General features: G+C 39.1%; 1 protein-coding gene and 2 long non-coding RNA genes across 3 annotated transcripts; all 3 read left to right on the top strand.

Moving 5' to 3' along the window:
* The first annotated feature begins 37544 nt into the window (after positions 1–37544).
* On the top strand, positions 37545–37877 carry LOC145796230 (uncharacterized). Its single transcript, XM_082881281.1, has one exon. It carries the CDS (start codon positions 37545–37547, stop codon positions 37875–37877), a length of 333 nt encoding a protein of 110 aa, XP_082737407.1.
* Positions 37878–47147: 9270 nt separating this feature from the next.
* LOC114280321 (uncharacterized) lies at positions 47148–48279 on the top strand. The gene is made up of 2 exons (XR_014336305.1): positions 47148–47622; positions 47989–48279. It is a non-coding gene; the product is annotated as an uncharacterized LOC114280321 (long non-coding RNA).
* A 7408-nt stretch (positions 48280–55687) lies between these two features.
* On the top strand, positions 55688–70947 carry LOC145795395 (uncharacterized). The gene is made up of 2 exons (XR_014336306.1): positions 55688–55815; positions 70769–70947. It is a non-coding gene; the product is annotated as an uncharacterized LOC145795395 (long non-coding RNA).
* The last annotated feature ends 1142 nt before the right edge of the window (positions 70948–72089 follow it).

Genomic DNA, 72089 nt, shown 5'->3' with positions numbered 1-72089 from the left:
TCAGTTCATGCATTTGTGCCATGTAATGCATGCCTCCTTTGTAGTCCTCTTCACTAGCCTTTATGCCTTAGGACTCTTGCATGCCTTACTTGCTTTATTTGAATGATTTGGCATCATTTCTTACCTCATTCCAGTGCATTTGGTGTTGTTACACTTCCACATTTGTCACTCTTTGAGCTCTCTTGAGAGTTGTGCTCTTAGGCCTCTTTGATAGGCCATTACATTGTGCATGCCCATATGTGCTTTATGTGCCTTAACTTTATCATCAATGGCCACTGATTTGGGCATGACTGAGGTCTATCCCTTTTGGTTTAAGTCCATTTAGCATGTCCATTTGCATGTTGCTTGCATGCTTATCTTACTTCGCATTGTGTACGCTGCGTAGTCCTTTGCATTGTGCATGTCAAGTTGTTCCTTTACATTGAGTATGCATGTTCCTAACATTGCTAAGTTGCCCTTATACCTTGCAGTGTGTATGTTTAGGTTACATCATGGCATTATGCATGCTAATTGATATTTGCATTGTGTATGCTAGTTGTTGCATGCATTAGTATTGTGCATGCCATTAGCCTTGTTAGGTTGTTCAAGTTGCATGCTAAGGTTGCATTACATTGCATTGTGCATGCCATGTTATGTGTTGCATTGTGTTTGGAATAGGTGTTAGTCCAAACACAAGAAAAGAGGGACGTTTCATACTTGAAGTGATGAAACGTGCCTCAATTCTCGGTCGCCGATGCTCTTGATCATACATGATAGAATTTTAGGCTTTATGTGTTTACTTGTGCATTCATTTCATATTGAATCATGCAACTTCGCCTCTCGGCCATCATGCATGGAAATGCGCGATTGGTGGCCCAAGGGTGGAGAACCTACACTCCCTTGAGTTCATGACATGATAGGGAGGGTGGTTGTGCACACATATCTTACAAATACATTGTCATGCCCTTTCTTGCTCTCTGTTGCAGAAAACTGGCATTCAGCAGCAACAACTGGCCGGCTAGCCAGAAAAAGTAGCTGGCCAACCACTTTTCTGGTTTTTCAATAACCAAAAGTGGTCGGCAGGTGTTTCTAGAGACCAAAAGTGGTCGGCCACTCTCCCACTGGATTCCAAAGATGGAGTTTCAGCTTTCTAGAGCTTGGTGCAAGTTTCTGAGAACAAATGAAAACAGAGGCAAATCGGGGCATCGCATTGGATTTTCGAACGAGGCGACTGAGCATGCATGCATTCCTCTCCCTCTGAGGCTCCTGATTTATTGTTTTCCTTAGCTGCCATGCTTAGATAGCTAGGTTTTGCTTTGGTCTGTACCTTTCATAATTAATGCGTTAGCTATTCAATTTGTTTTGTAATAATTAGTTAACTAGGATTAGTTAATTAATTTGTGTTGTAATAATTAGTTTAATTAGCTTAGATTAGCTAGTTAGCTCTTTATTTGGTCTCTCCCTCGAGAGAGCCTATTTTTTGTAATAAGCGTGCGTGCGTGTGATGCATGTCTTCCAATCCCCATTTCTTTCTCCCTTTTACTTAACCGCTTACGATGGTTAGTTTTAGGGCACATTTCATTTAGCATACCTTATGCTTCGCATGCATGCATCTATTCATCTGTATTGTATGCACCGGGCTTGGCGCATCATACTAACTGCATTGTATTTCAATTCCAATTTGAATACATGTACCAAGTTGCATTTCACATGACATGATTAGGATAGCCGAGCCTATTTTTAGCTGCATTTCGCATGTGTTGCATTAGCCATCTTGACGTGAACTAGGATCATGCATGATTTCTAACTAGTTCTCTGTTTTGGCTCGGAGTACACTGTGAGTGTTTACGCTTTAGCATACTACATGTGTGTTATTGACTGCCATGAAAGCATGCTTGCCATAAGGCTAACTACTTAGTTGATATTAACTGCCTGAATGCTTGTGGGTGAAGGTTGGATTACTTGAATTGGGACAATTCATCGAAATTCGCATTTTAGCCTACTTGCGAGTAGCAAACTTCAAACCATTTTCCAAACAAACGGATATGCAATGCTTTGTTCCAAATTAGGCGATCTAGTCTATACTTGTGTGTTGTGCGCATCACGTAGTAAGATTAGCTAATTAACTGGAATAAGAACACATGTGTTTTCAAAAACAAAATATCATGTTTAGTACAGGCCGATCTTTGATCGAGCAAGCGGGGGTGCTCATTAAATGACCTTCCCCAATCGTACCCAAGTTCCCAAGCCGAGGCAACTTTGGTGATGACGGACACGTGACCTTAGGCACGAGTCAGGGTTTCCTAAATTTCTCCAAAATAAAATATTTAGGTGGCGACTTTGTATCTGGCAAAACAATCCATGTTTGGCACTTCTTTATAAAAATCAGTTTTTCAAAACGATTTGCCGGATGTGGACTCTTTGGTGATTTATTGGTCTTACATCCCACATTGTAAGATTAGATTCAGAATCGTGACATTTGAGTCCGAACTGTAGTAGCTAGAGAACAAAATGAGATTGTCTCGGGAGTTCTCCGGAGCGCGTCTACAGTATCTCTCTGGATTGAAAGGTTATACCCTCAGTGGCAGCGGCTCTGACTCGGCCTCCGGCTCAAACTTTGCCTCAAGGTCGGCCTCAAGGTCAACTGTTGGCTCTACTACCTCAGGAACAGGTGAAAATATGGGGGGAACCTCTAGAAGAGCCCCGTCGTGAGGTGAATCATCCGCCATCCGAAATGGGTGCGAAGTAGGTGAAAAATGAAGAAAAATGCCAAAAAGAGGGTAAACTTGGAAAAAGTCAACCCTAGGAGAGAGAAAATGGAAGAAAAAGTCAAAGCTTGGGAAAGTTCACCAAACTCGAGAGAAACTCGAGGAGAACAAGCTTAGAAGGGTGAAAATGAGGAAAAATGGTCTAAATCAAATTTCAATCGGTTCAAAGTGAAGAGAGCTAAGAGGGTTTAGTGAATAAAGTTTACGTGGGGCGTTGGAAAGCGCGTAGAAAGCGTAAATCTAGAGAGAAGGAATACCTAGAGAGAGAGGTGGAGCAATTTTGGCCTTGGGGTTGTGAGCAAATGAAGTGTTGAGTTGTATATTTAAAGACCCATGGTGAGAAGACAAAAAAGGCCCCGAACTACCATCGGTGGCCGACATGGGGCCGGTAGGGCCTATCCGTGGTTGGCAAGGCTCATATGTGGCCGGCACGGCTCATTTGTGGCCAGCACGTCGCCGGCACCCTTATCCTGTGGCCGGCCAGTGGCAGGTGGCCTCCCTTGGAGTCCTGATGCTGTTTTGTGTCCTTGGTTTTCAAGAAGTATAAGGATGGTTCATTGTTGGGTTCAGATTGTCTCTACGGAAGCTCAAAACTGTGTTTTCGGTGCAAGATGTTCGTCATTTGTCAAACATGAACGAGGTGTATCCTTTATACATATTGTAACTCTTCTGAAAGGTAAATCGGAAGTTACCATTGAATTTGTTTTTGTCAAATTATGCTTTTGTTTCTTGTATAGAATATGCATTTTAACATACCTTGCGTAGAATATGCATTTCACATATATGTTGCATGCGCGTCTTGCATCTTTTATGAATCACGCATAGAATATGCTTCTGCTCTTGTTTCATGCATAGAATATGCTTTTGTTTCTCTCATGGAACATGCCTTCAATTCACATTGTATCTCGGTTGTTTGTCTTGCATAGAACATGCGTTCTTACTATATCGCACTTGTCAAGTTTCTTTCTTACACAGGCAAACGATATTGTATGTATGGTTCATTCGGAGGGGTTTCGAATGAGATTTTTTGTCTCTTGGTAGAAAAACCACTTGTTCATTTTGTGCATCTATCGCACTTGTTCACTTTGTGCATCTATCGCACATGTTCGCTTCGTGCATTTATCGCACACCCCTCTCTTTTAACTTGGGACATGTGAAGCACGCACCCAAGTGGTTGCTTCTTAGAATGCGTGAAATACGGCCCTAGGCGAGTTTTACCTCGGGACGTGGAAACACGCGTCCGAGTGGTTGTTTCTCAGGATGCGTGAAATGCGGCCCTGGGCGGGTTTTACCTCGGGGCGTGCAAAGCACGTGCTTGAGTGGTTGTATCTTGGGATGCATGAAATGCGGGCCCGAGTGGTTTTTGTTCTTGTTTCTAGGGACGCGTGAAACGCTGGCCCGAGCGATTTTTGTTCTTGTTTCTCGAGACGTTTGAAACACGATCCCGAGCGGTTTTATTCTTGGTTTCTCAAGATGCGTGAAACGCAACCCTGAGCGATGTTTTGTTTCCTCGTCCCATGTCTTGGCGTGGTTAGAGTGTGTTTTGGATTTTTTCACTTTTAGCTTGAAGCTACTCATTCACATGTTGTTATCCCTTCATATTGCTTATCGCATTTTGTTATTGCTTATTACTTCATCTCGCATGATCCTGAGTTTCCAAAATGGCCGACTTCACGAGGCGTATGAGTCCAGCTTTCAAAGTTGCATTGTGCATGTCATTTTGTAGTTTACCCCAAAATTACGCTGGTTTGATTCCTTGCAAAGGGATACATAGGCAGCCTGTGGACGCAACCATTTATTTATGTCTTGATTGTTTGTCCAAGGCGTACGACCTTGTCAAAATGGGTCATCTCTGGGCTTTGACATTCACTCACGTCATTTCATGACTCCGAGTTCTGTCAAAGAGGGACAATTGTAGACACCCTGTTTTTGACGACCCTTACGACTTAGACGTCCTCGTATGCACACCCGATGATGAACGTATTTTCTCATCCTGAGCTCGAGGTCCTCAGCGGAATGCCACAACTTTGAGCCTTACAAACCCTGATAGCCTTTCAAACCCAATTTTGGACCAAGCCTATCTTTCTCAGCCTGCAACCTCTGGTGGCCTGCCGACCACTGCTAGAGACTTGCCGGCCATCACTTTTTTCTTGCCGACCTGGTGTCGGCCACCACTGATGGCCAGCCGACTACCAGTGTAATTTGCAGATATTTTATGCCAGCTGTTTTCACAGATGCATCCATATATCCCCACGTGTAGGGCTAGATATCCTTGAGAGAATTTCATGTTTTCTATATATAGGGACCCCCTCTCCCCTATAACAAGGTTAAAAAATTTTAAAACTCAAAAAGTTTCCTCTCTCTCTCTCTACAAATTCTCTACACTTTTGCTTACAATTCCTTAACCTTTGCCTATACACCCTTAACCAAGTCTCACCATCTTTGAGCTGAGGTACTTTTGAGCTTGGTGTGAGCTCTAGAGGGTGTTGTTCGCTTCGGTTTGTTGCTTGGAGTTGCTCTTCTCTTCAAAGGTATAAGACTTTGCTTGCAGCTTTGTTTTATTTACTTTTATTCCTATTATTTTTTTCATTGTTTTGGGTTATCAAAACTCTGTGTTTTTAAGGCTGAAGCTTGGATTTAAGGCCATTAAAGGTTGAGGGGCTGATAACCCTTCTTTGTACCTTGTTTTGGAGGCCTTTCCCCTGATGTTTTCCACCCTTTTACTATCTTTTTTCAAGCTTTTAAATACTGATTTTCAGAGTTATTTCAGTGGCTAAAATCATGTTTTGAAGTCCAAATTTGGAGAGGTTAGTCTCCCCTACTTGTGTCTTGCTTATTAGCCTAGGTTGTGCCATGTTTTAGCATTTTAATCTAGCTTGTTTTAGCTCAATTCTAGCATGTTTTGGGACATATTTTAGCCTACTTTAGCACTATTTTGGGCTGTAGTTTGCATTTGAGCTTTGTTTTGCATGCTTCTAGTGTAATAGTCCTCATAAGCTTGAGGTTTTATGTCTTAGACATCACTTATTTGAGTTGATAGCACTTATTTTGGGCTTCTCATACTTCATTTCAGTACTAATCATCTCTGCAACCTCCCTCCATTCTTGGCTTTTTGCTTTGCTTTGAAAGTGCTCCAAACAACTTATTTGTTTAAAACATGAGATTGAGGTCTTGTGTCTAATGGTTTAATCCCTTTGGGGTTCATTACCAATGGCATGAAGCTTTTCTCATGTCTAAAAGAACTTGTGGTTTGAGCCCTCTTTCCATTAGAGGACTTTAACTCACCCCTTGGACTTAATTGAATTAAAGGATGGTTGGTAACTAAAATTGAGTAACTAAAACTTGGGACTAAAAGTGACCAAGATAATATTTGGTTGTGTTCAATCGGACATTAATTGAACACATGGAAGCTTGAACCATTTCATACTTGCTAGTGATGAAATGATTCAAGTCTCCAAGGTCAACCACTTCCCTTGATCTTTCATGAAAGGAAGGAGGTTTGTGTCTTGTTTTGCATTTATTGAACTTGCACACTTTGGTTCACAAGCCATCATGCAATGAAATTGCTTGAATTGGCGGTTTGTGGCTTAAATTCACCACTCCTTGGATTTGTTCATGAAGGATGTGGTGCGTTGTGCAGATAATCCTTGAAAATACCTTGTATATGCTTTGTTTGTCCTCTGTTGCAGCAACATGAGCCTGTGCATCAATGGCCGGCAAGCCACTGTCCATGGCCGGCAGGTGGCCAGCAGACCACCTCCATGGCTGGCACGTGGCTGGCAATCTTCATCCATGGCCGTCTGATGGTTGGCAACCTTTATCTCTGGCCGACCAGCCATTGATGCAATTTTCATTAGCATGTTTGTAAGGTAGAGTAGAGTGGGCAACAATATTGGTGTTCAACTGTGCAAACAGAGGCATTCAGAAGTAAAACAGAGGTCTTTTCGGGTGGAAACTAAGCATGCACATGCATATCCCTCATTTCTTGAGGCGTAGTAATTAGTTGTTTAGTTTAATTACTTATCTTAATTACACTTGTGCTGTAATTAAGTAGTTAGTCTAACTAGTTATTCGATTTCGTTTTGTAATTAGTTAACTAGTTAGTTAGTTAATTAATTCAAGTGTTGTAATAATTAGTTAAGTAGTTTAGCTATTTATTCGGTTTGTAATAATTAGCTTAGCTTAGTTAGCTAGTTAGCTTAATTCATTCGGACTCTCCTTCGTGAGAGCGCAATGTTGTAATAATGTGTATGTCTTCCAACCCTATGTCTTTCTCCCTTTTATTTACCAGCTTATGATAGTTAGTTTAGGGACATCATGTTTTAATTAGCATTCTTCATGTTTGTATCCATTCATTTGTATTGCATGCACTGAGGCTCGGTTCATCATTCTAATTGCGTTGTTAGTTCAATACTTCTTTAAATACATGCTTAGACCACATGCGGTTTAATCGATTCATATGCCGTACTAGTAACCGAGCCTATTAATTGCATATTGCATGTGTTGCATTAGTCATCTTGTATAGTTAGGTATCATGCATATTTTTCTAACTTTTTTTGTTTTATCTTAGCTTGGAGTACTAGGTGAGTTTTTAGTGCTTTAGCATACTTGCATGAGTGTGAGTGACTGCCATGACTCGTGACTGCCATGAGACTAAGTGCTTACTTGTTAACTGATTGAGTGCCGGTGGATAAAGTCTTGTTGCTTGAATTGGAATGATTCGATGAATGTACGTTTAAGCCCACTTTGTCAAGTGGAAAATTCACAAACTTTAAGCTCACTTTGTTGAGCGGCAAAATCAAACACTTTTCAAAAAACAAACATGAAATTGAATTGTTCCAATTTGGGAAAACTAGTCTATACGTTGTGTGCGCACATCACATAGTAAATGCTAGCCACATAAACCGGAACAAGAGCATATAAACTAAATAAAAATCATATCATGATTAGTAGGGGTTGATATTTGATCAGGCGAGTGAGGGTGCTCAAATGTATTCGCGACCTTCCCCTCTCGTACCCAAGTTCCCGGGTCAAGGCAACTTTAGTGATGACGAACACGCGGCCTTTGGCACGAGTGATGGGTTTCCTAGATTTCCCAAAAAATATTTAGGTGGTGACTCTGTATCTGGCAAAGCAGTCCAATTTTGGCATTTTTGATTCAAAATCAATTTTCCAAACGATTTGTCAGATTTGGACTCTTTGGTATTCATCAATTTCACATTGCACTTGTGAGATTAGATTCAAAACCGCAGCAGTCCGAACTGTAGGGCTTATAATTCGAGCTTTCGTAAGGGGGAGCGAAAAAGTCGAGCCACACGACCTAGTGTTCATCCCATAATTCATACTTCTCATTCTGCCACTACTTGAATGTCACTGCACCTCCTAAAGTTGACCAAAAATAAGACGGTTTGGCTATTTTTTGTGTGTTTTTTTTTTTTTTTGGTTCGCCTCTTGTCCTCGGCTAAAGTGTGGTCGGCCGAAGAATGTGCTTGGTGGGTGAATGTGCTCGGCAAAATAGCTTGGTGGTTCACATTGTTGAATATGCTCTCAGTGGCAAATAATCAAGGTCGTTTTCGTTACCAAAGAATGGAGCTCAGGGTTATACATATGCCGAGTAACTTTGGAGCTTTGCCAAGCAATTTGCTATGACTCGCAGCACTGCCGAAATGCATATGCGTGGGCTTGGACGCCTAATATATATATGTAAAGCTTCCGAACAGCCTTGTTGGGTTGCCGAACAGGTTAGTTTGTCAAGCAGCCTTTGCTGAAAAACCTGTGATACTAGTGTAAACCCAACTGATTCAATAAAAAGCTAAGAAACTTGAGTGGTTTAGCCGAAGAATGTTGTGTTCCGATGTCTTTAGCAGAATTATCAGGTGAGTGACATCATTTCTACTCCAAAGTAATTGAGTCGGCAACTTTGTTTTTGTTTTTCGATTGCCAGCAGTTCTTGGTCGGCCTTCTTGTTGGGTTTGTCTTGCCGAGACACTTGAAAGGCAAATCATCTTGGCTCTTTGATTTGGCGAAACATGAGGTCGGTGACGACTCCACCTTTGGCTTGCCAAAAATTAAAGATTGCCGATAATAGCGCTAGAGAGAGAAAGCCGTGGTCAGCCTATAATATCTGGTATGTGAGTCGAACAAACAATTCCAATAAAGAGACTATTGCTGAGTTGTTGGATAGGCAAACCGAATAAAGTGCTGAATTAAATGGGTCAGTTACTCCTCATTTCAGTTTCACTGAGAGGATAGTGTTGCCGAACATCTCGATTAACAAACTAGGGATGCGTTTTCACTTTTTTCTTGGCAACCTATGCTATCTTATTGGCCAAAAGACTTTTGGAGAGAGAGAGAGAGACCCAACTTTGGATTCCATAGAAATTGCTAGTATAAGTACATGTATATCTCAAGAATCAATTTTAAAGTAAACTCCTGTGAGGCAATAAATAAATAAACAATCCTAGGAGTGGGTTTGGCCGTGCAACCCTTTTGATGATGCCGAAAAGAAGCTCTCACAAATAAAAGTGTGAAACCCATTTTTAGAGAGAGAAAATAAAGATGCAAAAGTAAATTCATGTAACGCCTTGACTCTTATTAACCAAAATAATTACTAAATCCTTACATTATTATCATTTTGAAAGATTGCAGCCATACAAGAACAAGTATAAAATAAACAGTAACATTCTCTCATGACAATGATGATTATAGATAAGACATAGTTCAATGCCCTTAGGCTTACATTGAAAAACAATAAACAAAAAGAAAAGAAAAAAAAAAAGGGTTTACCCTTATACAATACAAGGCTCTCGGCCAACAATTACGAAGGCCTTGTGGCCAACAAAGTAAAAGGCATCAGGTCTTGAACAATCTTCCAAACTTTTACTTGAAAATTTTGTTAACACATGGGATGAGCACTAAGCCCAGTAGAGATCCCAATGGTCCTAACCAATCACAACATATAGATAAAAATGATCATGCATACACCATGATATACCATATAAGTAGTGTGATAGTTAATATCCAAAAGTACATTTATATAAATGTGTTTTACCCAAAAAGTTCCTCAACACAATATGGAAACCATTTCTCTTTTTTTACATTCTCATTATTACTTCCAAAAGATAACATTTCAAAAACCCATTCTTTCTTTGATAAAACTTTCCACGTTAACATTAAGAAATCTCACTTAAACATCTGTTCTGAAATCACAACCCCATATACAAGTCATAACCCAACTCCATATCATCTACACACCAATACATCAAGCATCTTCCCTAGCCATAGGCCCCGGGACCAAAAGACAACCACAACACGAAAAACCAATAAACCATATATCTAAAAATAATTAACTAAGAATAATACATACGACCAATTTCATCTCTACCAGCACACAGCACGGATGGCAGATTCCATAACACAGGTAACACAACACTTTACTGGCCTTGGGTGCCTCACAGGTCATACTTTATCGAGCGCAAACCGAAAGGGAAGAAGAACCTATCACAAGGCTCCACACTTTGCCGGCTTAGATATGGTGGAAAACGGACCCCCTTTTACACTTTACCGGGCACAAACTGGAAGGGACGGGGAAACCTCTATCAAGGCACCACGTTTTGCCAGCTCAATACGGTAGGAAACGGACCCCCAAACAATATCACATTAAAAGCATAACAAGCTAACCAACAAAATAATACACGGGTGTAATACATACACCTAGTCCAATTATCACCACCACAACTATTAACAGTTAAATGCATTAACTCACTTCTTTAAAATGTGCTCCACACACCGTTGTTTAGCATGGGTTTTCCCACATTTTCAAAATGTTTCCAAAACACAATACAAATTACTAAATACCAAAGCCAAAACAATCGTACATAGTCTCATAACATGGCCACATCCACTAGCATTCCAGTTCTTTCTAACCACTTAATCCATAACTCAATAATGGAATTGTCTATTCACAATGTTCATTTACAATCAACAACATACCATTCTATATCACCTAGCTCACTCTACAATAGTACTCATAACTTATGTCTATAACAAGCACTACCATTCTCTACCGATGGCCAAGGACAAAACTCCAGGCACCTTCTACATAATTAAAACAGTGAATACACCCTTAGGTAATTCCATATTCCTGTTCATTGCTAACTCTCGTGTTTTATGAAAAGGTAATTAGTTCCATTTTATTTTGAAAACAAAACATCACTGCTCCAAATCCTAACAAACATAACAAGAGCCCATATCTACTAGTATTAATCCAAATCCCCAATATTCATAAACAACCATAACATAACCCAATTTTGTTTCTTTAACCTTAATCTTTCTCTTTAACATTTCAAAATCATGAATGAAATACCAAACCCTTTCAAACCCATATCCTAAACATGCTCTTACAACCCAAAATCATTTTTAAATATAACTCCCAATTGCACCAATTTAACCCAAGTCAACCCATATTCTTTTTAACAAAATCAACTATAAAACTATCTTTCCAAATACCATAAAAATTAACACAAGTCTATTTATAGTGAGGTATTGAGGAGAAGCTCAAAAATCCCTACCTCTTGGACCAAAGAGGACAAAAGCCGAAAAACCACCAGCGATGAAAATACGATCCCCTCAGATTAAATCGAAGTCCTCGCAACCCTCTATGTTTTGATCTGTAGGACTAGGGGTAGAAAATGAGTATAACTAGATGAAACCTAAGCTTTAAGGTCAAAGAAACCGTAAAATGGCGAAAAGAGAAAAAGAGGAAGAGAGGAGAGAGAGAGAAAAGTAGAAAAAATGACTTTTTCAGCGCACTACGGACTTTATATACGTGTAGACCGCTCGAGCACAAGAAGTGCCGCTCAAGCGCCTGGGCACAAAAAGTGTGACCGCTTGAGCACAAGAAGTGACCTCTCATGTAACAACCCCGACCTATGATTACCTGCTAAACCATGATTAGCCATAAGTAATTATGCCTAATGAGTAATTAAGATGAAATTATGAATTAATTGCACGTGTGTTTGTAGACACCCCATTTTTGACCGTTCTCAAGACTTGGACGTCACCGTTTGAACACTTGGTGATTATCCATGTTTGTGTTCGTCTTGAGTTCCCGGAGGTCTCAGCTACGCGCCTTACCTCAGGATCTCTCAACTCAATTGTTTTGTGTTTGGTTTTGCACCAAACACTTGTGTTTTGCCTTTGAGGGGCAAGGAGTGACTTGTGGGCCATCTCCACACCTCACCCGCCATGGCTTGATGCCACCGGCCAGTGTTTTGTTGCCATCGGCCATATATTTGGCCGGTCGGCACTCTTTGTGGTCGGCCGACCATTGTTTTGGTCAATTTGGCATTTTTGGCTGGCCGACCACTGTGCATCTGCTTTTGCAAATATTTTCACGCCAGCTGTGCTAGCTGGCATACACTTTGCACCCCCTCCATACACGTGTATGGAGGGATTTCACTCTTGCTTAGCTTGTTTTGTAAGCTTTGCAAGAGTGATGCTCTATAAAGAGGAGGCTTCTCTCCCCTCCTCTAGGGTTTCAAAAAAGTTCCAGAGAGCTCTGGTTCTAGGGTTAGCATAGTGTATCTATTCTATCTCTATTTCTCCCTCTCTTTTGCTCTAAGTGTGTTTTTGTCCTTAGTTTTGCACTAGGACACCTACCATTACACCTTACCTTGATTGCTGAGGCATTAGGGGGCTGTCCTTGAAGTTCTTGAGCTGTTTTGGAGCTAAGAAAGCTGCTGCAGTGATCCTTGTGAAGAAGGTCTTCAAGGGTAAGATTCTTGCCCTTTTTACCCCATTTTTGCATAGTCTTTTTGCCTACCTTGCTTACTGTTTCAAGCTTAGTGTATAACATATAAAAGTCTTGTTTTTACTTGCATGAAATAGTTGTTTAAGGTTGCTTTGAGCTTTGGAGTTGTTTGACCCCTCTTAGGCCTTGTTAGGCCCTATTTTTGTGCTATTTTGGTGAGATCCGGGACCACCTTGTTTGGGCCTCCTCACCACTGAAATCTTGAGGGATTTCAGTGGTGAGGATGGTGGTTTAAGGTCCTAAGAAGGAGAGGGCCACCCCCTCTCCCTGTTGTCTTCAATATGTGACATTTTATGCCTCATGTGTGAGCACCATTTTTAAGTGCATGGTGGCCATGTCTTAAGTGTTATTTGTGTTTATTGTGTCATGATATAGCACTTTTTTTACTTGGTTTAGACATACCATGCATGCTTAGCATACTTGTCTTGTAATGCCATGAATTGCCTTAACATGTGCCTAGCGTTTAGACCACTATGCTTACTGTGTTTTGGCCGAGCTTTGTGAAGCTTTTATGCTTGTTTTAGTGTGCTTGAGGTCTGTTTTTAGTCATTCAGGTCATCCATGCTTCGCTTTGTATAGCTACCATGTAATCCCTCTTGTATGCCTTGAGCATTGACCCCTCTAGCATGCCATCCTTGCTTTGTTTCAGTGGTTTGGAACCACTTGCCATGCCATTTCAGTCCTACTGGTGTGCTCGTATGCTTGCATTTGATGCTCCTTTAATGCTTTGAAAGTTGTTGCCCTATGCTCCATGTTTGGACATTTGTGTATGCTTCCATGTGTAGGTCATTTAGATGCCATTTAAGTGGTATTTGAGGTTCATTTTGACATGCTAAAACTCTGATTTTAGTTGTTTAAATCATGCCATGTTTGGTCTTGCTAAGTGTAGTTCAATGCCTCTTTGGTGAGTCTTAGGCTTTAGGCTTGGTTGCATGATATGCTTGCTTTGCTTGGTTGGTTTGGAACCTCTTATAGCATGATTCTCAGAGCTTAATATGCATGCCATTAGTCCATGACTATCCTCTTTTAAGTGTGCTTAAAAGTTGCTTCATTACGCTTAAGTCTTGAACCATGTATCCATGCATGCTTGTATGTGCATTTGGACCCATTTCTTTAGCATTGGCCACTGTTTTGGGCTTGTTTGAGGGCTGCCTAAATTAGTTTAAGACCATCATTCGTATGTGTTGCATGCTTGCCTTATGTGTTGTTGCATATTGGCCTTGTTCGATGCTTATTACATTACACATTTGCATGTTTAGGTTGTAATGCATTTGGCATGCATTGTACTTAACATGTTGTCCATGTTGCATCTCGCATGCTTGCATGGTTAAGATTATACTTTGCATGTTTGCTAGCTTGTATACTTGCCCACGTGCTCATGTTGCATACTAGCTCATATGCCTAGGTTGCATCACATTGAGCATGCATGCTTCGCCTCTTGAATTGAGCATGATAGAGATTGGGCTTTATGTGTTTATTTGGTTTGCATTGCATTTGAAATCAAAATGCACAACTCGGCCTCTTTGGCCATTACGCATTGAAATGCGCGATTGGTGGTCTGAGGGTCGAGTACCAAACTCCTTTGAGTCATAAACATGATAAGGAGTGTGGTTAGTGCAAACATTGCTTGAAATGCATTACCATGCCATGTTTTGCCCTCTGCTGCTATCAAAACAGGTTTCTGCAAGAAGCTTTGGCCGGTCGACCACATACAGTGCCGATCGACCAATGATGGATGGCCGATAGCTCCATGAATGGTCGATGACCACCCTTCCATGGCCGGTGATGATTCCTCATGGCCAGTAGCATTCCCCAGTGTTCATAAAGTGCTCCCTGGGACTTTTGCAATTTTCAGAGGAGCAGAGCAGGGAAAACAGAGACAGCTTGTGCATGGCATTGGATTTCCAGGCGAAGCCAATCCAAGCACGTGTGCATCCCTCTTCCCGAGGCCTTTTAATGCTTTCCTTAATTTAATTGATTTGTTAATTAATTAGGTGGTCTGTAAATTATTTAATTAGCTTGTAGGTTAATTAAATTGTATTATTCTTTTGGTCCCTCCGAGCGAGGGAGAATTTATAATAAGTGTGGGTGCGTGTGTGCATGTCTTCCAACCCCTACTTCTTTCTCCCTTTTACTTAGCTGCTTTGATGGTTAGTATTAGGGCATGTTTAATTTAGCATACCTTATGCTATGCATGCGTGCATCATTCATCAGTCTTGCATGCACCGGGCTCGGCTCATCATGCTAACCGCATAGTATTTCAATTCTAAACTTGAACACGTGTATCGAGTTGTTGCATTTCACATGTCATCCTTAGATTAGCCGAGCCTATTCTAATGACATTCTGCATGCAATGCATTAGCCATTTATTAAACTTGGACTAGGATCATGCATGATTACTAACTAGTTCATTGCTTTGGCACAGAGTACGATGTAAGTATTTATGCTTTAGCATCTCGCATGAGTGTGAATGTTAACATGACAGCATGCTTACCATGTGGCTATGTGCTTATGTGATATTACTGCCTGAATGCCTGTGGGTGCAGGTTGGATTGTTTGAGTTGGAATAACTCATTGAAATTAGTGTTTTAGCCTATTCGTGAGTAGCATATTTCAAATCATTTCCAAACAAACGGATATGCGATGCTTTGTTCCAAATTAGGTGATCTAGTCTATACTTTTGTGTTGTGCGCATCACATAGTAAGATTAGGCTAATAATCGGAATAAGAACACATAACATTTTCAAAACTAGATATCATGGTTAGTAGAGGTCGATCTTCGGATCGGGCGAGCGGGGGTGCTCATAGCTGACCTTCCCCAATCGTACCCAAGTTCCCGAACCAAGGCAACTTTGGTGATGATGGACACGTGGCCTTAGGCAACGAGTCAGGGTTTCCTAAATTCCCCCATAAAAAATATTTAGGTGGCGACTATGTATCTAGCCAAGCAGTCCATGTTTAGCACTTCTTTCTAAAAATCTGTTTTCTCAAAACGATTTGCCGGATTTGGACTCTTTGGTTCAGATTTAGAACCGTAACAATTTGAGAGTCCGAACTGTAGTGAGCCCAAATGAACAGAACGGGCTCATCCTCTCGGGACGTTCGGGGATGTCTACAATTTCTGGCAACTTCGCTGGGGACTTTAGAGAGCTTGACTTGAACTCGTGATATCTTGTTTTGATTACACTCATGTGTTTCTTTGCATTGCATGTGCATTGGTGCGCCTAAGTCACAGTGTTTGCCGCCTGCTATTCCTGAACGGTTTGCCAGAGGCTCGCTTCGAGAAGCGTGCCATAAGGTTGACCGGTTACGGGCTCTACCAGTATGGGAACACAAACCCCGGTTTTACCGGGGCACCCTTTTGACCGTTCGACCTAGTGCATATTCAGAATCCGTAGTGACCATTCCAAACAAGGACATGTTGCTTACCTTATGTTAGGTTGTCTGAAACCGCTGCGTGCGTAGTGAAATCCTAGCTCCTGACAAAATAGGACAGGGAAACCCTACCCCAACATAGGGGTGTTTTGGCACTCATTTACTTGCTATGTGCTTTTAGAGTGTATCTCTACAGGGAATGCGCATGTGAGTTTGCAAGTTCGAATACCAGGCCCGAGGGCACCAGTATCGGTATTCTGAGAATCAGTTATATCCGCGGATATCAGACTCAGTTTTGGGGCAGTGATTTTGGGGAACAGTGATCAGTAGTAGAGTACAGTTATTCAACTACGCCTGTGTCTGTTCCGTTTGGGCTGAAATGTTGCTTGTTTTCCCTTTCAGTTTAGAGATTTGGGTTTAGAGATTTGGTGTTCTCCTTCGCTGAGGCAAGGCAGATGTCTGATCCGTCAATCGCCGGTTGCATCATCTCTGTTCGGTTTAGCAGACTTATGATGACCCAAAGTTCAGAGGAAATTGTGGTTATGGCAACCGCATTAGACCAAGGAATCATCTTGTAGGATGAGAGCAATGTCGATGTACCGCAACCACCCAGGTCGCCTATTGCTTACCTGATTTGGACGCCCCAGTTGTTTCAAGCTCGTGAGCCTACCACGTTTGAATTGATGGGAGTGATTGGTGACCTTCAAAGGTCTGTGGCTGATCTCGCTTACGGAATGTCGGCTCCGCCGCCAACTACATCGTATGTCGGGAACTTTGTACCACAGGAGCCTCCGTTACTGGGACGAATTGTGATCGAGCTCAGCCAGCCTAAGGTTGTCCCAAGCTATGGCAATGATATGTCAACAACAACCGGGTTCCGTTCTGATATAGCAACCCAAACCCTCGATCAGGCTGATGCTAGAGGTAAGAATAAAGTAGGAACAGATGCTGATCCCATTGAACAACTGCTGTGGGCAGTCGAGGCTTTGAAAGCTAGGGGGATGAATAAGCAGCAAGTATTCGCAGTCATGACTAAAGCTATGAATGATGCTTTCCCCACTCCAGCCGAGGGCAGTTCAAGCCAGGCAGAAAATCGGGATAGGCCCCGTCATGCCAGAACAGTTCCTTCCGCTCCCAACCCTGCACCAGGAAAGGATCAGAAAGCCAAGGCAATGCCTGCCGGCCCTTTCACTAGTGTACCTAGCAAGAACCCTCAGACTTCGAAGTACCTGCCTCGAGGGCGTAGAGTCTTTCATGCCCTCTACATGCCTTTGTCTATGGCATTTCAAATTTTGGCTAAAAAGGGGCATCTTAAACCCCTCGAGCCTCGACCTCTCCCGAAGAATCTCCCTCTTACACATGATGCTGCCTTGTGCTGTGCATACCACCAGCAAACCGGTCACAGCACCGACGGTTGTTTCCGCCTTCGCCACGAAGTGAAAGATTTGATCGACAATGAGGTCATCCTCCCACCTACCTCAGCAAAGTCTGTTACCACTGAGCTGTTGGACTTCGAGGAGACTGCGAGTATGTGATCAAGGGTTGGACCACCTGCGGGCGGCGCTCGGTGTATTTCAGATGTGGCGTTTGGCACGCACTATGTTGAGCATTTGCGAACGCAGTTTTGTAACTTCTGGCTTGGGTGTCGAGTCAGTTCTTTGCTATGTTTTGGGTCTGTCTCATTGTCTTGAGTCAGTCTTTTTGCTTAAAGGTCTGTCTCGTTGTGTCGAGTCAGTCCCACTGTATAGAAATCAGGTGATTCCAGGGCTGTTGCCTCGGATATCATTATTTTATTTTGTAATTATCCTTTTGCTTTCTTTTGAGTCTGTCTCTGCTGTGGAGCCAGTTGCAACCAGGAAATCTGAATGAAACAGCTGCGGCTATCATGTTTCCGTGCTTATTGCTACTTTCAGCTAATTGTGCCAGAGTATTTGAATGAAACGGCGGAGCATCTCACTTACTCTTCTACACCTCGAATTCATTACATTGACCTAAGTTTTTCAAAACTTTTTTAACATTGTGGTGATGAAAACGAAGAGGAAAGAATTTCTCGGGATTTGTGAAACTTTGATCATTTGAGAGAAAGAGAGGCATGCTAAGCCCTTAATGATTGAAATCATGTTTGGTAACGTGAGTACTGAGAAGGACCCTAGCTTGATCCAAAATGGTTCCGCACTGTCTTCAGCACGAGCGATTAGTCGCTTTCTTAAAAATTTTCAAAAAAAAAATTATTTTCCGCAGTCCTGCGAAGACCTGTGTGGAATCGCTCTTGAGATTGTGCAGCCTAGGATCGCTCTCAGCCTCGAGACTCGACCCCTTTTGCTTTCAAAACCTTGGACTTGAATTCAGAATGTTCAACGGTCAACTACAATGTGAGGCCTGTGTGGCCAGATTCGAAGCAGCCCTCAAACAAGAGGTAAGAAAATCAGATCAAAGAAGATCAGACGTCATCAGAAGAAGCTTGCAAAGCTAAATCAGAAGCGCCCCTCGAACTAGGGGCAAAAATGTCCGATGTGCTCGAAGAGCCAAAGATGGATCTTTCTGTAAATCAATACAACAGCCACTCTCCTGAATACGGATGGCTTCAAAAACCCTAAAACCATTTAGCATGGACTTGTTACACTTTTATCCTTTGAGAGGCTCGCTGGGCCGAAAACCAAGAAGGGCGACCCAGGCAAAAGTTAGAGCAAGAGAAAAATACAAAAAATAAGGAAAAGAAAAAAAAAAGGGAAGAGAAAGAAAAAATGCAAAAGAAAGAAAAGATGAAAAAAGAAAAAGGAATGAAAAGATACAAAAAAGAATGGAAAAGAAAAGAAAAACAAAGCTCGCAAGGTTGAAAACCCAGAAGGACGGCCTTGGCAAAAGTTAGAGCATAAAAAAGTGAGGGTTAATATACAAGTGTACCTTACACCGGAACTTGATTCCCATGTTTGGGATACGTAGGCAACTTCATCCTGAAGTCCAGGCCCACGCACTTTCAAAGTGACTGTGTCCATATATTTGTTTTGACCATCTTCGTCTTCTCTGTATCCGAGAGTTCGGCTGCGATCATCACTAATAAGGACTGACTACAGTATGCTGTGGCGTTATCCACACAAGGGGCAACTTTCCATTGCCATGAGTCGCCATCCAAACCAGGGGCAACTTTCCGTTGCCGTGTTGTGCCCTTCAGACAAGGGGCAATTTTTCATTGCCTCTGATCCGAGGTTGCGCATCTCGAGAGTAGATTCTATGCTCGTTGAGCAGTGGCCCTTTGCAAAAATGGTTTTTGAGAATTTTTACTGAGGTTGACTATTCTCTCGAAAATTATTCCATCTTTTCCAAAATTGAACCATTTTCTTGGACCCAAAAAAGGAAAATTTTCAGTGCTCATAGCCTGACTTGCATGATTTTAAATCAGAAAATCGAACAAGTATGTTAATCTAACTCTCATTTTGGTTAAAATTTGTTTTAGTAGAAAACCAAAACAAAAAAATGGTCAAAATAATGAACTACGGGCACAGTTGAGTCAGGCTTCCTGTCTTTTCCCTGTCGTCAGCATACTTGCCGAAAGGGCACAGCTGAAGCTGTCATTAAAGGGCTAGAAGCTCTCTCAAGCTCCGAGCGACGAGGTATCGAGCCAAGTGCGAAGCACGAACCATAATGGATCAAGACACTCCACTCCCTCATCCAAGGCATCGACTAAATGTCACCAAAGGAAATAGCTGTGAGCTAACAGTGTTGGGCATAAGCCCACAACCTCTTGTTTATTCACCGACCATATCTAAGGAGGGATAAAAAAAGATGAGAGAGTAAAGAATAGAGAGATATGCGCTGAGAAAAAGAAAAAGTGAGCAAAAGGGTTTTGAGAGAAAAATCGAGCCTGAGGGCCGAGTGATGTGAGAATCACAAATCAGAAAGGGTAGGAAAGATACCCGAAGAAACTAGCTCCTCGTGATTTGGGAGGTCTCTTGTCTTTGTAACACGTCTGTGTGTCGTGTCTTTTGTTTTGTTTGCCTCGATTTTTATTTGGAGTCGTTCCGAACGTGTCTCGTCGTGTTTAGGTTGTTTATCTTTTGTTTTCGTTATTGAATCTTTTTCACTATGTTCAGTCATAGGCTCAATACCCGGTTGCAAACCCTTTTCTCAAATCGTTTTGTGCTCAGAGTGCTGTGCTATTCTCCACATTTATGCGAAGCATGATTTGGTTCTTTCATAAAACTGTAGGGTCCACCCCCGATAAAGTGTGAACAGAAAAACCCGGACCTATCTGAAGCTTTTGGGTTCCGGATTGCGAAGTAAGAAATTTTGGAGCATCTGAGTGTGCTTCAACTTCTACAAGTGCAGAATGAACCGTGTATTCAGAATGAGCAATATGTTGTTGTGGGCCATGAAGTTCAGAATGAGCAGAGTTCAAAATGAGTAGTGTTCAGAATCAGTTGTGAGCTGTGTGGGCTGTATGCAGATTAAACCAAGCACTGTGTTACGAGCGGAGTCTTAAATATGAGCAGTGGTTTGTTTGAGTTGTTTTACCGTTGGCCGGTTCCTCATCTGATTATTACGATGCAAGTGTTTGATTTTCAGACAAGAGATCAACCTCATTTACATCGAGGTGTAATATGATGCGATGCAATGCAATGCGTAGTAGGAAATACACAACTATAACACTTTTTCAGACAAAAAGTTTGTTTCATTTCATCATTTTTCAAGTACAAAGTTTCGAAGAAAACAAAACCTGCCCGCGGCAGTACAAGGTACTCAAGCTACCAGCAAAAAAAGAAAAGTACAAACAAAAGAAGAAAAGCAACAAAAGTCTGGATCAGCATCGATCATCTCAGGCCTAAGAGTCTGTCCTCGTCCTCTTCCTGGACGAAGGTCCAGGAGCATTGTCATCGGCTCCGCCATCTGAGCCCGAGTCTGAGTCATCACCAGTCTCCTCCTCAGATGACTCTACCTCTGCCACTGCCTTGGACTCGTCGTCATCAGGAACTGGTGCCCAAGAGCTACTCCCAACATGAGTGCGCCCCGCTTTGGTGCGAGGGAATACTTGCCACCTCGCCCTCCTCCTCGAGCGAGAACAGAAGGCCCAGCTGGAGCACCTCCTGCGGCCGACATCTGAAATGGAGGCTGAAAAGCACAAATGGTAAACACATCAGTATGTTACGCAAAGCAGGGTATGAATCACGAATGCAGTGTGTGAGTACAGTGTATGAATACTGTGAGCAATGTATCAGTACAGAACACAGTGTGTTAATATAGTGTATGACTGTTGTGAGCAATGTATCAGTACAGAATGCAGTGTATGAGTACAGTGTATGAAATACCGTGAGCAGTATATGAATACAAAATGTAGTGTGTGAGTGCAGTGTATGAATGCCGTGAGTAATGCTGTGGACAATCTGTGGCTTACAGTGTATCGAATGCTGTGAGGGCCGTATATCAAGTACTGTGTTGATGGTGTGATGCATCAGATTATGCAACGTTTGAGATGATGGTCGAAAGAACGTACCGGGATACTGTAAATAGCCAGCACGTCGAAGCTCCGCTGTAGCATCCCCATCATGGAGGCGTTCAACTCCAGGGACTGGCGGGTATACTCGGATGAAGCCTGCAAAAGTGTTAGAAGCATCAGTATTCTGCGAAATATCAAACGAAATGAAATGGAATGACAATGCAAGATGCAAAATGCAATAGTACATACCGGGGGCAAGTCGTAGAACCCGACTAACTCGTGATCAGCTAGAGGGGGAGTAAAGGGGATCTGATAGGTCTCCCCACGGACCCGAGCCATCCTCGGCGCTCCCGCTCTTGCCCTAGCCACCGGCGCCACAGGTCTCTCTCTCTCAGCTCGACGGCCACTGCTCAAAGGCCGCATGATGTAGGTCTGGACGTACTCCGTGTAGTCGCCCTCACCCCTGAAGCCCTTCACATCCCAGCCGATCGTATAAGTCGCCATCTCCCGTGGGGTGTATCTCTCTGTCTGCCTCATGGTCGTAGAAGGTTGACCCGGAGCTATCTGCTCTAGTAAACCTAAGGTCTGACGCAGGAAGTGCTCGCCCAGGTACCAAGCCCGACAGACCGGGCCCTCCAGCAAAATCCTGAATCGGGCAGTCTCCTGAGCGCCCTCATACCGCTCTCGAACTGCGGCTGGCAACGGAGCCCAAGGCTGCCAGGTGATCTGCAAACAATATGCAGTTTGTTATCTAGTGTTATTGAAAATACAATGCAAAGCGAAGCTGGAATAAACTCTAAAGTTGAACATACCTCTGCGGTGGTGATGGTGTCCAAATAGCGGCGGAAGAATATGAAAGACTCCCGAGGTCTCTGTACGCATCTCACGTCAAAGCGGCGGGAGAATGGAACGCCGAGGGGGGTCTCCTCGTCCGGCACTGGGGCAAGCCTCGGGAAGTAGGCATAGACCCACAACTGTAGAGCAAATATCAGTATGCTTATCAAATAAAGCAGAATGCAGAATAAAGCAAAAATCGTGAAATCGTGTATTATGCAGTGAATTGTGCAGGGTGTACAGTGTGTGCAGTATACAGTCAGTGTAAAGCAGATTGCATGTTTGCAGTGTGTGCAGTATACAGTTAATGTAAAGCAGATTGCATGTTTGCAGTATGTGTGGTGTATAGTCAGTTGGCATTAGATTGTGCAGTATGTGAAGTATTGTGCAGTATACAGTCAGTGTAAAGCAGATTATATGTGTGCCGTGTGTACAGTATATAACTCGCGTGAGGCAGACCGTGGTGTGTGCCGTGTACAGAATACAGATAATGTAGAGCAGAAATGTAAAACAGAGAAAGAGAACGTACCTCCCAAGCCCACCAGTAGCCTCCGAGCAACTGTCCGCTGAGGCGAGAGGATGAACTCATATAGCCGTATAGGGTGGCCAAGCCGGCGCCACCCCAGTCATAAAGGTGGATCCGTGTGACGTCCACCAAAGCGCTCAGCAAACAGAGAGGCACAGTATTCGCCCGGTTGGCGAAGAGGGTCGTCCCCAGCAAGAACATGAGGAAGCCGCATGCATACCGCTCCGTCTCCTCCTGAGCCATCGGTGCCTCCTCAACTAAAGCTAGCTGAATCCAGAACTGGTCCTCGAACCACAAGTATCTGACGAAGCCTAGACGAGCAAGAGGCGGCAGCTCGCCGAGCAAATATATCTGAGCGGCCTCTCACTCATCCATGTCTGTGTCAAAGGGGATCGGATCACCCCCTACCCCGATGCCGGTGAGCATCGAGAAGTCATAGGGAGTCATCGTCATGTCTCCCGTGGCAGAGAAGTGGAAGGAGTCAGTGGTGTCCCACCACCTCTCTACCAGAGCGGCAAGAAGAGGCCTACTCGCAGTAAGGCGTGAGAGTCCCCTGCAGAAGGCGTCGAAGCCGGCCTGGTCGACAATGTGACGGACTGTGTCCGGTAGCTCCATGTACCATCCACGGGCCATGACATTCCCATACCCTCGGAAGGCATGGGAATCCCCTTGTGGTCAAAACAAACAGTTGCGAAGCATTATTCAATATACAGTTTTGAAGAGCATTCAGAATTGGTAAACAATATAGCGTGTGTGCACATGTTCAGATTCAAACAGACATTGGGTGCCGGTGTGCTCGTAGTGAACTACAGTGTATGATGTGTCAGGGTGTTCAAGTGGTTCAAGGCAAATACAGTGTATGTGCGCGTGTTCCAAATAGATACCGAATGCAGGTGTGTTCACTGTCAACTACAGCATATAGTATATCGGTGTATCCGGATCAAACAATTAAAGGCAGAATCGACTATGGCAATTAGGTATTCTACTTTGCAGAAAATAAAACAGGAAAGAATATACCTCGGAAGCGCCGTATGAAAGGTGCGTCTCTGGCTCGCGCAGAAGTAGCTCTAGTGGCACCCTCCTTTCAAAACTCCTGAAGTGGCGAAGTTCGTCAGGAGGCAACACATGAATCGTCGGTCTGTAGGCCGCCGGATCGAACGGCCGGATGTGAAGCGGCAAGAGCTCGGCCTCCGGGTCCATATCTATCTCCGGGGGAGCCCCACTGCCTGGAATGTCGTCCGCCATCTCGAGAATGGTGCGAAAATGGTCAAAAAGTGAAAACCGGGCAAACATACGAAAAGTCAACTGAAAAGTTAACCCCAGGAGGGTGAAAAATGGCTGGAAAAGTCGGGGTATGGAAAAGGCACGAAGACCAAGGAAAACTTGGGGGAAACAAACCCCAAGTGGTGGAAATCGAGAAAAGGACACCGAAACAAAGATTTGTTCGGTTCAAAATGTTTGAAACATGAAGGTATTCGCGAATCGAACAACGAAATGGGCCCTAAAACTGAGGAAAACGGAGGATAGGAAGGAAGAAAATGACCTAGGGAGAGAGGGGAAGAATTTTCAAGCAAGAGGAAGTGAGAAATATAGGGCTAGAAGCCCTATATTTAAAGACCCGTGCTGATTTGACCAAACTGCCCCGATTTAGGCATATTTGGCCGGTCGGCCACACTGTTGGCTAGTTAGCCAAATAGATGGCCGGTGGACTTTTTTGGTGGCCGATGGATGGCCGGTGACCTCCTCCGATGGCCGGTGAACCTCCTACACCTTTTTTTGGGTCTCTGATGTGATTTGGGGCCTCCATTGCTCAACACAGTGCAAGAGAGTGCATTTTTGAAGCTCTACCGGACTTCGTTTTGACGCCGGACCGTGTTTTCTGTGCGTAGCACTCGAATGCGTGCACGGTGTATCCTTTTTGTATCCTTTTGTCTCCTGAAAGATTCGAAAGTTGCCCCATGTGCATACGTTACAACGCTTTGTCGTAAACGCGCGTTGAGTTATACGCCATTCCACTCGCATTGTCATGTGCATGCCATACTTGCATTAGTATGCATCTTCTTTAGGCCGTATCGTCATGCGCACCTTACATGCATCGTCATGCATCTTCCTTACCATGCGTTGTCGCGCATTCAAGATCATGTGCATTGTCATGCATCTCAAAAGCCACGCATTGTCGCGCATTCAAATTCATTGTGCATTGTTATGCATTTCAAAAGACGCGCGTTATCGCGCATTGTCATGCGTCTCAAAGACGTGCGTCGTCACGCACTCGTTTCATTTGCATTATTATGCACTTTTCATACATTTTCAAAAAAAAACAAACAAAAAAAAAAAACTTTGCATATGTCATGCATCATTGTAAATAGTGCATATGTCATGCATCCCTTGTATATAGTGCATATTGCATGCATTCACTGTAAATATTGCATTTATATACATTCCATTGCATATTGTATATATTGCATTGTAGCTTGCATGCATTCATTGTATCACCTCCATCCACGGCTTGCGCCTTTCCATGTTGAGCTTGGTCCGGTATGTGCCCATATTTTTCACGTCGAAGCACAGTTATGATATTATGTGTACGCGCCTATTCCACTGCTGGTATTGTGGTTTGAGGGTGACGGCACCGTTTCTGTGTTAGATATGGTTTGTATGTGTCCATGTCTTTCCTAGGCAAGGTACGGTTTGGCCATAGGCCTTATCTGCTGCATCCATTGCATATTGTATATATTGCATTGTAGCTTGCATGCATTCATTGCATCACCTCCATCCACGGCTTGCGCCTTTCCATGTTGAGCTTGGTCTGGTATGTGCCCATACTTTTCACGTCGAAGCACAGTTATGATATTATGTGTACGCGCCTATTCCACTGCTGGTATTGTGGTTTGAGGGTGACGGCACCGTTTCTGTGTTAGACGCGGTTTGTATGTGTCCATGCCTTTCCTAGGCAAGACACGGTTCGGCCGCAGGCCTTATCCATTGTAAATATCCATTACATGCATATTGTATATATCACATCGTAGTTTACATGCATATTGTATATATCGCATCGTAGTTTACATGCATATTGTATATATTGCATCGTAGTTTACATACATATTGTATATACCCACAACCCTAGTTTGCATGCATTTGCTGCATCATCCATCAATGGCTTGCGCCTTTCCATGTTGAGCTTGGTCTAGTATGTGCCCATACTTCTCGTGTTGAAGCACAGTTATGATATTATGTGTACGCACCTAGGGTTGTGGGTGACAGCACCGTTTTTGTGTTAAACATGGTTTGTATATGTCCATGCTTTTCCTAGGCAAGATATGTTTTGGTCGCACGCCATATCCATTGTATATACTGCATTATAGTGTAGTTCGATTGCATCCAACATTTAGGATCATGTGCTTTTCTGAGCAGAGCATGCCTCACTTATGTCATTCCACCACCCAATTACTTGTCCTTGTGTTCCGTCTACATCACTCATAGTTCTGCATGTGTACGCACCTATTCCACTGCTGGTATTGTGGTTTGAGGGTGTCGGCACCTTTTCTATGGTAGACGGACTTTGCATCTCCATCATCTTTATGATATTTGTGTGGTTTTGAGCTGCTTATGGTTTGATCATGTTTCAATTGCATTGCATATCATTTGCATTGTTTATACATAGTTTTGTATATATTGCATTATCATTTTGCATCCATTTCGCATCGTTATGTGTTGTCACACTTAGGTTGCATTGTCATGCACTCCTCCACTTGCGTCGTTACGCAGCTTAGATTACATTGTTATGCATATTGCTAACGATATCGTACCTGTTAAGTTTTCTTTCTCTTTCAGGCACGATATTGTATGTACGGTTCATTGAAGCTGGTGCAACCAGACGAGCCGCACAGGTATTGTATTCTCCGTGTGAGACGTATCGAGAATTGAATAATTCTCTTACATCCTTTCTGCATTGTAATGTAGTTGGATTTGTGTTTGATTGCTTAAAACTGTCGCATGTTATGCTTCGTTACAGCTTCCTTTGCATGATCATAAGTTCAGTTCGGCTTCTTGCATTGTCAGTTGCATTTTGCCCCTGCCTTCGGGCACATATTTTATTGTCTTGCATGCTTTGTCTAAGTCTTCGGCCTTGTCAAAAATGGGTTGTGTCTGGGCTTTGACATTCACTCCTGTCATTGTTATGACTTTCGAGTTCTGTCAAAGAGGGCCAACTGTAGACACCCTATTTTTGACCGTCCTCAAGACTTGGACGTCACCGTTTGAACACTTGGTGATCATCCATGTTTGTGTTCGTCTTGAGTTCCCGGAAGTCTCGGCTACACGCCTTACCTCAGGATCTCTCGACTCGACTGTTTTGTGTTTGGTTTTGCACCAAACACTTGTGATTTGCCTTTGAGGGGCAGGGAGTGACTTATGGGCCATCCCCACACCTCACCGGCCATGGCTTGATGCCACCGGCCAGCATTTTGTTGCCATCGGCCATATATTTGGCCGGTCGGCACTCTTTGTGGTCGATCGACCATTGTTTTGGTCAATTTGGCATTTTTGGCTGGCCAACCACTGTGCATCTGCTTTTGCAGATATTTTCACGCCAGCTGTGCTAGCTGGCATACACTTTGCACCCCCTCCATACACGTGTATGGAGGGATTTCACTCTTGCTTAGCTTATTTTGTAAGCTTTGCAAGAGTGAAGCTCTATAAAGAGGAAGCTTCTCCCCCCTCCTCTAGGGTTACAAAAAAGTTCCAGAGAGCTTTGGTTCTAGGGTTAGCATATTGTATCTATTCTATCTCTATTTCTCCCTCTCTTTTGCTCTAAGTGTGTTTTTGTCCTTAGTTTTGCACTAGGACACCTACCATTACACCTTACCTTGATTGCTGAGGCATTAGGGGGCTGTCCTTGAAGTTCTTGAGCTGTTTTGGAGCTAAGAAAGCTGCTGGAGTGATCCTTGTGAAGAAGGTCTTCAAAGGTAAGATTCTTGCCCTTTTTACCCCATTTTTGCATAGTCTTTTTTCCTACCTTGCTTGCTGTTTCAAGCTTAGTGTATAACATATAAAAGTCTTGTTTTTACTTGCTTAAAATAGTTGTTTAAGGTTGCTTTGAGCTTTGGGGTTGTTTGACCCCTTTTAGGCCTTGTTAGGCCCTATTTTTGTTGTATTTTGGTGAGATCCGGGACCACCTTGTTTGGGCCTCCTCACCAATCTTGTGGGATTTCAATGGTGAGGATGGTGGTTTAAGGTCCTAAGAAGGAGAGGGCCACCCCCTCTCCTTGTTGTCTTCAATATGTGCCATTTTATGCCTCATGTGTGAGCACCATTTTTAAGTGCATGGTGGCCATGTCTTAAGTGTTATTTGTGCTTATTATGTCATGATATAGCACTGTTTTTTCTTGGTTTAGACACACCATGCATGCTTAGCATACTTATCTTGTAATGCCATGAATTGCCTTAACATGTGCCTAGCATTTAGACCACTATGCTTACTGTGTTTTGGTCTAGCTTTGTGAAGCTTTTATGCTTGTTTTAGTGTGCTTGAGGTCTGTTTTCAGTCATTCGGGTCGTCCATGCTTCGCTTTGTATAGCTACCATGTAATCCCTCTTGTATGCCTTGAGCATTGACCCCTCTAGCATGCCATCCTTGCTTTGTTTCAGTGGTTTGGAACCACTTGTCATGCCATTTCAGTCCTACTGGTGTGCTCATATGCTTGCATTTGATGCTCATTTAATGCTTTGAAAGGGTGTTGCCCTATGCTCCATGTTTGGACATTTGTGTATGCTTCCATGTGTAGGTCATTTAGATGCCATCTAAGTGGTTTTTGAGGTTCATTTTGACATGCTAAAACTCTAATTTTAGTTGTTTAAATCATGCCATGTTTGGTCTTGCTAAGTGTAGTTCAATGCCTCTTTGGTGAGTCTTAGGCTTTAGGCTTGGTTGCATGATATGCTTGCTTTGCTTGGTTGGTTTGGAACCTCTTATAGCATGATTCTCAGAGCTTAATATGCATGCCATTAGTCCATGACTATCCCCTTTTAAGTATGCTTAAAAGTTGCTTCATTATGCTTAAGTCTTGAACCATGTATCCATGCATGCTTGTATGTGCATTTGGACCCATTTCTTTAGCATTGGATACTATTTTGGGCTTGTTTGAGGGCTGCCTAAATTAGTTTAAGACCATCATTCGCATGTGTTGCATGCTTGCCTTATGTGTTGTTGCATATTTGGCCTTGTTCCATGCATATTACATTACACATTTGCATGCTTAGGTTGTAATGCATTTGGCATGCATTGTACTTAACATGTTGTCCATGTTGCATCTCGCATGCTTGCATGGTTAAGATTATACTTTGCATGTTTGCTAGCTTGTATACTTGCCCATATACTCATGTTGCATACTAGCTCACATGTCTAGGTTGCATCGCATTGAGCATTCATGCTTCGCCTCTTGAATTGAGCATGATAGAGGTTGGGCTTTATGTGTTTATTTGGTTTGCATTGCATTTGAAATCAAAATGCACAACTCGGTCTCTTTGGCCATTACGCATTGAAATACGCGAGGGTCGAGTACCAAACTCTTTGAGTCATAAACATGATAAGGAGTGTGGTTGGTGCAAACATTGCTTGAAATACATTGCCATGCCATGTTTTGCCCTCTGCTGCTATCACAACAGGTTTCTGCAGGAAGCTTTGGCTGGTCGACCACATACAGTGCCGATCAACCAATGATGGATGGCCGATAGCTCCATGAATGGTCAATGACCACCCTTCCATGGCCGGTGATGATTCCTCATGGCCGGTAGCATTCCCCAGTGTTCATAAAGTGCTCCCTGGGACTTTTGCAATTTTCAGAGGAGCAGAGCAGGGAAAACAAAGGCAGTTTGTGCATGGCATTGGATTTCCAGGCGAAGCCAATCAGAGCACGTGTGCATCCCTCTTCCCGAGGCCTTTTAATGCTTTCCTTAATTTAATTGATTTGTTAATTAATTAGGTGGTCTGTAAATTATTTAATTAGCTCATAGGTTAATTAAATTGTATTATTCTTTTGGTCCCTCCGAGCGAGGGCAAATTTGTAATAAGTGTGGGTGCGTGTGTGCATGTCTTCCAACCCCCACTTCTTTCTCCCTTTTACTTAGCTGCTTTAATGGTTAGTATTAGGGCATGTTTAATTTAGCATACCTTATGCTATGCATGCGTGCATCATTCATCAGTCTTGCATGCACCGGGCTCGGCGCATCATGCTAACCGCATAGTATTTCAATTCTAAACTTGAACACGTGTATCGAGTTGTTGCATTTCACATGTCATCCTTAGATTAGCCGAGCCTATTCTAATGACATTTTGCATGCGATGCATTAGCCATTTGTTAAACTTGGACTAGGATCATGCATGATTACTAACTAGTTCATTGCTTTGGCATGGAGTACGATGTAAGTATTTATGCTTTAGCATCTCGCATGAGTGTGAATGTTAACATGACAGCATGCTTACCATGTGGCTATGTGCTTATGTGATATTACTGCCGGAATGCCTGTGGGTGAAGGTTGGATTGTTTGAGTTAGAACAACTCATTGAAATTCGTGTTTTAGCCTACTCGGGAGTAGCAGATTTCAAATCATTTCCAAACAAACGGATATGCGATGCTTTGTTCCAAATTAGGAGATCTAGTCTATACTTTTGTGTTGTGCGCATCACATAATAAGATTAGTCTAATAATCGAAATAAGAACACATAACGTTTTCAAAACTAGATATCATGGTTAGTAGAGGCCGATCTTCGAATCGGGCGAGCGGGGGTGCTCATAGCTGACCTTCTCCAATCATACCCAAGTTCCCGAGCCGAGGCAACTTTGGTGATGACGGACACGCGGCCTTAGGCAACGAGTCAGGGTTTCCTAAATTCCCCCATAAAAAATATTTAGGTGGCGACTGTGTATCTGGCAAAGACGTCCATGTTTGGCACTTCTTTCTAAAAATCTGTTTTCTTAAAACGATTTGCCGGATTTGGACTCTTTGGTTCAGATTTAGAACCGTAACAATTTGAGAGTTCGAACTGTAGTGAGCCCAAATGAACAGAACGAGACTCATCCTCCCGAGACGTTCGGGGACGTCTACAGTGTTGCATTATTTGTGTTTCTATCTGTTCATGGTAGGAATATCTATCTATATTTCCATTTTTTTTTGCCAATTGAAGGCCTTATCGGTATCCGATTGTGAAATTGATTTGATATATGTGTTGTTCGGAATTTTTGAGAAATTATGGTTGGTTTAATTGAAATTCGATTCAGAATGAATTAATTTGAATTCAATCATGTGGATTAGTGAACTTAAGCCTAGCTTAATTAGATGCCACTAACCAAGCCTATATAAGGCTTATTTGACTCAACACACACAAGTTACACACTTTTATCCCTTTATATTTGAGCTCATAAACATGAGAGAGAGAGAGAGAGAGAGAGATAGAGAGAGAGAGAGAGAGATAGAGAGAGAGAGAGAGAGACTTAGGAAATTAAGTTCAAACCCTTGGATATTGTAGAGACTTGGGAGAGTTGGCTTAGAGACTCAACAATTAGCTGAATAGAGCTCAAATAGACATCTAAGGTGTGAAATCAAGCTTCTAACTTCAAAATTTAGTTGGTTAATGCATGGAATCAAGTGAGATAGATGACTTAACTAGAGAATTAAGCTAAAATTGGAGAAATGAACTCAAACCGTGCATGCATACATATTTCATAGCATCTTGAAGTTGTTTTCCCAAGAATTTCCTCATGCACGTTACTAATTCACTTTAGTTTTGGGAATTCATCTAGTTTCATGCCATTTTGTGTCATTAGATCATGTTTTGGAAGTTTTGAAGTCAAGGCAATGTATGCATGTTATGTTTTCTAAGAATTGAGTTTTGTTTTGCACAATTGGCAAGTTTTGGGCTTTGATTTTGTGAAATGATTTAAAATTCCCAATGTTTTCCAAGTTCACATATGATTCCTCAAGTGTTTGGCCCAAAAGGATGAGTTTTGGAGCATTTGATTTGAATTTGGAATCTTGAAGGTGAATCTGGAAATTCTAGAATTTGGCCTCTCCACTCCAGCGTCAGATCCTGCGCTCGAGTGGCCACCTTTAGAATTCCCAATGTTTTCCAAGTTCACATATGATTCCTCAAGTGTTTGGCCCCAAAGGATGAGTTTTGGAGCATTTGATTTGAATTTGGAAGCTTGGAGATGAATCTGGAAATTCCAGAATTTGGCCTCTCCACTCCAGCGTCAGATCTTACGCTCGAGCGGCCACCTTTGTTTTTGCATCTCCGCTCAAGCGACCAAAAGTTGGCTCGAGCGTAAAATGCATGCTCCCAGAAAGCTACGCTCGAGCGAGGACCTGAGTCTCATGCACTCGAGCGACCACTCACATTTTGCATGTCCACTGGAACGAAAGAAGTTGCGCTCGAGCGGGACCCCTATTTTCAGCAAAGTTTTGTTAAATGTGTTCAAGTGCATTTTAGCATCCTCATTGCATCATAGGCATTCCTAGGCTAAGATTAAGACATAATAATGAGGATAAGAAGTAAAAACATGCCAAGATAAGAAAAGGTTAAGTTGATGATTCCAGGTGTGTAATTTAGTACGTGTTCGTTCTGTACTGTGTAGGTCACGCGTCGCAAGACATCTGATTTGCTACTCTGTCTGTTCGCTTTGGAGCCAACTGTGAGTAATAACTTAGTAAAGCTACTTTCAACTTTATCTATTTTCTGTATATGGAATAAGACCTGTTTTATGAAATGTTATGGTCTGTACAATGAATGATTGTCTAGTTTCTGACAAATGGCAACAATTTTGTGGTTCGAATATGTTATATGTTCCTGGTATTGGAGGTTCCTTTATGGAACTGACAAGTTATCCATTCCAAGTACTGAAGGTTCCTTTATGGGACTGACAAGTTATTCGTTCCCAGTACTGGAGGTTCCTTTATGGAACTGACAAGTTATCTGTTCCTAGTACCGGAGGTTCCTTTATGGAACTGACAAGTATGACCTGTAATGCTCACTATTGAATGTACCAAGTTTACTCAAGCGTGAAGAATGTGAATATGAATCTGTATTTGATTTGATTTCTGTTATGCTTGAACAAGAATATAAATATGAATTTGTTTTCCGAATCCGGTAGGGGATATCATTCATTTAAACTCTTTACTCTGTTATTATTCACTAGGCTTTCGCTCACTATTTATATTATGTATATAGGTGAGCAAGCGCGTGACCTGGCCTAAGCTGCTACTTGGAAAGTTTTGGGGTCAGCCAGCTACCGTGCCTCCCGGGGAGGTTCCCGTGTATAGACGTCAAGTTTTGTGGGCCATGTTAAAGAGTTATTTTGTGTATCATGCTAAGTCCCTTTTGATAATGCTTGCACGGTGTTGCGAGACTTATGTGGACATGACATCTTACATATATATATATATATTATAAGGTTTCAAATTTCTATCCCATGTATATCTGTACAGCTCTATGGACTATGTATATTTTGTATATTTGCTTCTGTAGCCCCTAATTATACATTATTCTGTTAAGAGGCCTTTAGTAATCCAATGATTACTGGTCGGTTACGAAACTAAACCAATAAGGACGGGTTTGGGTTGTGACTGAGTGGTATCAGAGCACGTGTTATACTGCACACACGAGTCCTTATGAGCTATAGGATGCCTTGGAAAGGAATTAGGGACATTTCATCTGAATGTTTGAGTATGTGTGATAATCTTTATAAATGTGAAAACTGAATTTGAACTTGAGAAAATGAAATTGAAAGAAATGAACAAGATTATTCCTATGTTTATTATTACCTTGTCACTTTATAGCATCATGGCAAATGCAAGAAGTAATGATTCAAGGGAATCCTCGGAGGCTCGCATGAATCGTATGGAATAAATGCTTGCAGCTCTGACTGGAACACTGGCACAACAACAGAGGCAACAACCTTTACCCCCTCCACCTCTACCAGCACAATATGAGCCAAATAATAGTGATATAATCAACCTGACTCAGAAGTTCATGAAAATGAAGCCGCCAACTTTCTTGGGTGGCATTGAACCCTTAAAGGCAGAAACCTGGTTGCTCGAAATGGAGAAACTATTTGAAGTGTTTCCTTGCTCTGAAACACAAAAAGTCCTTTTGGCCACCAACACATTAAAAGATGAAGCTCGAAGGTGGTGGTTACTAGTCCAAGCTAATAATGGGAACATGACGTGGACTCAGTTTAATGAGATTTTCTATAACAAGTATTTTCCCCAATGCTTCAAAGATTGGAAGGTGTTGGAATTTTAAGAACTTAATTAGGGAAGAATGTCTGCAGCCGAGTATGAAGCTAAATTCACTGAATTGGCTCAGTTTGCTCCACATATGGTGGATACTGATTCCAAGAAGGCCTAAAAATTTGAAGGCAGTTTGGATTTGGAGGTATTTGACCGAGTCGGCGTCTTGAAGTTGTCGACATATGTAGAAGTACTTGATAGAGCATTGATAGCAGAGGCTATTCTGGTAGTAAAGAAAAAAGCTCCAGCTCCAACAACAGAATGAAAGGGTAAACAATCCGGATTCAATTTCAAGAAGGGCCGGTCATTTTCAAAAAGGCAGAATACGGGGTCCTCCAGTAGCTTTAGCCAAAGTAGTGGCTCTATTCCAAACTATCACGATTGTGGAAGGAAGCATAAAGGCACGTGTTACTGTAACTGAGGTGCATGTTTTCGGTGTGGCAAGACTGGCCACATGATTAGAGATTGTCCGCTGAGATTAGACAATGCTAACAGTCTTGCAGCAAGTTTAGCCGGATCCACTCCTATAACGAGGACCAATGCGAGAACTAATACCAGGAGTAATACCGGGAATAAGACGTTAAGGCAAGGGAGAGTGTTTGCGCTAGTGCTTGGAGATGTACAAAACACCAAATTTGTGGTGTCAGGTCTAATTTCCATCTGTGCTCAAAATGCGTATGTCTTGATAGATTCTAGTTCTATACACTCTTTTGTGTCGCATGCTTTTTCCCAAAAATTGACTCAACCATTAGAACCTATGAATTATTTACTCTCTGTGTCTGAACCATCGGGAGGTTCTATGATATGTGCTTATGTATATCCGGCATGGGACATTATAATTGGTGATATGACATTGTATGTTGATTTGTTGCCTTTGAACATTGATCATTTTGATTGTATATTAGGCATGGATTGGTTGATGAACTATTGTGCCACTATTGATTGTGTGAATAAAACCGTCAAGTTTATACCACTTGGTTTGCCTGAGTTTGTTTTTACTGGAAATGGGGTGGTTTCTCCGCCATACTTGATTTCATTTATGAAAGCCAAGAAATTGTTAAGAACAAGGTGTCAGGGCTACTTGTGTTGTGTGTTGATTGAGTTTTCCAATAATGCTGATGTGGAAACGATTCCTATGGTTTGTGAATTTTCTAATGTATTTCCTACTGACCTACTTGGGGAGTTAATTGATAAGGAAATTGAGTTTACTATTGATGTAGAACCCGGGATATAACCAATTTCTAAAACCCCTTATAGAATGTCAACTTCCAAACTGAAAGAGTTGAAAGTCTAACTCCAAGAACTCTTACACAAGAAATTCATCCATCCGATCACCTCACCTTAGGGAGCTCCAGTGCTGTTTGTCAAAAAGAAAGACGGGTCTTTGAGGCTATGTATTGACTATCGTGAGTTGAACAAAGTAACCATGAAGAACAAATATCCATTGCCCCGAATAGATGATCTATTTGACCAACTTCAGGGACCACAAGTGTTCTCCAATAGAGACCTTAGATCCGGGTATCACCAGTTAAAGGTCAAAGCAAAAGATGTAGAGAAAACTGCATTCAAAACTAGATGCGGACAATATGAATTTTTGGTAATGCCATTCGGAGTAACTAATGCACCCGCAACATTCATGGACTTAATGAATAGAGTGTTCAAACAATTCCTTGATGAGTTTATTGTTGTGTTCATCAATGATATATTGATTTATTCTAAAAGTAGGGAAGAACATGAAAATCATCGGAGAATTGCTTTACAGGTCCTAAGAGAAAAGAAGTTATATGCAAAATTTTCCAAATGTGAATTTTGGCTTAACAATGTGGCATTTTTGGGGCATGTAATCAACAAGGATGGTATCTCTGTTGACCCATAGAAAATTGAAGCTATTGTGGAGCCTAGACCAACAAATGTGTCAGAAGTTACGAGTTTTCTGGGACTTGCTGGCTACTACAAAAGATTTGTGAAAGATTTCTCGAAACTTGCTATGCCATTGACACAATTGACACAGAAAAATGTACCATTTGACTGGAATGATCAACAGAAGTCAGCTTTTCAAGAATTGAAAACTAGACTGGTAACTACACCAACTATGACCTTGCCTAACGGAACTGATGGGTTTCAGATTTACAGTGATCCCTCCTATAAAGGTTTGGGCTGTGTGTTGATGCAAAATGGGAAGGTAATTGCTCAAGCCTCTCGGCAACTTCGTCCTCATGAAAAGAATTACCCGACTCACGATCTTAAACTGGCAACAGTGGTGTTCGCTTTGAAAATTTAGCGTCATTATCTGTATGGAGTAACTTGTGAGGTATATACAGATCATAAAAGCTTAAAAAATTTCTTCACCTAAAAAGAATTGAACATAAGATAGAGGCGATGGCTCGAACTAATTAAAGACTATGACTTGCAAATTATGTACCATCCGGGAAAAGAAAATACAATGGTAGACGCTTTGAGTCGAAAATTAGTTGGAACCTTGTCATGTTTGTTTACTAATCAGAAAGAATTAATAGCTGACTTGGAGAAGAATAAAATTGAGATAGCCCTGCATGAACAAAGCGGGATTCTAGCCGCCATCTCTGCCCAGCCTGCTATCATAGGAGAAATTAAAAAGAAACAACATGAAGATGAGTTTTTGAAGAAAATTATTGATAAGATTGACTCAAAACCAAGGCTGGGATTTGTGTTTAAGAATAATGTGTTGAAATTCCATAATAGACTTTGTGTACCAGATTGTTCTGACTTGACAAAACATGTTATGACCGAAGCACACAATTCTAAATTCGCTACGCATCCGGGGAATACGAAGATGTACCATGGTTTGAAACAAAATTTATGCTGGCCTGGAATGAAGAAAAGCATTGCTGACTTTGTGGCTAGATACTTACATTGCCAACAAGTTAAAGCTTAACATCAACAACCTGCTGGATTACTTCAACCGCTTCCAATACTGGAATGGAAGTGGGAGCATATTATTATGGATTTCATTATCAAACTACCTCACTCTTCTCGAGGTATGGATTCTATTTGGGTCATTGTTGATCGTTTAACTAAATCTTCTCACTTTTTACCTGTCAAATCTTTGTATAATGCGGATAAGTTGGCTAATTTGTATGCCAATGAGATTGTAAAATTGCATGGAGTTCCAGTGTCCATAGTATTTGACAGAGATCCTAAGTTTACTTCGAGATTCTGGCAGAGTTTGCAACAAGCTTTGAGGCTGAGCTGAGATTAAGCAGTGCTTATCACTAACAGACAGATGGCCAATCTGAATGGACCATTCAAACATTGGAGGACATGTTATGGATGTGTGTGTTAGACTTTCAAGGCAATTGGAAGACCTACTTACCATTGGCCGAATTTGTGTATAATAATAGCTACCATTCGAGTATCGGGAGTAGGAAATTTCATTCTTTGATCTATGGGGCTAAAATAGGTGACAAACCTTTGTTGGGACTGGAACTTGTCCAAAAAACAACGGAAAATATGAAATTGATTCGACAAAGATTGAAAACTACACAAAATCGTCAAATGAGTTATGCGGATGTCCGAAGAAGAGATAGGGAATATGAAGTCGGGGATCACGCGTTTATCAAAGTAACACCGATGAAAGGCCAGACGCGGTTCAGAGTGAAAGGAAAATTAGCACCGAGATATGTTGGACCATACGAAGTCCTTGAGAATATCAATCCAGTGACGTATCGGGTAGCCTTACTGCTGGTCATGGAACATATGCATAATGTTTTCCACGTCTCCATGCTTCGGGACTATCTACAAGATCCGTTACATGTCATTGAACCAACACATGTGCTTTTGAAAGATGACTACACCTATGAGGAGAGGCCAATTCAGATTGTGAATTAAAGAGTCAAAAGATTGAGAAACAAGGAAATTTCGTTAGTAAAAGTGGATTGGCAGAACCATGGAGGGACTTATGCAACCTGGGAGACAGATGAAGATGCGATGAAAAAGATACCCTGATCTGTTTCCTTTGGACCTGGTATTCTTCCAAAATGAAAGTAATTCAAGTTTGGAGGACCAAACTCTTTAAGGGTGGAAGATTGTAACAACCCCGACCTATGATTACCTGCTAAACCATGATTGATCATAAGTAATTATGCTTAATGAGTAATTAAGATGAAATTCTGAATTAATTGCGCGTGTGTTGAATTATTTGTGTTTCTATCTATTCATAGCAGGAATATCTATGTGTATTTCCATTTTGTTTTACCGATTGAAGGCCTTATCGGTATCCGATTGTGAAATTGACTTGATATATGTGTTATTCAGAATTTTTGAGAAATTATGGTTGGTTTAATTGAAATTCGATTCGGAATGAATTAATTTGAATTCAATCATGTGGATTAGTGAACTTAAGCCTAGCTTAATTAGATGCCACTAACCAAGCCTATATAAGGCTTATTTGACTCAACACGCACACGTTACACACTCTCATCCCTTCATATTTGAGCTCATAAACGTGAGAGAGAGAGAGAGAGAGAGAGAGAGAGAGAGAGAGAGAGATAAGGGCTTAGGAAATTAAGTTCAAACACTTGGATGTTGTAGAAACTTGGAAGAGTTGGCTTAGAGACTCAACAATTAGCTAACTAGAGCTCAAATAGACATCTAAGGTATGAAATCAAGCTTCTAACTTTGAAATTTAGTTGGTTAATGCATGGAATCAAGTGAGATAGGTGAATTAACTGGAGAATTAAGCTAGAATTGGAGAAATGAACTCAAACCATGCATGCATACATATTTCATAGCATCTTGAAGTTGTTTTCCCTAGAATTTCCTCATTCACGTTACTAATTCACCTTAGTTTTGGGAATTCATCTAGTTTCATGTCATTTTGTGTTATTAGATCATGTTTTGGAAGTTTTGAAGTCAAGGCAATACATGCATGTTATGTTTTCTAAGAATTGAGTTTTGTTTTGCACAATTAGCAAGTTTTGGGCTTTAATTTTGCGAAATGATTTAGAATTCCCAATGTTTTCCAAGTTCACATATGATTCCTCAAGTGTTTGGCCCAAAAAGATGAGTTTTGGAGCATTTGATTTAAGTTTGGAAGCTTGGAGGTAAATCTGGAAATTCTAAAATTCGACCTCTCCACTCAAGCGTCAGATCTTGCGCTCGAGCGGCCACCTTTGTTTTTTCATCTCCGCTCGAACGACCAAATGTTGGCTTGAGCGTAAAATACATGCTCCTAGAAGTTCACATGTTTTGCAGACCGCTTGAGCGACAAGAGTTACGCTCGAGCGAGGACCTGGTCTCACGCTCAAGCAACCGTCAAGCGTCCATCAAGCGTGAAAATCACACAACTAGTACTTTACAAATCGCTCAAGCGAAAGAAGTTGCGCTTGAGCGACCACTCACATTTTGCAAGGTGCGCTCAAGCAGGACCCCTGTTGTCAGCAAAGTTTTGTTAAATGTGTTCAAGTACATTTTAGCATTCTCATTGCATTCTAGGCATTCGTAGGCCAAGATTAAGACATAATAATGAGGATAAGAAGTAAAAACATGCCAAGAGATGTGGAAATTTGATCACAATAGAGGATTGTGTGAATGAATGGAGAAATTGAGAAATTTCAACGCATTAATATAGAAATATATTGCATTGCCACTTGATTTAATTATTATCACATTTCAAATTGGCATTGTTGAGATATTTAAATGGAACCTTATTATTGCATTGGGCATTTGCATGGTCATTCCATTTTGTCATTGGTACAATTGGATTTGAATATTACCTTGGAAAAAAGTATTGTTTTGAAAAAGGAAATTGTTTTGTGAAATAAGATCATATTGATTTTTTTTTTTTTTGGGGGGTGTAAATACGTTGGTAGTCCGGGTAGCGGGTGTAGTTGATATTGGTTAAGTTGGCCAAAGTGTCCATGGTGAAAAACTGAAAACACGCGCGGAGGAGGTACCACGTGCCTTCCAGTTAGCTACTGGTAAAGTGAGGATTGGTAGTGCATGTTATGCCTACTTGCAAACACCAACTTCGGGATTACCTGAGTCGTATTTACTACCCCTGAATTACATTGAAATTATTGAATTGTTAAATTCTCAAGATTGCATTGTGCACAAAAGTTTCAAATGATAAAGATTTATGTTTTTGAATATGGCATGGCATATGCATTCATCCTATGAGATTGTATAAAATGTATATACTTTATTGAGATTTTCCTACTAGGCTTTGTGCTCACCCCTGTGGGATTTTGTGCCGGAAAGGATATGGTCGTCTCGCCGAGTTAGAGGTGTGGGATACGTTTTGAGAGGACAATTCTCTTTTTTTTTTTTTTTTCTTGTAATTATTTTTGATAAGCCTAGGGTTTTATATGTATAGGTTTGAAAATCACTTTTGTATAACCAGACTTAAGCCTTGGAATTTGTAGCCCTTGAGGGCATTATTTGTACTTGACTTGTTATGCCACATGCTATAGATTCATATACTAGGGATGTTGAATGTATATTTTCATGTAGAATACCTTTTGTAAATCTCTTAATGATCAATAAATATAAATGTTGGAGATTTGTAGATGATGTTGACATTGAAAACTTATGTTTACATTTAACAATGGGAGTTGATGAATCTTTATTGTGTAAATTTTTTGGGCGTGACAATTTTTTTTCTCACCATGTGATTAAAATAGAGTGTAAAAAAACACAATTAATTTAAAAATACAATCACCGTGTAATTAAAACGGAGTGGAAAAAATCACAATCACATTTTTACTCATAATAAAAATAAATAAATGAAAAAAAAAAAGGAACTATTACTTACATGTTGTTGAATTGAATATTGTGAAGATTGTGTTGAATTGAAGATTGTGGCTGTGGAGGTGTTAAGGTGTGGAGGTAAATAAAAATAATAATGTGTGGCAGTATGGGGATGTGTCAATTGAAAATAAGATGTAGTGGTAAGGTTTAGGGTTTTAAATTTTTTAAAAAAAAAAAGTCCAAAATTGAGTGTTGGGCAAGAGATTTTTCTTTTTAAATCATAAAATTAAAAAATTAAGATTGAGATATTATAACTCCTATAAGACTTGTGGGTTAAAAATCACCATTTGCCTTATATAATACATAGATATATTTCCATATATATATATATATATTCTCTACATTTGGTGAGAAGAAAACAAAGCACATGACCTTTTCTGGTTGCATGTGAAATGTTTTGCGGTCCACAATTATCTAGCTGTACAATTAATCTAATGGAATTCCAATCAAATAATAATATTAATAATAATAAGTTCATGAATTTCATGGTATTTCACATTTTGTTGAAGTGAGTTAATCAAACATTTTAATAATATTCACATTTCAGAACAAAATGATAAATTATGCCAAGTAAAAAAATTTACTTCTTAACATTCATATTCAATGTTTTTTTTTTTACCCCTTTTTAAAAAAAATAAAATAAAATAATAAAAAAGAAGAAAAAATCCTTTCTCTCTCCCTCTCTCTCTCTCTCTCTCTAAGAAACCCTATTCCTGCTCTCTCTCTAAGAAATTCTAAACGTTGTGTTTGGTTTGTGTTTGTAGAGTAGTTTTTGAAATAAAAAGTACCAAAACTTGTTTGGTTTGCCTTTTTTCAGAAATGGTTTTGAAAAATTATTTTGGGGAGAGAGTTTTAAAAAAAGTGATTGATTTGATGTGTATGAGAGAGAGTGATTTTAAAAAGTAAGTAACCAAACAAAATTTTGAGATTTTTTTTGAAAAAATTTGTTTGGTTTGATTACTCTTGAAAATTTGTTTGTAGAGAATTTTTCTCAAAATTTTTCTGAGAAACAAACCAAACAAGGCCTTTATCTTTCTCTACTCTTTAGGGGGAGAGGGTGGTGCCTTTAACTTTCCTCCCCCCTCCGTTTCTTCTCATGCAGTTTCTATCACCATGTTAGCCACTACTGCTCTTCTTGTCTCCATCATCGTCTTGCTATCAAAAAAGCTTTTAGATCTAGTCTCAGATCTAATTCATGTCCAAGATCCAATATTGTTAAACGCGTTGCTATATGCTAGGTAATCAACTCTGATCTAGAATGTTTTATTTTCTAACGTAGATTGGAAATTAAGTTACCAAAGCTATCGGTTACGATGATGAATGAATTGTAAAAGTGATTGATATTGTTTGTTTGGTGATAATCGTTTTTGTTTTATTTTTTTTGTGTTGCAATAATATCTCTCTCTGTAGAGGTGTCCTCCTTTCATGGAGGTGTTCTCCTCTCTGCATGGAGGTTTTTTTTTTTCCTATGTAGAGACTCGTATCATTCTTACGTGAAGATTCTCTTTATTCCTTTTAAGATCTATTTTATACTTAGATACACTTTATTAGACAATTTATTGTCGGTTGTATAATATATTAAGTCTTATACTTTCTCATCTAAAAAAAAAAAAAAAAATCATATCCTAACCAATGTTTGTTAATGTTATGACAAAACAAACGAAAGCAAGAAAGCAAAATAAGAAATCACACAAAAACAAGAAAATATATGTGGTTCGACTATAAACTTACGTTCACGGGCATTTCTTTTATCATTTGTTTTTCTGCAATATTTTATTATCCTAATAATATATTACTTTTTACCGATTAAAAAAAAAAATGAACCAATGTTTGTTAATGGACAAAGCTGAAGTGTTTGTTAGACATGTCACCAAAGTCAATTTACTCCGGAATATGAATTTTAACAAGATCAATTTATTCAGGAATATGAATGTTATGAATACAATTTTCTTTTGTTGTTGGAATTCCATTAACTTAAGTCTGTTTTCTCTGCGACAAATGTAGAGAATATATATGGGGAAATTACGTATCAGTAAGTCTACCAGAAAATTATTATAAAATTATGAAAAAAATTATATTGTTAATTATTAATATGTATAAATTTTATCATTTTTTATAATTTTTGTTAAAATATTGCACTGAATTAAAATTCCCTGGTATATGTATATAAGCTTTCTATAGTGCATGACAATGTGTGGTCTAGGTGGAAAAGAGATGTGAATTTATGATTTTACCCTTCCAACAATATCAGTTGATAGTTATGTTATGTTTGGTTGGAAGATTTGAGAAGGAATTTGAAAAAAAAAAAAAAAAAAAGGGAAAAGATGTGTAAAATTTAGTGAAATATATGTATATTTTATTCACATTTCATCTACATTTTTCTTTTTCCTTTTCAAATTCCTTCTCAAATCCTCCAATCAAACACACCATTAGGTGGGGCGTTTTCGGTTTGATCCTCTAATGATGGTTAAGCGTTAGACTCAATTGGAATTTGACTGGAAGTCTAAGGAGTTAATTATTACAATTAAAAAGTTAAGAGATAAAGCAAGATAAAGTGCTAAGATGTTAAGACGTGTTTTGGCAACACACTAAAAAAGTCAAAAGCCAACTTTTAACTTATTTTGGATCACATCACCTCTCATATGAAATAGTGAAAAAGTCAAAAAAATCAAAAAGTCTGCTTTTAACTATCTTTTCAAAACACCCTTAAATATAATTTGCCATTTTTAAAAACATTCCTTATTTTCTTAAGAAAGCTTCTTTTAGCCTTTGTGGCTTGTCTCACGTAAAAAATAAAAAAATAAAAGTGCGAGTGATTATTTGATGATCTTTAAATATTGCTTCACACCACTTATCACTTAACACTTATCAAGTTGTTTAACTAATAAATATCAAATTGAGGCACCATAGATTTATCCTAAGAGCACCACATACTTTTTCAAAAAATAGAGAATTTAAATTAAGAAAAATGCTTGGGAGCACTAATTAGTGCTCACACTAATTAGGTGGCAGTGGGTCCCGTCATTAATGATGTGATGTTTTGGTCTTGGAGTTGTATTTTTTTTTTTTTTTTTACTTTTTTAATGCATTAGTGCTATTAGCGGTGATATTTTTAGTGGGATGAATCATTGTTGTTAAATTAATTGCCTTATGTAGGTGTGGTGGTGAATTTAAGAGGATCGTCTCCCCTCCATACTTCATCTACCTCTCTTGTAGGTAGGGATGAAATCAAAAATTTTGGTTGAGGGTGGTGGTGTGAAAAAAAAAATGATACATAACTAATCAAAGATAATTTGTTACATCAAATCTTTACAAAAAATAAATAAATAAATAAATAAATAAAAGGGCATTTTTTACACGAGCTAAGTGTTGCGAGAATTATATTTCATAATAAAAAATTTATATGAAACTAGCAAGTTATTTTTCCAATTTTTTCTAAAATTTTGAACTATAAATTAGAATTTAGTATATAATCGATTAGACTATCTGTTAAATAATTTTATCAGTTGACATAATCTAATAAATAGAGAGGTAAATTATAGGCGCTCGGCCTTTAAATCGAAATTTGAATTTTGTTTGTCTAAAAATTCAAACTTTAAAATATTTTGTCTTTAAAGATATGCTTAGACGAAATAACCAAAATATCCATATTTCTTTTACCTAAAAATCCACGTGCCTTTTTATTTGTTGAGAACCACGCCTCTATTTGTTCAAATAGTAATGATAGATATTCTTATAAAACACAACCCTCACAACCTACAAAATAATATGAATAACCCTCACAACCTACAAAATAATTTGAACTATTCATATTACTGTGAGACATAATTCCTAAAAACATTTAAACACATTAATGATCAATACGTTAGTAAGAGTCAACGAATCTCCTTTATGGATTCCCAAACATTTTCCTTGCTCAAAATCACTTTGTATTCCACGTCTCCTCCTTTTTCTCTCTCTACTAGTTCACCCTACCCATACCGAAATTTCTCTCCCTCTCTCTCTCTCTCTCTAATGGCAGTGGCATCTATGAACTCAAATCCACTGTCGTCCTGTTGTTGTTGTCACCGCCATTGTCTTGATCTGTAGTCTCTGATCATCAATACTTCGTCTTCGTTGCCTCGACTATCATCGTTCTGTTCAATCGATGAGATGATTCGTCAAGAATTTGTAATTGGAAAAAGTGCACCAAAGAGGACGAAGGGTTGATCGGAGAGGTGGAAAATGTAGAGGAAAAGTCAAGTAGTGAGGAAGTAGACGAAGACGATGAGAGAGAGAGAGAGCTAAGACGAAGGCGATCGTGGAAGTAAGATAGGTTTTTGTGAATGCGAGAGGTAGCGTCGGAGGAAGAGAGTTAGGGTAAGCTAGGGAGGAGTGGTCGACGAGCTCTGACCAAGGGCGACGTCGGGAGATATACGTGGCAGACGAAGGTAGAAAGACGTAAGATGAAGGAGTGAAAGGTTGGGGTGTCGATGGGTGGCTGAAATTGAGCGGTGGTAGAGAAGGTGGTGCTTGATTGGTTACGAGAGATTGGGAGGGTGGATAGTGAAGCCATGGATGTGGTGATGGTGATGGTGGTAGTGGAGAGATCTCCATCTCCATCTCCATCTCCATCTCCATCTCCATCATGTCATGATCTTCATCTTCTTTGTCGGAAAACAATTTGAACAGATCACTTCCTATTCTCTTCCTCTATATATATATATACACATATATGTATGTAAAAAAATGAATACATCAGTTTCTCTCTCCTCTCTATATATATTTGTGTGTATGTATATTACAATTTAAACAGATAAAAAAAATTAAACAAATAGTGAAAAAATATACATAATGAGAAGTTATTATAATTCAGTCAAATTTATAAGTTTATTATAATTTTTTTCAAACTTATTGAGAGGTTAGTGTAATTTTTCTAAATTAAAAATATACCTACCTTTTTATTTTTAAAAAAAAAAAAAAAACAAATAAAAGTTATCTTGTACAAATAAAATAGATTCAATAAAATTAATGCTATTAACTAAGTTATAAAACAGTTTGAGACCATTATTATACATTGTAAAATCTTGATGAAGTAACAAATTAATAAGTAATTCTCATAAAATTATGGGAACATTCCATTACATATTTTATAAATATATACATAAACTATAGATGTATTATTCTAGGTGCTCGTTTGGCATGTAAGGGTGTAGAGGTTTTTTTTAGCTATTTTAGTTATAAAAAAATAAAATAGGTCAAAAACTAATAAGATAAAATGTCACATTCAAACCATAATTATTTTGGTAGCATTTGGTAAAGTTCTAGAATTATGATTTGATAATAGAGTTGTATTTTGAGTTTGTGAGTTTTGAAATTACGATTTGAGTGTGAAAAATTTGTTTGATTATGAGTTTTAAAAAGAGTTTTGAAAAGAGTTTGAAATTTTTGATGTAATATATGATATTTGATTCAAAAACTTGAAACTCATAACCAAACACACAATCAAAAATTCTATTCAAAGCTCATAAAAAAAAATTTAAATATCCAGAAATATTTTTTGTTTAAAATATAAAAATAATAAGTGCCAAAAAAAAAATAAATAAAACACGAATCAGTGTGTTTGGTTTGAATTTTCTGGATTAAGTTTTTTTAAAATTGAGTTTTTTGGTTTTCGTGCTTTTTTGTTTTTAGTGAATATTTTTAAAATTTTAAACATTTTTTTTATTTTTTTATATGCACCTTCTTACTTAGATGTATGTAAAAAGTAAAAAATTTGTAAAAAAATATTTTAAAAAATTAATAAATACAAAAATGTACTGAATTCTTGTATTTTTTTATATTTTTTGTATTTAGTGAATTTTTAAAATATTTTTTTACAATTTTTTTACTTTTTAAGTATATTTATGTTAGGTGTGTCTAAAAAGTAAAAAAGTTACTTAAAATAATAAAAAAATTCAATAAAAACAAAAAAACACGGAAAATAAAAAAGTAGAATTTTCTGAAAAGTATTTTTAAAAAAATAGAACCAAGCAAACTGAATATTATTCCAGTCAACCGGCTAGACGACTAGCCAGACGTCCGAGGAGACGTGCAAGAGGATGACCCGGTAGATGTGTTTTCAACAATGAGTGTGGAATTAATTTTTGAAAGCTTTCACCAAATACCACACTCAAATTAAGGGATGGAACTAAGATTCCAAACCTCTACTAAAAGGCAAAAAAATCAAAAAAAAGGTTTTTTCTTTCCTAATTATTTCATTTCTATCATTGACGTAGATTTGGATTGGAGCCCACAAAGGTAGAAAAGAATAGGAAGAAATAAAAGTATGGAAGAAAGTTGATCTCATAAACCGCACAGTAGGTGTGAGACATATTGCGAGTTGCTATAAATAATATGTCCAGTTTCCGACTCAAGCTCAATATATAAATAAAGAGAAATGATTTCAGATATTGATGCCGTGATCTCAAATGGCTCAAAATCGAGATCATCAACGCAAGCGATCAGAACGAGGTTTTTGGAAACAATCTTGATAACTTCTTTCTTATTCGCCACAATTCTCCTAGTCATTCCTTACCAATACAAAAATGGCAACCCTGTTCCCACCGTGATATTCAACGGCATCCCCTCTTCCGGTTTTCATGCATTTGTTGTATCGCTCGTGTATGCCTTCACCGGCGCCCTCACCGCTTTGTTAATTCATGACACCGCCGCCGCCTCATTTCTTGCCAGATTGTGTGAGCTTGTTTCAATCCTTTGTATGACATCGGCTCTGTCTTTGTTGGTTTGGTCCCTCTTCATTCTCAGTTTTCCAAAGCCATGTATGGGATTGGGAAGAATTTAAGAGGTGAGAGTTTACTTTCTTCTTTTTGCTATACTTTTGACATTTTTTCAATTAACTTGAATTTGATCTGAATTTATAATTTTGTGTCAATTAATTTATTTCAATTAAGTCCAACTGATAACATCAGTTAGTATTTTTATGAAAAATGCGTTCATGACTGACAGGTGTCGTGTTTTTAAGGTAAAATTATTTTTATTATCAATTGGACTAAATTGATATAAGATTTAAAAATTAATGATCAAAATCAACTAATTAAAATTGCGGACACCAAAATAATATAAGAAACAAAATATAAGGATTATCAATTTTTTTGTTTTTGTTTGTTTATTTATTTATTTATTTTTTTTTTTTTTGCAATTATTTTTTTAGGAACTCCTCGCCCAAAACAGAAGTCGAAAATATAGTTACATATCAATTAATACAATACGTAGGGGTTTATATTTGCAACCATGGCGGCTCGTCCTTCCCTTCCCTTTGCAACTTCTACTTCTACCATCTTGTTTATGAGGTTTGTTTGTTTGTTTGGTTTTTTTTTTTTTTTTTTCAAATTTTTAGATTAAGAGTTTGCAATCAATGCCTTGCCAAATTAGAAACGTTTGTCATTTGTTGGTGATATGTTGTCATCATTACACGTAATGTATATGTACATCCTTGTGGCTAGTTTGTTTGAGTGAGTGATTATTAGTGTGGTAGTATTAAGTTAATTGATATTAAATTTATGGAATTACTTAAAAAAATTTATTATATAGAAGGTGTCTGTTGTTTTGTAAATTGAGGAACAAAATAGTTTTTTCACCTCCAATCTTATTGGATTAGATTTCAATATCACCTCTCTTAAGGGATCACGAATTTCCTCTTTCAAGGAGTTTCGTAATCCCCTCAAACTCTTAATTCTATAACAAATTTTCAAAACAAACATAGCCTAAGAGTTGTATGTGGAGTTCTTTAAATAAATAATTCTTCTTCTTCTTCTTCTTGTATTATAAAATGCTTCTTTATCATGAAAACCATTTATTAATAAAATTTATTGAACAGAGTACAGAGATCTGGTGATTAACTATGCAAGTCCCATAATTAAAATCATTTCAATTTCTTCGCGTTGTGTTCTTGTAAGAAGATGCAAAAATTCTTTCTGGACTTCATTTTCTTCTTTTTCTTTTAGTTTTTCTTTTCATTCTTCTTCTTTTTCTTTAGTTGTGAAATAATAAGTTGAATGAATTGAGGGGTACGAAAAAGAAAGAAAGAGAGAGGTAAAGGAAAGGGAGAGATCATTCTTTTACAAGTCTGGGTAAATAAAAATTGTAACTACAATCATTTTGAGTGTGTTCTACATCTTACAAATCTTAAATCTACTTTAAATATTTTAGGTAAATTAAATTAAATTTCCTTAAACTATAATTTATTTGCATTTTGTTCTCTCATATTTCAAAACTCAATAGTTTAAAAATATTATCTTGTTGCACTCAACACTTTCCATTATGATTTTGTTAGAAATTTAAAAGAAATCATATCATTAGTGAAGTACATGACATTCTTATTAATTTCTTAAGACAATTATGCACTTATGTGGTGATCTCATTTGCACTTCACCTTCTCTATTTTAGTGGCAAAATACAAATAGGCTCACCAGATAAGAACATTATTGTTCTAAAAATTTGGTAAGTATTTCATATGGTTTACACATGACTTAATTTTATGTAAATCCCTAATAGAACTCTAACAGAATAGATTAATTGTAATAAGGTAATATTTCAAGATGATTAATTGTTGAGTTTTGAAAGTAAGAAAGCAAAGTGTGAATGAATCACACTTTAAGGAGATTTATTGTAATTTATCCAATATTTTATTTCTGAGATAACTTCCCATACAAAATTCATGGTAGATAGCACAGTCCTTCAACAAACTAAGCCTAGTCTAGTTGGTTCAATGACTTTTCTAAAAATTTAGTCCCTAAGGAGAGAGATCATGAGTTCAAATCTCTCTAAGGAGAATTGAATTAAGGGGTCAAACACATGACTCTTTTACAAAGGATGAAGAGCAGTGGCAGAGTCACATGGGGATTAGGGGGGTCACGTGCCACCCTTGGATTTTTCTTTTCTTTTTTTTACATATGTATATAAATAAAATTTTAAATAAAAATAATATTTAGAATAAAATATCAAGGGTATTTTTAAATTTATGAAAACAATAATGATTGTTTTATTGAAAATGAAGTGACTGCGACAAATTATATTTTTATGTATGAAAATTTTGTAAAAAAATCTCAATATAAAGGTAATATCCATCATTATTAATATGCAAATGTAATTAATCTCACTATATATATGTAAATATTACTAGAGTGTTAGTTATATTTGCATGTGGAGTTTACTCTTCATATATTACTTTATTATTGGTTAGTGATATCATATGTCAATAATGACATGATATCACTATTATATGAAATTTTTACTCAAATTTTATAAAAATTTGATTTATCTTACCATTTTATAATTAATTTTACGACTTAAATATATAACTTTTTTGCATTGTTCATGATACACTAGTTACACGCAATACCTTCTTTTCGATTTTACTTGAAGTTAATTGTAAAATTTTATGTGAAATACTTTTGTAATGATTTGTTTGGCATATACTAAAAAAGTCAAAAAGTCATTATCTTATTTAAGTCATATCATCTTATTTAATTCACATCACCTCTCTACCACATCACTTTAAACTCAACTCATACCCAACCCATATTATATAAAAAGTTAAAAATTATTATTATCTTCTTATTGTTGGTTATGAAAAAAAATATAAATAAAGCTATAATTAATAAGTGCCCCTCCTAATTTAATTTCCTGACTCGGTCACGGAAGACGCTAGCTCTCATAAGTAATAATCTAATAACTAACAACTGACTTTCGCCGATAAAAAAGAAAAAAGAAAAAAGATAGCACTTTTCCTCTAATTCAATAAATAAATAAAAGCAGTGACAAAAGAGAAATTATTTGGTAGTTTTAGAATATTCTTTTACACCTTTCATGTTGTGATAATTGTCGTATGGTGTCTCAAAAATAAAAATATATCCTATTATTCTATTATATAAGGTAAAAATTTGAGTTGTTGTCTTGAAATCATTTTTCTATTTGCCATGTGGACTTTTGTTTTTTCTAAATTATCTTTATTCATTTCATATAAATCATCCATAATTCCATAACCACTTGACAATTAATTTACAAAATAATAATTGTCAATTACTGTTGCTTGAAATTTAAATTTTTATTTTACCTATTGTACGCAAATATGATTCATTATGGATCTTTTATTTCAAAATAAAATATTATTGAAGATGAATTTATTTACAATAATGATATTGTCACTTTATTTTTGTAAAGTTTTATGTATGAATTTTATATATAAAATAGAATTTACCTAATTGAATAGAGTGAAAAATCATGACATTTGATCTAGTGATTGTGTAACACTCTTTGTGGTATGAGGTCTCCGGTTAAGAGGGTCTTGGCATAATTAATCCTCACATTTTTAGGAGTCATCTTTTAACTATTTTCTTCAATAATGTTTTCTACTCTTCCTCTTTATTAATTAGATATTATATTTGAGTCTTTATTTAAAGAAAAAAATAATAGTATTTTTATTTTTGAGAAGAGATGCTAGGAAAAAAATATATATATTTTGTGTTTAGGCAAGGTTTCATATTTTACGTTTAGGCAAGGTCTCATCCTCCCAAAATATAGAGAAAATAAAGTACACCCTTTATAATGGGATGGGCTTTATATGTGTTTTTCTTGAAGTGGTATTTTTTAATTTTAACTCATGAGAATATAAATATAAATATAAATATATATATATATATATGTAAGGGCAAAAACGTTGGAGGTTTATTTTTGAAAATTTTGAGTTGGATTTAAATCTTTTTTTGTTTAAAATAATATTATTTGTCCAAAATGACACAGTTGTTTAAAGCTTTTTTTTTGTTTTTGATAGCCTGATGTTAACTGGGGGACCAATCCCCCCGTCCTCTAGTGGTAGGCCCAATTAAAGTCCAGGTATGAATTGCCTCAAGAAATTATTTGCACCTAAAGGGTTTTGATCCCATAAGACCCAGAAGGGAGCCACACCTCCAGGCTCCATGTCTTGACCACCAAGCCTATCTATTTAAAGTTTACATTTCTGTCTATCTATTCAAATGTCAACTATAGGTACATGTCATATCTGTTCAAATGTCCGATTATTGTTCAAATGTCATCTATATATACACGTGCCATCTATCTATTCAATGTCATATTTGTCCAATTTACTACCACCAATTGCCGTCACTGGCCACCGTCCGCCAGTTGCCGACGACGAAAAACTTTTTCGGTGACTTTTTAACGTGTATCCCTATCGCTTAAAAAGATTAAAACTTAAACTAAATAACACATGACTCCATAAAAATTATATTTTCACCAATTAATCATAAATGAAATGTGACTATCTAAAAAAAAACCCTAAATAAAATGTATTTAGGTCGTTTGTTAGAAATACTTTTCATTCACCTAATTCGCCAATTTAGGTGAGTTAGGTGACCCAACTCACTCATAACTGAAATAGATGTAAGTCTCCAAATTTGCTATATTATTCAACCACCGACAGGCAGACTGGGTAGGAAAACTGGTTAAATGATTTTGGGCAAGTAACAAATAAAACTTTTGAGTGTGACTATTTTAATAAATAAATAAATAAATAAAATTTATTTTTTATTTTTTATTTTATTAATTTAAATTAAATTTTTTGATTTATTTTTAATTCAAATTATCTATCTATTTTTGATAAGTAAAAATGATTAAAAAATAATATTTTAATCATTAAATTAATGTGAGTATACATAAAATGTTTTTAAAAAAAATTCATTAAGTTTAATGATTAAAATATCATTTTTTTCATCAGCTTTACTTAGAAATAATTTAAATTGAAAACAAATTAAAAGATTAAAATTTAAATTAATAAAATTAAAAATTCAGAATTCATTTTGTTACAAGTATAAAATCATGAATATTTTTTTAAAAAAAAATTTCCCCATTGATTTTCATTCAAACTAGAGTTGGCTGCTATTTACACCTTTTTTTTTATATTGAACTTTCTTGAAATTTAAAATATATATATATATATTAAATTTTATAAGTTTGATATAATTATGTTGAATTTTTTTAATATTCTAATTCACATAACTTATATTTTTTTTTACCAATTTTAATTGTTTTAACTTTAGAAAAAAAAAATAATGTAATCATGCCAAATTTATAAATTTTATTATGTTTTTTAAAACATTAGGGGTGTGTTTGATTGGGGGATAAGGGGGGGGACTATCCACTATTTGGACTCCATGTCTGGCCTCCCTCCTTATCCGTCGTTTGATTTTTTTTTAGTCCGGCGGACTCCATGTCCCCCATATGGGGGACTATCCTGTCCTAGGGGGGGGATTGTTTTGGGGGGACTAATCACTGTTTGGATTAGATGCGAAAATGACAATTTTGACCCTCTACTATTTAATTATGCATTATATTTAATAAAATTTAATAAAATTTAAATGTCTCAATTTAATTATAAAATAATTTTATTTAACTTTTTATTAATGTTTTATTTATTTAATTTTTTAAAATAATTTTTTATAGATATTTTATTGATGTTTTATTTTAAAATTTTGTTTATGTTTTATTTAATTTCATTATTTAAATTTAATAGATGTTTTAATAGATGTTTTATTTAAACAATTAAATGTTTAATTTCAACAATAAATAATTTCATTTATTTAAATTATGTTTTATTTAAACATTTAAACATTTGTACATCAACATGTTTATTAAATTATTTCAACATCTATACATCAACATGTATATTTATTTAACATCTATTAAATTATGTTTTAATACGTCAACATTTGATTACATCTACATTTGTTAATTGTTAATTACATCAACATTTGTTAATTGTTTAAACATAATATGTACATCAACATTTATTTAATTGTTAATTGTTAATTGTTTAAACATAATCTGTACATCAAAATAATTTCAATGTTAATTGTTTAAATAAAAATTTAAACATTTAACCATTAGTATGTTTAATTTCAACAATAAATTTTTATTTGTTTAAATAAAAATAATCTATACGAGTCAAAAAAATTTATCAATATTATTATGTTTAAATATCTTTAAACAAAATTTAACCATTAGTATGTTTAATGTTTACTAAAAATAATTAAAATATTAAAGATATGTTTAATATTGTTATTACTTAGTAAACAATTGAAAAATGGTAAAATAGTCTTTTGTTCATTTATCCTATCCAGTCCGTCCAACCAAACGTTGGATTCACTGAAAATAGTCCTATCCAGACATCTAATCCCATGAAAAAACAAACACAGGATACATATCCAATCCGACCAAATAGTCCGGGGGATTCACAGTCCCAGGACTCAAGTCCGATGGATTCTAATCCCCCATTTTCCAGTCCGTCCAATCAAACACGCCAGATTAAGGGGGGGCTATCCACTATTTGGATTGTAATCCAAATAGTGCTCCTTATCCGCCGTTTGATTTTTTTTTAGTCCGCTGGACTCCATGTCCGGCCGGACTTCTTATCCCCTATATGGGGGATTTCACTGTCCGCGGGGGGATAATATTGGTAGGATTATTTACTGTTTGGATTAGAGGGGCGAGATGACCATTTTGCCCTCTGTAATTGTGGCACAGATTATTTATGGAGTGCTGCTGTTGTGTCAATAAGACCATGAAGTGTTGGATATAAATATTGGAAAAATATATGTTTCAAACATTGAAAAAAAAAATGGTGCTAAAAAAAAAAACATTGAAAAAATTAAATAATTAATTGTGGTCCACTAATCAATTATAAATAAAGATTACATTTAAAGACAGATTTAATATTGTTATTTTATTGATGCTTTATTTTAAAATTTTGTTTATATTTTATTTAATTTCATTATTTAAATTTTAATAGCTGTTTTATTTAATTTCATTGTTTAATTATTATTATTTTTAAAAACAAATTTATTTAAAATTTTAATTAAAAAATAACATATATTTTTATTGATATTTTATTTATTTAATTTTAAAAAATAAATTTATTTAATTATGTAAAAAAATAAAATAAAATAATTTTTTTTTAATCTAGCTAAAAATAATTAAAATATTAAAGATATGTTTAATATTGCTATTACTTAGTAAATAATTGAAAAAGGGTAAAATAGTCTTTTGTTCATTTATCCTATCCAGTCCGTCCAACCAAACGTTAGATTCACTAAAAATAACCCTTTCCAGACATCTAATTCCATGAAAAAACAAACACAGGATACATATCCAATCCAACCAAATAGTCCGTGAGATTCACAGACCCAGGACTCAAGTCCGATGGATTCTAATCCCCTCTTATCCAATCCGTCCAATCAAACACACCCTATGAGTAGTGAGCATTATTTACCCTTTTTAGAAGCTTCAAATACACTGGAACAAAAACCCAAGGGTAAATTACACTATATCCCCCGAAGTTTATTTAAAATATATATTGTCTTCTATAATTTGAAAAATTACAAATAAGTTAGAAATTTTTATTTATATAATTAACTGAAAAAAATGATATTCTTAACTATTCTCTTATACAATAATAAAGTTATTTGAATTATTAAGCGAAACAAATTTTTGACATCATTAAAAATTATTAATTGATTTGATGATTTATCAATAAAAGGGCCATTTGTTATTAAATTAGAAACTTCAGGAGGGGAGATACAATTTCTAGACGAACTGATCCCCTAAATTACTGATATCATAAAACCCCTTAATGAAGTTAGAACACTTTTGATTACCAAAATATTGTGACGCCACTCCTCCCGTCTTGGGTTTAGTAGGCGTTTCTCATTTGAGCAATGCCACGTTCAACGAATTTGATTTCGTCTAAATTGTTTGAACTTATTAACGTTGGTTGTCCGAATGACAGAGTGACGATCGCAATAGACGAGGGTGAAGCCAGTTGTTCGGTTAGTCATCCGACTGGTACAAATTCAAGCGATTCAAGTCACAATGACTTCGGTGAATAAATCATTTCAGTTCTCGTTTTGGGTCTTGTTTGGCGAGATAGATAGATGCAAAAATCGGGGTGTCGCCCAAGGTCAAATTCTTCGCTTTATCCAATTGGGTAAGCATTATCATTCCCATTTGAAGGTGGTATTAGACTAACTGGTTGCAGAATATAATCTAAAAATATAAAGGATCACCAACTAACATGAATTAAGTATCACTACAGGAAAATATACTTTTGACTAGTATAAATACTGATTAAATTTTTTTAATAGTTAAAGTACGTCCCTTTGCTGGTCAAATTTTTTTTAGTAACTAAAAAGTGTATTATTGGCGATTAAATTTTTTTTAGCCGGCATTTTTAGTCTTCAAAAGTATATTTACATGTAGTGTGTGTTATGATATCCCAACCTAATCCAATTGGAATTAATTCAAACTTCGGTGTTGGAAACTTACCAGTTTCAAAATTGTTTGGGATTTACTACGAAAAATGCTATGAACAAAACCAACCCCCCCCCCCCTCCCCCGAGTGTTGTGTGGTTTAGATTAAATTTGTATAGTATAAAATTCATGTAGAATAAATCTAAATGGCAAGATGAAAATTTTAGATAATTTTTGCGTTGATAATAGCAGGGTCGGCCCTGGGGCATAGGCCACAAGGCCATGGCCTAGGGTCTCTCAAAATAAACTTAAAAAAGGGCCTCTCTCCTATTATAATTTAGTGTAATATATTAGGTATGTTTTAAGTTTAAAAAAATTAAAAAAGACCCAAACTAACTTAAAATAAATTGACCCATTCAAAAATTGAAAGGCCATTCAAAAAAATTAGCATTGCTATCCATTGGAAAATAAACTCAAAAAATGAGTCTCTCTTATTATAGTTTAGTCTAATATATTAAGTATATTTTAAGTCTAAAAAAAAAATTAAGGAAGACCCAAATTAACTTAAAATAAATTAATCTATTAAAAAATTGAAAGGGCCATTTAAAATAATTAGCATTGTTATTCGTTGAAAATGATTTTGTAAAAAAATTAAATTATGTAAGTATGATTGATTTATTTATTTCTTAATATACAAAAAGAGTGAGGATCAAGCGATACTTATTAGTTATTGTAATGTAATGCTAAATATTTTTTGTGATTTTGACATAAATTTTTTGTCCTTTACTTTCAAATTTTTTTTTCATTCAATGAAAAAAAAAAATATGAAGAGCCCCCGAAATTTATTAGTTGATTATCGACTTTAGGCCCCGGAAATCTCAGGGCCGGGCTTGGATAATGGTGAGTTAGTAATATTATTCATTAAATTATTTACTAATGCTATAGGTTTAATCTGAGAAACAAAGGTTGGATTCGGGACTTAACTGTTATAAGTGAAAATGTTTTACGCACCCTACCACGCCGATCGGTACCTTAATCTCTCACCTTAGCTTTAAGTGGGATATCAATTTTCAAAGGAAAAAAATAGGTGCACTTTTTCATAAATCTGTTTTTACCTACTCATATTCTAAGAGGGTAATTTATATGAAAATTGGGCCGAGTTGGGTAATGGACCACAGTGCAAAGAGCTGAGTAAAAAGGCCATGAAGTTACTCCGGCCCAAGAGAGGTGTAAAGTTACTCCGGCCCAAATGAGGTGTAAAGTTACTCCGGCCCAAGTGAGGTGTAAAGCTACTCCGGTCCCAAGGAGGTTAGCTCGGTCACCATACTAAAACTTATACCGGTTATGGCGCAGTATGGTTAGCTCGGTTTAGACTTACCACGGTTTGTACAGGAGGAACTGAGGTAAGGGCAGTAAAAGAACGAACCGAACTAAGGATAGTTCTGTCTGTTCTACGGCTAAGCATAGCCATGCGCACCTCGGCCACATTAGAGTCCAACCATGGTAAAACCATCTCACTTGGTTTAAACAGTGAGGGGAGTGTTGGAGGATAGGCATTATCTTTCAGGAGTATGAATCCTAGGAGGACTCTACATGGAGAAGTAAGAGTCCTACTTGGATTGTGCCACACGGAACCTATAAAAGCTCACAAACATCACCTATGGAGAGGTAACACAACTTTGATTCCTGAATACACAGAGCTTTTGTCTACTTGTCTATTTTGCTGACTTAGGCATCGGAGGGGTTTCTGGCACACACACGCTGGCTAGCTCACGTTTGTGTTTTCAGGAAGTAAAGCGACGACGTTTGGAGGAACGCGGACTTGATCAACAGGATTATACGAGAAATTTTATCTCTTTCCCGTACAATTGGCGCCGTCTGTGGGAATTCAGACAAGAACAAAACTTCTTGATCAAGCTTTTCCTTTTTAGAAGCAATGGCGCACAACGAAGATTTGTCGCAGTCCGCCATCGACAGACAAACACCAGAGGGGGGTGCAAGATGCGAGGGCCTACCTTCTATCCCTCCCATGGCGGACTTAGAGCCACAGCGACAAAATCCCAGGAGCAATACAAGGGGGAGGAGGCGGACTAACAGCCCCCGTCACTCTCGTTCACGAAGTCTTGACAGACAAAGGAGGAGGATTGATCCTCAAGTTTTGGAGGACCGTGTGAAGGAGCAAGATGAATTAATAAGGAAGATGGTGGCGGACATGGAGGCCTTGAAACGCCAGATGAAGGGAAAAGGAGTGACGACAGGAGAGGAGCGCAAAAGCAAGACGCCCCCTCGCCACTCAGAAGACCGTGGAAGGCATTCCACACCATCACAAGCAGAGAGTAGAAGCCTCAGGACAGGTGATACTCAATCCAGAACCTCCAGAACTCGTTTCTCCAGGTTTGAGAGAACGAGATCATCGAGGTCTTACACGGAGGGAAGTACCTATCGACCCTCGCGCTCGCACCAGACATCATCCAGGTAGACGGAGTTACCAAGATCGTCCGATTTGCGGAATATGTTGGAAGAAAAGGCACGATGGAAGCAGGATACTAGGGCGCGCAACCCTCGCAGGGTATCTGCCCTTCAGCGGCTGGCTCCTCGGACGCATGGAAGCGTCGAGGTCGGAATGTCGTTGCCACGCCCTGCCTACGAACCAACGGACAAAGCATTAGCAAGGCTGCAGACCTCGCCGTTCGTTCCGGCAATTGAAAATGCGCCCCTTCCTTCAGGTTTCCTTCAACCCAAATTCACCACGTACGAGGGGAAGACGGACCCCTACATACACCTAAGCCACTTCCGCCAAGTTATGGCAGTAAATCGGCGAAACGAGGCTTTGATGTGCATCTTCTTCCCATCAAGCCTTGGTGACCTAGGCTTGACTTGGTTCGAAAAACTTTCAAAAGGCAGCATAGCCTCCTGGGCTCAATTGGCAGAGGCGTTCGTCACGAGGTTCAGAACGAATACCAAAACCCCGGTGGAGATTGACCAGTTACTATCCATCGACATGGGCGAAAAGGAGACACTAAGATCCTACAATAGTCGCTACTGGGAGACATTCAACCAGATTAGGGACTACCCCACCAATCTCGCCATTACACAGTACAAAAGAGGCCTTCCAATCGGAAACAGACGAAGGGACTCGATCACCATGACACCGCCCCTCACCATGGAGGCCTTGATGGAAAGAGTGCATCAGCACATCAGGGTGGAAGAGGATGGCGCCCGTGCCAAAACAAAATCTGGCACGACTGCAGTACCAGATAAAAAGACCACAGCAAAGATCAACGCGGTAGAACGTCCGAACAAAAAAGGACGAGGTAGGCGAGACAACGGAAAGGACTAGGACAAAAGATGGTTGAGAGTCCGCACTGCCATAACCACGGTATTCAAGAAACCGATCTACCGGATTCTGAGCGTAATACGCGATGAACCTTTCGTCAGATGGCCAGCTAAGCTAGGAGATGAATAGAAAGACTATGACGAAAGATCGCGATGCACCTTTCACTAAGAAAAGGGGCACCGCACTGAAAATTGCATGCCATTGAGACAGCATCTGGAGGAGTTGGTGGCTGCCGGTCACCTGGATAAATACATTGAAGGATGGATGCAACCAGCCCCCCAGGACCACAATAATCCCAATGGAATGCCAATTGACGCCCCACCTCAAGGTGTGATCAATGCGATACATGGAGTACTCGAACCTGAGCGTGTATGCGAGCTCAGAGGATCGATTAAGAAGGCTGAGCACTTAAGAAAAGTACTAAGCGCTCAACCTACCATCAAAAAGGGGAGAACAGACCCTACGAACGTCATGTCTTTTTCAGACAAGGACTTGGAAAGAATATATTGCCCTCACAACGATGCACTGGTCGTCACCCTCCGCGTTAAGGATTACGACGTCAAGCGAATTTTGATAGACCAAGGTAGCTCGCGTGAGATAATGTACTACGACACCTTCAAACAACTGAAATTGGAGAACAAAGACCTGGCACCGGCTGTATCCCCCCTGATCGGATTCAACTCAATGCCAGAATGGCCAGTCGGCAAAATTATCCTGCTAGTCAGGGCAGGAAGCGTGACAAAACAAGTGAAATTTTGGGTGTTGAAGGTCCCTTCCACTTACGACATAATCTTGGGAAGAACATGGCTCCATGCCATGAAATCAATAGCGTCATCCTATCATCAAGTAATGCGGTTCCCCAACGAAGCCGGAGTAATTGAAGAGGTCTTTGGAGACCAGATTATGTCCAAGCAATGCTTTGTCACGGTTAATGGCAACCGCGCTGCTAAGGGATATGTTCATTCAGTGGAAGAACCTGAGAGCAATGAACTGTTCGCAGATGTCGGCAAAGCAGCTGATCAAAAAGCGGTGGAAGACTTGGTAAAGGTAGGAATAGATGATAAGAACCCGGATAAGTTCTTTTTGCTCGGTTCGTCGTTGTCCAGCACTGAGAGATTAGAGGTCTTGGAATTCCTGACCTTTAACATCGAAGTGTTCGCCTGGACACCATACGACATGCCAAGCATCGATCCAAACTTCATCTGTCACCAACTCAATGTCCACCCATCCGCCAGACCAATCATTCAGCGCACTCGCAGATCGGCACTCCACCACGCCGAAATAGTGGCAGAAGAAGTGGGAAACCTGCTGGAGGCAGGAGCAATCAGAGAGGTACATTACCCCAGATAGATTTCCAACACAGTCGTGGTACCAAAAAAGAATGGCAAATGGCGCGTCTGCGTTGACTACAAGACAGTCAACAAAGCATGCCCGAAGGACAGCTTCCCCCTACCACGGATAGATCAATTGGTAGACCTAATGGCGAGGCACAACCGGCTTAGCTTTCTGGATGCATACAGAGGCTACCATCAGATCGTCATGTACGAACCAGACCAGGAGGTCACGTCCTTTACAACTCCAAGAGGACTGTATTGCTACAAGGTCATGCCCTTTGGCCTAAAGAATGCAGGGGCAACATTCCAACGGATGGTCACCAAGATGTTTGAACCATTATTAGGCAAAACAATGGAAGCTTACATCGACGACATGGTGATCAAGAGCAAGGACAAGAATGACCATCTAAGGGACCTAGGTGAGATGTTCCAGATTCTGAAGAAATACAAGTTGCGCCTTAATGCATCTAAGTGTGCGTTCGGTGTAGGATTTGACAAATTTCTGGGCTTCCTGGTAACCAACCGGGGTATAGAGGCAGACCCCTCCCAGATCAAAGCTATTCGGGATCTTGAGAGGCCTAACTCAGTAAAAGAGGTACAGGATCTCACCGGTATGGCAGTTGCACTCAACAGATTCATTAGCTAGTCGTCAAACAGACTACGACCATTTTTTCAAGCATTAAAAGCCAAGTTCGAGTGGGACGAAGAATGGGACCGCGCACTAGAAAACTTGAAAGAATACATGTCTTCTCCACCACTGCTTGTCACCCCAATACCTGGAGAAGAACTCTTCTTGTACCTGGCAGTCTCTCAGCACGCAATTAGTGCAATATTGGTCCGTGCGGAAGGAATCCAACATTTGCCCATCTATTATGTCAGCAAGACATTGCTGGGCGCCGAAACGAGGTACTTGCCACTGGAAAAACTAGCCTTGGCCTCAAGGAAGTTGTCGCACTACTTTCACGCCCACACCATAGTCGTCCTCACAGCTTTCCCCTTAAAAGCTTTGTTTGAGAGGGCGAACTTTTCTGGGCGAATCTTGAAGTGGGCAGTAGAGTTGGGACAATTCGACATCAAGTTCCAACCTAGAACCGCGATAAAGGCCCAGGCTTTGGCAGACTTTGTCGCAGAATTTACCCCGGGAAGTCATCATATCTGCCCAATCGACCTAACTAACACAACCAAACTTAGGGTGGAAGTTGACGCCGGAATAACGCAACCCCTGGCGCAGGATACTCAGTCGGACCCCAAGCCAGACCAGAATAATGAGAGCAAGGAAAAAGCGAACCATGCTACACCCAGCCAAGACTCACCAATAAATAAAGATTTGGTACAGTCAGATAGCGAGGGGCAGACAGTAAGCATGGACCTTGAAGAAAGCACCAGCAACATTCTTGACCCCACGACATCATCTGAACCCTCCACTTGCTGGAAGTTGTTCATTGGAGAGATGTGGAAGCTCTTCGTGGACAGAGCGTCCAACCGACATGGTGCAGGACTTGGCATAGTCCTCATCTCACCAGACGGCCTGGTTGTAGAGCAAGCAAGCAATCAACCTTGGCTTCCCAGCATCAAACAACGAAGCAGAGTATGAAGCACTTCTTGCAGGACTCAAATTAGCAGTCTACATGAAGGCCACCGAATTAATGGTTTACAGCGACTCATAGCTGGTGGTAAACCAAATTTCTGGCGACTATGAAGCAAAGGATGGCAGGATGGCCAAGTACCAAGAATTGGTCAGAACAAAGATCAAGAAATTTGAAGTAGTAAGAATAGAACAGATTGGTAGGGAGGAAAACAGCAGAGCAGACGAACTAGCAGGCTTTGCGTCAATGGCAGATACATCCATCCCTCATCCACTACTAATTGACTACCTACCAAGACCAAGCATTGAGAACCCCGAAGTAGAAGAGGTGTGTTGCGCCGAATTAGGCCCCTCATGGATGGATTCCATCATACTGTTCTTAAAAGACGGCGTCTTACCAGAAGACAAGAAAGAAGCCAACAAAATTTGAGCAAAGTTGCAGCAATTTTGGCTCTCCCCATCTATGGCATTGTACAAAAAGGCATTCTCAGAACCTTATCTAAAGTGTGTCCACCATAGCAACGTAGAAGCATTCTTGTTCGAAATACACGAAGGGGTGTGCGGAAGCCACCAAGGAGGAAGATCGTTAGCATACAGAGCCATTTCACAAGGATACTGGTGGCCATACATGCAGGCAGACTCGGAGAAGTATGTGAAGAAGTGAGAGAAATGTCAGAAGTTTGCACACCAAATACATCAGCCGACCAGAGAACTCCTACCATTGTCCAGCCCATGGCCCTTTGCAATGTGGGGCTTGGACATAGTAGGACCACTTCTAATAGTGCTCGGAAACAGGAAGTTCTTTCTCGCAGCAACAGACTACTTCACAAAGTGGGTGGAAGCAGAAGCATTGGCATCAATCAAGGAAAAAGATGTGAAGAAGTTCGTCTAGCAGAATATCATTACTCGATTCGGCATACCTAAAGCCCTAATATCAAGCAACGGCACCTAGTTTGATGGCAGAATCTTTAGAGGCTTTTGTGAAGAATACAAAATAGAGTTCTACAATTCTACACCGGCATATCCCCAAGCCAACGGCCAGGCAGAAGCATCAAACAAGGTCATCTTGGATGAACTAAAGAAAAGGTTAGAGAAGGCAAAAGGCAAGTGGACGGAGGAACTTCCTCATGTTTTATGGGCTTACCGCACCACACCTCGACGATCAACAGGAGAAACACCATTCTCCTTAGCCTACGGCATGGAAGCAGTAATCCCACTGGAAGTTGGCCCCTCCACAATTAGAAGCGAAAATTTTGATCCAGACTTGAATGGAGAAGCCATAGCATTGGAGCTCGACCTCACTGAAGAAAGAAGAGAAAGAGCACTGGTTCACATTGCCTCATACCAACAAGAGTTATCCAGGAAATACAACAAAACAGTGCATCCAAGGCAATTCAAGATCGGAGATTGGGTGCTGTGCAAAGTGATGGGAAATACCTTGGTACCAGGAGATGGCAAGTTAGGGCCTAATTGGGAAGGACCTTACAAAGTGGTCGGATTAGCTGGCAAATGGGCATACCACTTGGAAGATGAGGACAACAAAGCCATTCCTAGGCCATGGAATACTGCCAATCTCAAACTATTTTATTTTTAGTTTTTTTTTTACAAGTATGTGTAATTTTCCTTTTTCTCAATAAAATAAAGTCGATTCTTTTCAGCATAGCTATTTTTTGTAAGAGATTGAATTAGTAAGTTAGGGACATCAAAAGCAAGGTTGGCCGGAAAAACCAACACCCCTCCCAAGCCCAGGATAAGGATCCAGGCTGCAGGACATTTGGTCAAAATAACCAAACATTTTACTCTAGGTTGGCTGGAAAAACCAATCTATAGGTTAGCTAGAAAAACCAACACCCCTCCTAAGCCCAGGATAAGGATCCAGGCTGCAGGACGTTTGGTCGGAATAACCAAACATTTTACTCTAGGTTGGCTGGAAAAACCAATCTATAGGTTGGCTGGAAAAACCAACACCCCTCCTAAGCCCATGATAAGGATCCAGGCTGCAGGACGTTTGGTCGGAATAACCAAACATTTTATTCTAACTTGGCAGGAATAACCAATTTAGAGGTTGGTTGGATTAAACCAACTCTTAGTAGTCTTTAGCCAAAGTAAGGACATCGGCTAAAGAGTGGTTGGCTGGATTAAATCAACTCTTAGTACTCTTTAGCCGAAGTAAGGACATCGGCTGAAGAGTGGTTGGCTGGATTAAACCAACTCTTAATACTCTTTAGCCGAAGTAAGGACATCGGCTAAAGAGTGGTTGGCTAGATTAAACCAACTCTTAGTACTCTTTAGCCAAAGTAAGGACATCGGCTAAAGAGTGGTTGGCTGGATTAAACCAACTCTTAGTACTCTTTAGCCGAAGTAAGGACATCAGCTAAAGAGTGGTTGGCTGGATTAAACCAACTCTTAGTACTCTTTAACTGAAGTAAGGATATCGGCCAAGGAGTGGTTGGCTGGAAAAAACCAACTTAGAGGTTGGCTGGATTAAACCCTTATTACTCTTCAGCCGAAGTAAGGGTATAGGCTGAAGAGTGGTTGACTGGGTTAAACCAACTCTTGGTACTCTTCAGCTGAAGTAAGTATATCGGCTAAAGAGTGGTTGGCTAGTAAGCTCAGTCAGATTGCCCAGCTAAGACCAGAATAAAATATCTCAGCCGAAAAATATTGTGTTTCGTTCAAGTTGCAGTTAGAAAGCAAGCACAAACAGGAAAGTAAACTGAGATAACAGTTTGAGCAAAAGAATTCATTGAAAAACTCATTACAAGTGCAAGCATACAGATCAAACCGGAATAAGTGTTGAATACAAAACATGATTTTCATTGATCAAATTCAAAGCAAATACAAAGGAGAGGCCTCAGCCTGGTTACAAGACCAAAAGAGAAGAAGAAAAAAACAAGCAACAAGAAAAGAAAGTACAGAATCAGTTGAACAGATCATCAAGATCAGCAACAATGTCAACACGAAGACCGGTTTCAAACGGTAGATCGGTCTTGGTTGGGAGCTCGGTGTCTATTGGAAGCACGGTTTCAGTCGTCAGGTCTTCAACCGTTGGCTCCAACCGAGCTGATTGATCGTTGGCTTGATCATTGACGACCGAGGTATTATTGGTCTCGGTGTTTTCATCATCATCTGAACCTTGTAGAAGCTGTTGTTGAACGGATGCAACGTACTCCGCCAGTGAGCTCGGTATGAAGTACTGAGGAGGATTGTAGACCTCGGTCTCAGGTTCACAACCGAGCTGCACCACGGCTGCCCTCCAACCGCATTTAAAGAAAAGATCTTTAGCAGCCTCACATTGTTGCATGTAGAGGGCCTCCCCCTCCTTGAAGCCTTCGGCATTTGCATCATTCACCTTCTTAGTTAGCTCGGCAATCTCTGCATTTTTCTTTCCTTCGAGTTTGATCAGCTCGCGAAGGTACTTGTCCTTCATCACGGTCAGTGCCTTCTGTTTGTCAACATTAGCCGAGGTAACTAGTCCGGTCAGACGAGCTACCTCGGCCTCTAGCTCGGCTGTCTTCTGTTTGGATTCTTTTAGTTCGGTGGTTTTTGCTTCAACTTCGGCCATGGCTTGCCTTGCTGTTTTACGAAGCTCCAACACACGCTTGTGCGCAATTTGACTCTTTTGCATGGCCTGAAAAAGAAAACAAAGAAACTAATGACAAAACCAAACAGGAAGTTGGAAAAATTAGAGAGACAAGAGGAGCTACTGACCAGGATCATTGATTTTGTTGCCGACTGGATGGCCTTGAGCTCGGTCAACTGCTTGTGATGCTCCATGTTAGGGGGCAGACATACGCTCTTAGCCAGGTTGAAGTCCAGCATATGGTCTTTGTCAGCCACCACAGAGTCAGTATCACAAATAGCACGGTTTTGGAAAGTCATTCTTGGAAACCATTTGGAGGAGCTAGCTCGGTCGGCACACTCCGGTTGCGGACTTGGTGGAGGGCTTAGTGGAAGACTGACTTCATCTTCATCAGCAAGGCGTTGCTCGGTTAGGGTAGTCCGGGGGCGCTTGCGTGGGCGTGATGAAGAGGGTTGTTGAGATGGGAGGGCCACCACGGTTTCCTGAATTTGGTTCGGTGGTGGTACCTTGGCTCGGTTTGTTTCGGTAAGAAGGGCCCTTACTCTGTTCTTTTTGGCCATCTCTTGTTCGGCAGTCAAACGGACAAGATTGATCTGGGGCAAAGTGGGGTCCGGTTCAGGGGCGTCCTCTAGCAAAAAGTCTGTTACTCTGGTTTTGCGTCGGCTGCTATATCGGTATGTCGGTTCAAAATCCAGAAGCTTGGCCCAACTTCTTTCAGGGTATCGAAGTGCGGCGTGAAGTGTGTCTAGGTTGGGGTAACTGTATAATGACTTGAGGTGAGCTGAATCTGCATGAAGAAGACAACTGTTAGTTCGGTTCAGAAATAGGAAATCGAAATAAAAGAGAAGCAGTCAAAGAAACTGGAATAAAAGAGAAGTAGTCAAAGAAGCTGAAGTAATTATACCGGGGCTTCCTTTCTTCCAATTTATACTACGGCCAGGGATCTGGGCTTGGTGATCTTCCAAATTCCCAGATGCCCAGAAGAAGTCATCGTCGTTCAAGTCTTTATCCGGTGTGTCCTTTATTATTTTCTCTCGGCGGCAACGTATTCTAAGATAATAAACCCAACCATCTTCTTTCGAGCCTATGGAGTATTGATGGAAGATCTCAGCTAGATCGAGGTTAATGCCAGCACGGCGGTTTAGTTCGGCTACACCATTTATTATACGGTATGAGTTTGTGGAAAGATGGGTTGGGCAAATTCTGGTTTGCCTAAGGAATTCACAAAGCAAGGGTTGAACAGGAAATCTTAGTCCAGTTTCTACTATAGACAGAAGAGTGAAGGGTACAAAACCTTGGTTCCCCCATGGAGTAATATCTTGCTTGGCTAAGGTGAGGTGGACATCGTCAGGGATGTTGTACTCCCTTCGGAATTCGGCCAAACCACCAGGTGTCTCTACTAAGAATCTATACTTCCCCATATTATGTCTTAAGTTATAAATAAATTAAAGCCGAGTGTTAGATCGGTCGAAGATTTGTGCTGAGTAGCTCGGTTGAGTGCTCAAAGGAGTGCCTGGGCAACCTAAGTTTGCAAAAGTGAAAAAAAAAAGAGAACAAAGGTGTTAAGCACAGACCGTTGGACCGTGCTAAAGAGAAATAAAGGCAAGATACATCAAGCCCTAGCCCGGTTATGTGAAACGCTACATGTCTTAGCTCGGTTTGTGCGAAATGCTTTGTTATCCCGGTTTAGGCAAGGTACTCAATAGTTCAGTATGTTCAAAGGCATTTGTTATCTCGGTTTACGCAAGGATTTGTTAGCCCGGTTAAGCTTCTAGGGGCAGCTTTCTTAGTTCGGTCTTTACATTAAGAATGCTGGTTTAGCCCCGAGACATAGCTCGATCGGAATTAAGGTTTCCCGGTACACTATTGTACAGCCCTAGTCCGGTTCATTGGCTCGGTTAAGGAGAGTATTGTACTTTGGCTTGTCGAGACTAATGGGGTAGCATGAAGTATTAGTTCGGTTGGATAGTCTACCTAATTCAGCTTTAACTACAAACAACTTTCTAGTCCGGTTGCATCATGATTTTGGATCGAAAACCAGTGTTCTACAGGATATTACATGTATTCGAGTGTTCTATTTGCTAAGTTTTTCTAGAAATATACAAATCAAGCAGAAAGAAAGTGTTTCGCAAAAACACAAACTTAAAGCTGTGGATTAAGCAAATGCGAAAAACAAGGAAAGCAAGGCAAGTTTGAGTAGCTTACCAGGACGAGAAGATGAGAGAAACGACAACAAAACCACGAAGCTTCTTCGAATGCAGATCAAAGAACTCAGCAAGCTCAGAAGCTCATGAACGAGAGGGAGAGAAGAGGAAGTTAATAGTGCAGTGCTTGATCCAAATGAAGAGTTTTTGTTTTGATACAAAGGGACAAAAGCGAGAACTGTTCAAATTACGCGAAGTACGAGGGCGACGTGACAGCTGCCTTTAGCCAATCAGAGCGTGCCACGTGTCATTGAAATGAGAATCGATTCAGTTGCTGTGATTGAAGGGACGTTTTGACCGAACAAGCTGAGCCCGGTATGGAATTTAGTTCGGCTGAAGGGCTTAAGAGTTTTAGCTCGGCTGGAAAGACTAAAGGGGTTTAGTTCAGCTAAAAAGGCTGAAACTTTTTTAGCTCGGCTGGGGACAGGTAATCCCTATCATGCTGCGCAGATGGAATTAAGGGGCAATTGAGAGGGTAATTTATATGAAAATTGGGCCGAGCTGGGTAATGGGCCATAGTGCGAAGGGCTGAGTAAAAAGGCCATGAAGTTACTCCGGCCCAAGAGAGGTGTAAAGTTACTCCGGCCCAAGTGAGGTGTAAAGTTACTCCGGTCCCAAGGAGGTTAGCTCGGTCACCATACTAAACTTATACTGGTTATGGCACAGTATGGTTAGCTCGGTTTAGACTTACCACGGTTTGTACAGGAGGAACTGAGGTAAGGGCAGTAAAAGGACGAACCGAACTAAGGATAGTTCGGTCTGTTCTACGGCTAAGCATAGCCATGCGCACCTCGGCCATATTGGAGTCCAACCATGGTAAAACCATCTCACTTGGTTTAAACAATGAGGGGGGTGTTGGAGGATAGGCATTATCTTTCAGGAGTATGAATCCTAGGAGGACTCTACATGGAGGAGTAAGAGTCCTACTTGGATTGTGCCACACGGAACCTATAAAAGCTCACAAACATCACCTATGGAGAGGTAACACAACTTTGATTCCTGAATACACAGAGCTTTTGTCTACTTGTCTATTTTGCTGACTTAGGCATCGGAGGGGTTTCTGGCACACACCCGCCGGCTAGCTCACGTTTGTGTTTTCAGGGAGTAAAGCGACGACGTTTGGAGGAACGCGGACTTGATCAACAAGATTATACGAGAAAGTTTATCTCTTTCCCGTACATATTCTATTTAATTCACATTATTTTCTTATATTCTAATAAGTCGTATGAGTGGCATAGTTATCAAAGTACCCTTAATAATATTCACATTTACAGTTTGAATATTCATACCATAAATATATAAATTTTTTTTTTTGATCAGCAAAAAGCTTTATTGATGAAAAACATACAAAGTATGGTACAGAACATCAATAAAGGAGAGGGTGCAAAAAATATCACAGTGAAACATCAAAATCCCTATCAGGTTGGCACCAAAATGCACACCAAATCATCTGCTAGCACAAACTCCAAACTCCAAATTGGTGAGTAACCAACATACAAAGCAGAACAAAACAAGCAAAAAAACAAACAAGCACAACACTACAATCACAATGTTCACATTATCAATGTGAATGTTAACATGTCAATGTGAATGTTCACACTGTCAATGTGAACATTAGTGTGAACATTCACACGTCAATGTGAATATTCACATTATAAAATATGAATGTTCACATCACCAAATTGCTAACCGTTCAAAAAATATTTGTAAGGGTAGAAATGTTCATAAAATACTTTAAATGTGAGAATTAGGATTTGGTAGATCAAATGTTCAAATAATAGGACTTATTGAAATACAAGAATATCTTATGAACTAATTGAGACACAAATACTTGAAATATGATTTTCGAGTAAATCTCCCAAAAAAATATTATATTATGAAAATTGTAATACTGCGTATACAAGGGGCATTTGGTGCAGCTATTAAAATGGGTTATTTATTATAACTTAAAGAATTATAGATTATAGTATTAATCAGAAATTGTTAATTTGTTTGGTGTAATTGCTGGATTATAGATTGAAGTTACTGAGTAGTATATGGTAAATAAGCTGTAAAATAACTTTTTGATGTGTAAATATTATTTTTACCCATGTTAAATGTAAATTGAATTAACCTTTGTTAGTTGTAAATTGAATTAAATTTTATTTTTTATTATTCACAACTAGTTCACATTTTCCATAAAAAATTAAAATAATAATAATAAAAAAAAGTTATTCGTAGTCCATTTGGGTATTTTTTTTATTTTTCAAAAAAAGAGAGAGGGTATAATGGTAAATTAATATGCCCACAGCAAAAGTTGATAATAAGCAGGGATGGAGAGCTTCTCAAAATAAGTTTTTTGAAATTAAATAAATTATTAGAATCAGAAGTTATTTGAAATAAATTTAACCAATTAGTCCAAAATAACTTTTTCAATACACAAAATTATAAATTGACCAAAACAAGCCACACCAAATGCCACCACTATCACGTTAAAATGGTCCAATTCAAAATAAAAAGTTCATCAAATACTATTGGCCTTGTGAATATCATGTTTCCTTTTTAGTCTAAAAATAAAGTCCAATGTTATGGTTATGAATATTATCATATTTCTCATTTTTAGTTGTCGTGACATTGTTTAATATTGTTTGTTGTGTTTACTCATCAGTCAGGTCCAACAATGACTCCAACAATGATGTCTTTGAAACCTGGTTCAAGTACTATTGTCCAAGGAACGGTCCGAATATTATTAGCGTGAAGATTATCATATTTCATCATTTTGAGTGTGGGAATTAATGGAAAAACTATAAATTTCAATTACCATTAGTATAAATATTATCATGTTGTACGGGGAAGAAATAATTCTTCTCGTATAATCCTGCTGATCAAGTCCACACTCCTCCGTACGACGTCATTTTATCACCTGAAAACACAAACGTGAGCTAGCCGGCGGGTGTGTGCCGGAAACCTCTCCGATGCCTAAGTCAGAAAACTTGACAAATAGACAAAGCTCTATGTTCTCAGAAAAATTGTGTTCAGTTACCTCCTTCAAGGTGATGTTTGTGAGCTTTTATAAGTTTCCTGTAGCATAATCCTAGTAGGACTTGTACTTCTCTATGCAGAGTCCTCCTAGGATTCATACTCCTAAGGATAATGCTTATCCTTTTACACCCTCCCCCACTGCTTAAACCAAGTGGGATGGTTTTTACTTTGGCCGAACTACTACATGACCGAAATAAGCTTGGCTATGCAGAGCCACTGAGTAAACCGAATTCATCCTTAGTTCGGTTCTTGTGTTATCTCTTTCTTATCTCGGCTTTCTATGTAGAACCCATAGTACGGTCTTAGACCGGACCAATGACTTTCGGCCAGTATAACCTTAAGACCGGTATAACTCCAAGTTGCTTTTGGACCGAAGTACCTTTACAGTCATTGTGCCGAAGTAAATTTGTCCCTCTTATGCTAGAGTAGCCTTGCCTCTCCTGGGCCGGAGTAACTATACTTCTCTTGGGCCGGAGTAGCCTTGCCTCTCCTGGGCCGGAGTAACTATACCCCTCATGGGCCGGAGTAACATTGCGGCCGTTTCACCAAGTCCTTGGCACTTTGGGCCACAAAGCCCATCACATAGCTCGGCCCAATTTTTACCAAAAATTACCCTCTCACATGTTGTTCCAATTTCATTGTCCAGAAGCAGTCTAAATATTGTTGTCCAAATCAAGAAGCTACCCAAATATTATTGATGATGAGTTCAAAGGAATAAGAAATTGGTATGCATATTATCATGTATCTAAATTTTAATCCATAAATAATCCTAATATTATTGGAACAAATGAAAATTTGACTGAGCCTGGTGATTGAGTACGTGTTGGTGCTTGGAATCACGTTAAATCATAGTTCACGCATGGTTAAGCTAGAAGGTTTTCTCGATTAGTGTCCTAAGAGAAATGGTACCGACTTAGGGATAAAGCCTATATTAAAACTGGTAATAT

Source organism: Camellia sinensis, chromosome 7 (genome assembly GCF_055761805.1).
Source record: "Camellia sinensis isolate YWXY chromosome 7, ASM5576180v1, whole genome shotgun sequence".
NCBI lineage: Eukaryota > Viridiplantae > Streptophyta > Magnoliopsida > Ericales > Theaceae > Camellia > Camellia sinensis.
The sequence above is the reverse complement of the archived record's forward strand: the minus strand, read 5'-3'. Positions and strand labels throughout refer to the sequence as shown.

Bases quoted from the DNA above. Each gene is read 5' to 3' on its own strand.
- LOC145796230 (XM_082881281.1), top strand. From the start codon at position 37,545: ATGAGTTATGCGGATGTCCGAAGAAGAGATAGGGAATATGAAGTCGGG.